The following is a 72,089-nucleotide window of genomic DNA, read 5'->3' on the forward strand; positions in this document are numbered from 1 at the left end:
ATAATATATATAGTAGTTCATGACATCCATTCTTACAAATGTACTGTTTCTGATGGAGACACCTCCAGATTATCCATTCTCAAAAATCCGCCATCTCACTTCCCCACATCCACCACTGCTGGCGGCTCGCCTCCAAGTGCGCAACGCTACGCTCTGTTAACAGCCAACAGCCCAACACTACAATGGCAGCACACAGCACAGCCAGTGATTTTCATACAGAGCGCTATGCGGCGTTACCAATATAAAAACCTAAACAGCCTACTTACACTGTCAGATCACCGAAGTTAAGTGCTGCCGGGTTTGGCTAACACTTGGATGGGTCGCCGTCCACGTCTTCCGAGTGCTGGTGGCGTGGAGTGCACTGAGGCCTTATGAGGCCAATTGAGGAGCAAATTGGTTGAGGAGTAGCACCACTGGTCACGACAACAGTCGGGAGACCGATGTGCTGACCACATGGCCCTCTGCATCTGCATCTGGTGACGCCTAAGGGTTGAGGTTGAGGACGACATGGAGACCTGTTTGGACTTTTTCTCACATACGGTTACCACCTGCATCTTAACTAATAGACTGTCCCCTAAGGCATGACGTTTTTCTCCATTGCTCGCCCGAATGACACTCGTCATCCCCATGATTTTCCCGCTCTATTTTCTCTGACTGGGCTGGACAGAGTTCGCACCATTTTCATTACCTTTCCGTTAACTCTCCATCCTTTAATTCAGTCATCATTGGCTTTCAGTTAAGCAGCTTGCATTGTTTATGAAACATCATTGTAGGCTGGAGGACACTGGTCATCCACGAGAGCACTGCCGCTACAATCTGAAACAAAGTGGTGTTTGTTACTTTCCTGTTTTTTTAGATTCTATACAACTTTCATGTGCGTAATTTTACGCACATGTAAACTAATTACAGGTAATTTGCTGTTTACCTAGAATACTTATCTGGGAAAAGTAAACATCCTCTATACTCATAGTTTCTGGATAAATGGCAAGGGCGAAGAGATCGTGAGATGTGGCTGGAATGGCTGCAAGAGCTGACTGATGCAGATCATTAGAGTCATAGACTGAGTGTTGTGTGCTGTCCTTAGGTTAGTTAGGTTTAAGTAGTTCTGAGTTCTAGGGGACTGGTGACCATAGAAGTTAAGTCCCATAGTGCTCAGAGCCATTAGAGTGATATTGCTGACTCAGAGAAAAAGAATAGTTTACATAAAAGCGGTCATGATTCAGGAGCAGAACAAGAAGTGTCAGAAAATGATGACTTTGAATCACAACAAGAAGTAATTCAAGTCGACGTATTTATTTTAGGGAAAGTTGGAATATCCAAATGGTGGAAAAGTAAATATTCTACCAATGTTAGAACAAGAGCTTGCAAAGTGACTTCAAGAGAAACAAGCGTAACTTCAGGTGTGTCCCAGGGCAGCGTAATAGGTCCGCCGATTTTTATGATCTACGTAAACAATCTGGTTGCTAGTATTGACAGCGACATTAGACTGTTTGCCGATGATACTGTAGGTATCCCCCCCCCCCCCCCCCACGCTGGCGTGAGGAGTAGATCGCAAATTAAGTCTGAGTGATCATGGAGGTGCATGACAAGACACAGGAATATAGAGTTGTCATCGGACACATGATGCAACTCGAAAAGATGCTCGACAAGTGCAAACCCTGATACAGGGTTGCTTTGTATAAAGGTGGCATCTTCGGCAGATGACCTGGGGGATGGGATGAAGGTGGCTTCAGTGTACCTTGTAAAACCGGCTTGTCCATGGTAAGAGAGGCCGTACAGCAGACCATCACAGTAGGTGTAGGTGTGTTACTGGCAGGAACGTCCGTAGCAATGACGGGTTGCATTGCCCTTGACGTGTCATGAAAACATGACGCAGCTGGAACGGTCGGTACTGTGGGAACGAGTGGTTGCGCGATACGTGTAGGGGTCCTGTAAATTGGACTGTAGGTTACAAGTGCTGATTTGAATTTGCCCACCTCGGAAATAACATGGAAGGCCGGCGCGGCAGACACAGGCGGAGCTGTGGGAGAGGCGAGCAGCTGAGTGGTTGGAACCGGGGCTCCCTGCAAGTGTGTGTGTGTGGGGAAGGGGAGGGGGGGGTAGGGGGATGGGTTGGTAACTCGTGTGACAAAAGTGTGAGTTCTCTGTGCACGTTGAAAACATGCCCCATGGGGTCGGACTATAAATTACCGGTGGAACTTTCGGAAGATGAGGAAGATCACTGCTGGAAGGCAAAACGCCAAAAGATGTACTCGAACCCACGTGGTTGAAAATTTGAGCAACTGGTTGGGGTGGTGAGCGAGGAAAATTTTGTGCTCGAAAATGTTCATCGTTAGCCGTCCGCGGTGGCCGTGCGGTTCTGGCGCTGCAGTCCGGATCCGCGAGGCTGCTACGGTCGCAGGTTCGAATCCTGTCTCGGGCATGGGTGTGTGTGATGTCCTTAGGTTAGTTAGGTTTAAGTAGTTCTAAGTTCTAGGGGACTTATGACCTAAGATGTTGAGTCCCATAGTGCTCAGAGCCATTTGAACCATTTTTTGTTCATCGTTAGTCTGCAAATGAGGCAAAACTAGAACAGGTCACAATTGATAGTGGGGGGGGGGGGGTGCATTTTGCACAAATAGCAGTGTTGCACACGGCATGACAATAACTGTTGTTGCGGCCCATTGAGAGTCAAAGCACGTGTGTGAATATAGCTCGCTTTGAACATCATACGATTGATTGGTAGGTACACAGTTCTGAATATTATCCACTTCATACTTCACATGTTGGCCAGCACAATCCGACGACACGTAACCCGAGTCCATTGTTTGAGTTAACAGTGTAGCACCTGACCATTGTAGAACAATAAAGTTTGAGGTTAACGTAGTTGGAGATTGCGAATCACTATGGAGTAATGGAGAGCTGGCCATTGGCAAAGGAATGAAGGGGCCCGGCAGTCATAGTTGGGCTTCCAAATCTTTTAACAAAGCACTGGGTGAGGTGCCCATGGTGGCATGTGCATAACCTGTTGATTTACAACACCCAGCGCAGAAGTCAGGGAAGACTTAGAATCTTCAGTGTCACCAGTATGAGAGCAGGATATGAATAGCGGTATATGGAATAAACTGTCCACACTAATATCTGCACATACATATATTTTGAGAATTATCATACAAATGCACACAGACTGATTAACATGGCGGCTCAGGTGAGCGACCTGAGTCCCAAAGAGTAATATTGTCTATGGTTGCAGTAGGTACTGGGAGATGAAGAAGCTTGCACAGGATAGAGTAGCATGGAGAGCTGCATCAAACCAGTCTCAGGACTGAAAACCACAACAACAACAACGATATGACCTATTGACACCACAAACTCATTACAATCAGTAATAGAACAATTAGCATCATCAACATCTGCATCGTTCACAGCTTCATTTACAGAACTATAAGTTACACTATTACCCTTGGTATTATTATTCTCTTTCAGCTCAAATAGATTTTCAAGAATATTATTTTCACTACAGGTAGTATACTCATTCCTAGGCTCCTAATTAAACAGATTTTCTAAATCTCCATTCTCAAGACACAACTCACCAATTGCCTCCTTTGAATTACTCTGTTCATTATATGCCCTTGCCAAAGCTTGTACCAAGACCTCTCATCTACTGATATTTTATTTACCTGAAAAGTATTCCTATTCTGTCTTATTTTTTGTCTGTTTTCACATTGATTATATTTGGTCCTACTTTGTCATATTGGGCATCTCTCAGATTGTGGAATGCTAGTCGAGAGAGTTTCAGTTTAATCTGTCACCTCTGCTATCATTAGGGGGACTGGTTATTATTTGTTCACTGTCCATCTCTGTTTTCAGAATTCCTATCACCATTTCTGTTCCCAGAATTTCTATTCTCATTAAACTGTTGGTCCCCACAGTTTGGCCCTACATCCTGATAATTTCTAAAATTATTATTTGGATTCCTGTCATTCCTACCCAGGTTGCTGTTGTTATGTCCTTGGCTAAAACTGTCATTATTATTAGTATTTCTATTACGATTGAGGTTACTCCAGTTTGGCTTCCTGAAGTCAATACTATGTTGGCCAAGGTTGTTATACACCTTGTCCAACTTTTCTACGTATTTCAGGAACTGTTCTACAGAAACATCTGGCCCATAAACTTACTCCATGTGAATTCTTTCTGGTAGCCTTATCTTATAAGTGCATCTATTTGATTCATCAGAAGGTTGGTCTAAGTGTGTAAGTTTCATGATCTGGTCTTTGCAAAACTCTTTCATACCCTCTCTCTGCTCCCTGTGCATTGAACGATTCAGAAACTCACTCTTTATCATTGCCTGTTCAGTATTAGACCAAAACTTTTTCAAGAAACACTTTTCAAATTCATCTATGGATAAATTGCTACAGTCATGATGGTTGGCCCATGACAAGGCTTCCCCTTCTAATGATCTTGTAATAAACTTAGGTTTTAATTCATTACTCATACCAGGGAGAAAGCTATCACAGCAATGTAGAATAAAATCAACTGGATGAAAATGCTTGCCCTTGGTAAACACTTTAGTTGCGTAGTAGGAAAGCTTGGATGTCCTACATTACAGAATGTTATTAGATAAGCCCCACATTGTAACTTCTAACAATACCACCAAAGTTGTTGACTGTGGATGGTATCGTGAGAACGGAAATAATGAAGTCACTGTAAAAAAGTCATTAATTTTGGCACTTATCTTGGATGGATTCCCACGTAGATTTCATCGAAGTTGTTATGGCTCATCTTGTTGATTCTAGAGTGATTCCACTTTGACTGCTAGAAGGTCAAGATCTGTATTTTAGCAATATTTGAAGACCTAACAGATGTGTTTTTCAGGAAATTCTTAACGATCAAACAATCCCAAATCAGAACAATGGTATGGTAGAAATAATTTTTGACTTGGTGTTCACGATCCACATTCTTATTAAACTTCTTGTAAATTCACATATACTTTGTGGTGCCGATGAGGTCGACACCAGTATCGATCTGAGTATCCTCTTTGGACTAAGCTAAACATTATCTTTGTTCCACCATCCAGTTCTTTGTAAGCCATACTTGTGTAAAGAGGTGAATAAATGAACTCCTGATTATAAGGTGTTGTTTGGTGTAACTGACCTGAGCATCCACCTCACCGGTGACCCCGAATTGTAACGTCTTCCATTTTCGCCTTTTTACTGTATCCGCAGCCTCCGCGCCAGTCATTTTCGCGGTATTACATCAACACAACATTCGAACAATGGCTTTGGCCCAGCACCTAACGCCGGATTTTGTGATCGACATGCATCGTGTTGCGGGCGATGTACTCCCATCAGGACTGCAACACGATACCTCTCACTCATTGATTATGCCGATTTCACCAGACGTGTTAGTGCCTGCAACAATAAGTGAGGTTAGGAGTGTGCATGATTCCGGCTATCAGATGCCTTTGTTCCCACCACATGTGCCCTCCCTCATCGACGGTGCAGTTACCTCTCACGGCTCTCTGTGCAGTGTGGGTTCAATGCCGATTTCTACAAATGCTTTGTCGGATAACCTACCACCGCCAGGACAACAGTTTGCCACGCCGCAATCTGTGCAGTACCACGCGGATTCCTGCCACGTGGCCGGAACTGCTTTGTTCACAGGTCAACCTCCTAAGCATCAGATCACGCCCATGGCTGCCTCGGTTCAGGATCAGCACATGCCTTCCTGCTTCAATACTTTGGCCTGCAACAGGAACAATGGCTTGTTATCTGTGCCTGACCTCCATCTCCGTCCCACTGCTATGCCTCAGTGTTTTGTGCCACGACATTCACCTTATCCGCACACCGTTTTGAGTGGAGTGACGATGAACAGTTGACATTCACACATTCCGCCCGATGTTCGACATCATTTTCCTCACTGTGCTTCTGGACAGCCCGCACCTCCGCAGCCTCCCTGCAACACAGGTGGCTCCGACTCTGATCGTACGTCGAGCTTTCCGTGGACTGGCAGGCGAAAGCTGAATAAAGTAGCGTTTCCAAATACCGCTGTATCACTCTGCACTGCCCATTGACGCTCTTGAACTTGCTCGGCCTCCTGACGAAATATGGCGTAGTGGGTCCCGGCTTCAGCTCGGCCATCTGGAGTCCCAGTAAAGATATAAAAGATATAGTCACACTAAGATTGAAACATAGAACATTGAAGCAAAAATAATTCACAGAAAATGAAATTCAGTCCACGGCACAATAGAACCAGTATGATAGTATATATTCACATAAACAAAAATTCATCTTTTTGTAGTACGGTAATTTTATGAAATTGGTTTTGTAATAACAGGGGTCCAATTTTGCAAGATTTTTAAAAAATAATTATTTTTTGTATTTATCTTTTTAGTTAGGCATGTTTAGTTTGTTGAATGGGTTTAGTATTAAGTATCAGGTTTTAAATGTATTTTTCCAGTATGAATTTTATAGATAAATTAATTTTATAGGCGTCAGAGAAAATTGTATAAATGTGTTAGCACAACATACACTACTACACAGTTGGGGTTTAAAACATTTCAAATAAGATCAGAAAAAGGATAAGATCGTAAATTTGAGAATATACATGATCCAAATGGCTTATTGCATATTACAAAGTAGAGGATTATACAGGGTGTTACAAAAAGGTACGGCAAAACTTTTAGGATACATTCCTCACACACAAAGAAAGAAAATATGTTATGTGGACATGTGTCCGGAAACGCTTACTTTCCATGTTAGAGCTCATTTTATTACTTCTCTTTAAATCACATTAATCATGGAATGGAAACACACAGCAACAGAACGTTCCAGCATGACTTCAAGCACTTTGTTACAGGAAATGTTCAAAATTTCCTCTGTTAGCAAGGATACATGCATCCACCATCCATCGCATGGAATCCCTGATGCGCTGATGCAGCCCTGGAGAATGGCGTATTGTATCACAGCTGTCCACAATATGAGCACAAAGAGTCTCTACATTTGGTACCGGTGTTGCGTAGACAAGAGCTTTCAAATGCCCCTGTGCATGAAAGTCATGAGGGTTGAAGTCAGGAGAGCGTGGAGGCCATGGAATTGGTCCACCTCTACCAATCCATCGGTCACCGAATCTGTTGTTGAGAAGCATACAAACACTTCGACTGAAATGTGCAGGAGCTCCATCGTGCATGAACCACACGTTGTGTTGTACTTGTAAAGGCACATGTTCTCGCAGCACAGGTAGAGTATCCCATATGAAATCATGGTAACGTGCTCCATTCAACGTAGGTGGAAAAACATGGGGCCCAGGGGCCCAATCAAGACATCACCAACAATGCCTGCCCAAACGTTCACAGAAAATCTGTGTTGATGACGTGATTGCACAATTGCGTGCGTTTTCTCGTCAGCCCATACATGTTGATTGTGAAAATTTACGATTTGATCACGTTGGAACGAAGCCTCATTCGTGAAGAGAACATTTGCACTGAAATGAGGATTGAAACATTGTTGGATGAACCATTCACAGAAGTGTACCCGTGGAGGCCAATCAGCTGCTGATAGTACCTGCACACGCTGTACATGGTACGGAAACAACTGGTTCTCCCATAGCACTCTCCATACAGTGACATGGTCAATGTTACCTTGTACAGCAGCAACTTCTCTGACGCTGACATTAGGGTTATCGTCAACTGCACGAAGAATTGCCTCGTCCATTGCAGGTGTCCTCATCATTCTAGGTCTTCCCCAGTCACGAGTCATAGGCTGGAATGTTCCGTGCTCCCTAAGACGCCGATCGATTGCTTCAAACGTCTTCCTGTCGGGACAACTTCGTTCTGGAAATCTGTCTCGATACAAACGTACCGCGCCATGGCTATTACCCCATGCTAATCCATACATCAGATGGGCATCTGCCAACTCCGCATTTGTAAACATTGCACTGACTGCAAATCCACGTTCGTGATGAACACTAACCTGTTGATGCTACGTACTGATGTGCTGTAGAGCAATGATTCGCATGTCAACACAAGCACCGAAGTCAACATTACCTTCCTTCAATTGGGCCAACTGGCAGTGAATCGAGGAAGTACAGTACATACTGACGAAACTAAAATGAGCTCTAACATGGCAATTAAGCGTTTCTGGACACATGTTGTAATGGTCCAAGTTTATATGCCAACTAGCTCTGCAGATGACGAAGAAATTGAAGAAATGTATGATGAAATAAAAGAAATTATTCAGATAGTGAAGGGAGACGAAAATGTAATAGTCATGGGTGACTGGAATTCGAGTGTAGGAAAAGGGAGAGAAGGAAACGTAGTAGGTGAATATGGTTTGGGGCTAAGAAATGAAAGAGGAAGCCGCCTGGTAGAATTTTGCACGGAGCACAACTTAATCATAGCTAACACTTGGTTTAAGAATCATGATAGAAGGTTGTATACATGGAAGAACCCTGGAGATACTAAAAGGTATCAGATAGATTATATAATGGTAAGACAGAGATTTAGGAACCAGGTTTTAAATTGTAAGACATTTCCAGGGGCAGATGTGGACTCTGACCACAATCTATTGGTTATGACCTGTAGATTAAAACTGAAGAACCTGCAAAAAGGTGGGAATTTAAGGAGATGGGACCTGGATAAACTGAAAGAACCAGAGGTTGTAGAGAGTTTCAGGGAGAGCATAAGGGAACAAATGACAGGAATGGGGGAAAGAAATACAGTAGAAGAAGAATGGGTAGCTCTGAGGGATGAAGTAGTGAAGGCAGCAGAGGATCAAGTAGGTAAAAAGACGAGGGCTAGTAGAAATCCTTGGGTAACAGAAGAAATATTGAATTTAATTGATGAAAGGAGAAAATATAAAAATGCAGTAAATGAAGCGGGCAAAAAGGAATACAAACGTCTCAAAAATGAGATCGACAGGAAGTGCAAAATGGCTAAGCAGGGTTGGCTAGAGGACAAATGTAAGGATGTAGAGGCTTATCTCACTAGGAGTAAGATAGATACTGCCTACAGGAAAGTTAAAGAGACCTTTGGAGATAAGAGAACCACTTGTATGAACATCAAGAGCTCAGATGGAAACCCAGTTCTAAGCAAAGAAGGGAAAGCAGAAAGGTGGAAGGAGTATATAGAGGGTCTATACAAGGGCGATGTACTTGAGGACAATATTATGGAAATGGAAGAGGATGTAGATGAAGATGAAATGGGAGATACGATACTGTGTGAAGAGTTTGACAGAGCACTGAAAGACCTGAGTCAAAACAAGGCCCCCGGAGTAGACAACATTCCATCGGAACTACTGACGGCCTTGGGAGAGCCATTCCTGACAAAACTCTACCATCTGGTGAGCAAGATGTATGAAACAGGTGAAATACCCTCAGACTTCAAGAAGAATATAATAATTCCAATCCCAAAGAAAGCAGGTGTTGACAGATGTGAAAATTACCGAACAATCAGTTTAATAAGCCACAGCTGCAAAATACTAACACGAATTCTTTACAGACGAATGGAAAAACTAGTAGAAGCCGACCTCGGGGAGATCAGTTTGGATTCCGTAGAAATTCTGGAACACGTGAGGCAATACTGACCTTACGACTTATCTTAGAAGGAAGATTAAGGAAAGGCAAACCTACGTTTCTAGCATTTGTAGACTTAGAGAAAGCTTTTGACAATGTTGACTGGAATACTCTCTTTCAAATTCTGAAGGTGGCGGGGGTAAAATACAGGGATCGGAAGGCTATAAAGTTTGTACAGAAACCAGATGGCAGTTATAAGAGTTGAGGGGCATGAAAGGGAAGCAGTGGTTGGGAAGGGAGTAAGACAGGGTTGTAGCCTCTCCCCGATGTTATTCAATCTGTATATTGAGCAAGCAGTAAAGGAAACAAAAGAAAAATTCGGAGTAGGTATTAAAATCCATGGGGAAGAAATAAAAACTTTGAGGTTCGCCGATGACATTGTAATTCTGTCAGAGACAGCAAAGAACTTGGAAGAGCAGTTGAACGGAATGGATGGTGTCTTGAAGGGAGGATATAAGATGAACATCAACAAAAGCAAAACGAGGATAATGGAATGTAGTCGAATTAAGTCGGGTGATGTTGAGGGTATTAGATTAGGCAATGAGACACTTAAAGTAGTAAAGGAGTTCTGCTATTTGGGGAGCAAAATAACTGATGATGGTTGAAGTAGAGAGGATATAAAATGTAGACTGGCAATGGCAAGGAAAGCGTTTCTGAAGAAGAGAAATTTGTTGACATCGAGTATAGATTTAAGTGTCAGGAAGTCATTTCTGAAAGTATTTGTATGGAGTGTAGCCATGTATGGAAGTGAAACATGGACGGTAAATAGTTTGGACAAGAAGAGAATAGAAGCCTTCGAAATGTGGTGCTACAGAAGAATGCTGAAGATTAGATGGGTAGATCACATAACTAATGAGGAAGTATTGAATAGGATTGGGGAGAAAAGAAGTTTGTGGCACAACTTGACCAGAAGAAGGGATCGGTTGGTAGGACATGTTCTGAGGCATCAAGGGATCACCAATTTAGTATTGGAGGGCAGCGTGGACGGTAAAAATCGTAGAGGGAGACCAAGAGATGAATACACTAAGCAGATTCAGATGGATGTAGGTTGCAGTAGGTACTGGGAGATGAAGCAGCTTGCACAGGATAGAGTAGCATGGAGAGCTGCATCAAACCAGTCTCAGGACTGAAGACCTCAACAACAATGATATTAGCTGACTAGGACAAATGTATCAAATTGTTAAAATTTGGAAAAGTACTACTTAAATAATTTTTTTTGTTTTACTATGCGTAATGTGTATGTATGCAATGACCGTTACACCGTTTCAAAATGACTTTTTCCTGCAAATATTTTAGTTGTGTTGTTTCAAATGCACTTTGTGTTATGGCTCTCAGTATGCCAGCATAATAAAAATATTTAGTAATATATGAAAGTAGAAAAACTGTTAATTTTTGCTCCCAGTGAGCTACATGGAAAATGATCAAAAACAGACACAAATATATCACATACGATTTTAAGATATATAAAAAATATATGTAAATTATTTCAAAGTCAGTTCTCATTGAGTCACAGATTAATCAAGATAATAGAAGGAACATAAATATATTACATAGATGGATAGGTCAGATGTCCATAGGAAAATATTGCAACTGTCTGCTCTTTTTGAGCCACATAAAAGAAATGAAAACAAAGAACATAATTATAAGTATGGACATGATATATAAACACAAACACTAGAGTAGTCACATGTATGAGTATAATATGCATTTGCAAAAAAAAGAAGAGTTTTTTAAACATTGTCTCCCATTGAGACACAATCAAGATAGTACATGAACATATGAATACCAAAATTGGACACTTAAATTGGTCACAACATAACACAAACTTCAAACTTGGTGAACATCTGATTAGCTGTAGAAAATTGTACACAAATCATATGTCTAAGAACACAATAGTAACAAAATGATGGGTCTTGCACAACAAATTTTACATTGTCTTTTATTTGGTGCAAGTATGTCCCATATTCAACAATACAAAAGGAAAGTAATAAATGTTTGTCACCTTCTTGCCCGTTGCAAGTAAAGAAGATGTCTCAAAATTTAATATTCAATAGTGACAATAAAAATATAAAAACATTGTCTCAGAGATCTGGAACTTTTCCAGGGTCTGTAGGATGAGTGGTAGTTGCTATTTGACACACCCAGTAAAAATCTTTGCTGATAACATGCTTTACGCAAAATGGGTAAGTAACTGTATTCAAACAGGGAAATGTGCTTAATCATGTTTATATGGTTTCAATTCAGTGATGTTTCTTAATCCAAATAACCTTCTTGATCAGGGAAAGATAAGTCTATACGCATTAGGATGTGGGCTTTCTTTTATTTCAAATGGACAAATGTCAATGTTTACTTTAACATATGGACAACCTAGCTCAACATCTTTGTCTATTTCAGTATTTTCAATTAACAGATCATTTTCAGTTTCTTTAGTTCCTAAGTTTAATGTCTCTTTCCTACACTTAGACACATCCCTCTCTGTTTGCAAAGCATTGACATTTAAACATAAACCTTTGTTTTCATCTGTTCCTTTTAACACTGTGTTGTCACTTAACAACCTACTGTTTTCACCCCCTTTTTTATAAAGTCCACTACGGATTCTTGTCCACCATGTAGGATACAGGGTTGCACTTACCTTTGCTAATTCTTTCCAAAAGGCATCTTTGTTTATACAGTTTCCATAGTTGTTCCACAAAACTTCTAAAGACTTTTCCCCTTTTTCTTGAAAGCACACATTTACATTCTATCCCTTTATATTTTCTTTAATATTATTATTATTACCATTCTCATAGATTAGTGTTTCATAGTTCCCAATAGGCAATAGCTTGTCCTCAGATCCACATTCCCTAGTCTGCATTTCACTTAAATTAACCTCATTATTACCCATGTTTGTCACATCACTTACCTTTACCACATAATCACTTTTCAGTTCTACAAATACTTTTATTTCTTCCTCTACACTCTCATCAACAACATCACTTGACTTAGGATCATTATTTAAATGTCCCTCTATTACTTCTTCCTCCTCCTCCACAACAACCCCATCTTCAGTTTCCCCCATATGTATCTGAATCTCAGCAATTGAGTCTTTGGCTCCATTAAACACTTCGTCATCCCCCTTCTTATCAAATAAACCCCCCAAAATAGATTCTATTTGTGGTGTGTCTGACTTGTTATTAACACCAGTATCTTTTTCAGCCCAACTATGGAACTCTGCAATACCTTCAACTACTGCACTTTCACTAACTACCTGTGCTTGAACACTGTTTTTATTAACTGTATCACTTTTACTCATAGTATCCCAAAACCTTTTATTAAATTCTAATTTATTCATTCTAACAACATCAGTATTTTCATGGTACTTACTCTTTACATTGTATCCTCTCCTTTTCCAGTTTCGGTTATGTGTTGTCCTGTCATAATATTGTCTAGCCCCAAAACTACGGACATCTAGTGGGACTGTCCACTGTCCACTGTCCCGGCTGGTTCCCTCGGTCTGTCCGTTTGTAGTTGTCGTTTTGTTCACTAGTTTCAACAAACCCCCTTCTATCTTGTTCTCTTCCCCAATACCTATTTCTATCATTCCTGTTATCTCTTCTCCATCCTCCCTCCTGTGTATTGTTTCTGAAATCATTTTCATATCTCCTATCTCCCCTGTTTGGAGCATTATTTCCAGAATTTTCAAAGTCTCTCCTCCCATAATAATCTCTATTTACATTCCTGTTCCACCCCCCATACTGGTTGTTGCCAGAGCCAAAATTTTGGTTATTTTCTCTTTCCAAGGCCCTATCTAATCTATCTACAAATTTCAGGAACTCTTCCATTGAATCGTCTGGTCCATGGACCAACTCCCACTGCAGTCTCTCTGGTAACCTTCTTTTTAAAACATCAATTTGTGTCATAATATCAAAAGAGTTATTCAAGTGAGCAATTTTTTTGAATTGATCTCTGCAAAATTTTTGCATTCCCCCTACTTTCCCTCTATACACTGGTCCATTTAGAAATTCTGACTTTAATCTGGCTTGTATGGATTGTGACCAAAATTTGCAAATAAATTTAGCTTCAAACTCTTCAAAAGTATTCCAAGAATCATTATTCTCATTTGCCCAGGATAGGGCCTCCCCTTCTAGAAACCGTTTTACTAACTTAATTTTTATGTTATCTGACATTCCTACAACAAACATATCCATACATTGGTGAATAAAGTCAATAGGGTGCAGATTTTCACCAGGAAAGCATTTCACTTGGATGTGCCCATACATTGTATTTTGATTGTAAAACGTTTGTTTGGACATCAATGCGTCCTCCAATTGTGTATATTTAGTGTGTATATTTTCTACTTTTGTATCTACATTAGTGGTATACAGGTTGTATTCTTGTTTAAGGTTTTCTGATGTTTTGTCTATTTTCTGATCTAATCTTTCAACTTCCGAATCTACTCTGTTGTAGATAACAGCAATGCTGTCTTTGTTAGCTTGTATGTTTTCATTTAAACTTTCAACTTTAACTTGAAATTCTTTTCTGAAGTGTATCAACTGTTCTCTAGTGTTCTTACTGAGGGTAGTTTTAATTTCCTCACACTTCTCATTGAGATGAGTACTTAATAGATCAAAATCCAAGCTTAACTTATCCAGTCTATCTGTGTTTTCTTTAAGTTTCAAACTTACTTGTTCACTCGATTGTTTAAAATCCAAACGTACTTGTTCACTAGATTGTTTAAAATCCAAACTTACTTGTTCACTGGATTGTTTAAGTTGCGAGCTTATTTGAGTTGCAAATCCTGCTAGCCACTCTGTTAAGTTTAATTGTTCACCATCCCCTGGTTCAATTTTTACATTTCCTACGATCTCATCACTCTCAGGTAGAGACACGTTAACCATTAATTATTTTAAATGACAACAACAAAATACCTTGTTTTATGTAGCTATGCTATGATGTCGTGATCGGTGTGCCTGTTGGCTTTCTTCACTTCTATTCGGTTTTATCGAAGCTGAAGTCTTGATTGATGAATTCCATTGACATAATCCAGACGTTAATCTTCCGAGCGGTGTGATGATAGTTTTTCGTAGTCACACTAACACACTTTATTTATTTGTTTATTTTTGACATATTTTCACTGTTGACACACTGCACAAATAAACTTTTTTGGAATGCTAAGCAGTTACGAAATTTATCGCTGCACTATTATCATCGATGCACTTAAAGATCCCAGACGAGCCCCCACTTTAGTAATGGTCGCCTGGTCGTAGATATAGCTAATTGCTATAATCGCACTATTTCACTCCCATTTACGGAGCTTGTTAGCACTTGATGTTAGGTTGGCGTCATTAAAAAGCATTGTGTTGTGGTAATCGCTGCTACTTGCTGGATTGCTGCTGTCTCTCAATGCTGATGCTGGCTCTACATCTGGTTGTCTAGGGTTAAAAACATGAGGTCCCGTGTTTTTTATGTGCTTTTGATGATAAAGAACGAGTGAAACCAACAAATATGTAAACTTCAAATATTTATTACTCTGGTGGCCATCTTAATTCCACTGTCCACCAAAGACCATGACTCAACACAAAGTAGTACTTCCGTTACATGTTCTTTGCAGTGTTTATCCACCTCAAACAATAACACACAAACACACTTTACCAAAGTGACATTCCGACTGCCTCCTGACCTTTCTTTGCTGCTTGTATTTATAACATTGTCAAAGAACTACTAAAAAGAGATATAGTTTATAAGTCACATGTACATCTGTTATCCTAATTTGTGCAGAAAAGTTATTAATTTGCATCGAGTGACATAATTTAACATGTTATTAAAATGACAGACAGATTTGTTGACTTGACAGAATAATTCTTTGTTACAAAAAGCCCGTTTTTTAGAAGTTTGTCAGTTGACTTCTCTAATTTGCATAAATAAGTAAATAACATGAATTATTAAGAATTACATTGGTTTTCGTCTAAAATAGGATTGCTTACGTGAATACTGAGTGAAAACGCTCCTAGTGAACAAATAGGTTTCACTGGGTGGTTTTTATTTAAGGAGATCCAAAATACCTAAGTTGTCCACTATTTTTCGTACTTCATATTAATTATTTAAGATGAACTCAGTGTTTTTACATGATGACATTTGCTGTATCAGTGATCAAGTGATATTAACTTTTGTGTGGGTCAGTTATTCAGTACAATTTAATGGGTTGACTGTTTATGGAGACATGTTATGCAATAATTGTTAACATACACAATACCTTTGCTATAATCATAAATACTCATTAAACTGGTTGAATTTGGAGGGTATCGCATACTACGGTACAGTAAAGCCTTTAATATGTTCCGTTACAATGTCCACATAACATCTTTTCTTTATTTGTGTGTGAGGAATGTGTCCAGAAAGTTTGGCCGTACCTTTTTGTAACACCCTGTATAAATGATGAATCTGAAAAGCAGCAGTCTGTGGCAGTTAGGCATAAGAAGGAACATATATTAGATAGAGATGATGCTGATAATGAAAGAGAGGAAGCTAAGGATAATTTTTGTGAAGCATGTGAAGTTAAAGTGGTTGTACAGGAAGACCAGTTATATAATGTCAGAAATGTAGATGAAGTGGTGAAATTAAATAAAATGGAAGATCTTGTGGAGACAATTGAGAGGGATTATGTTAGGAAGGGAGAAGCATCGGGAACACAATTTTTGTTGGACAGGGTCTGTCAGCCATTAGCCACTAAAAGCATAAGATTTGATAACCACAGAATTTATGATGAAACAAGTATAAGTTTCAGGTTTGAGGGAAAAGGAAAGAAGTTTCTAAGAATAATATGGGATGATTATGGGAATAATAATGATAATGAAGGATTTTGGAAATGGCTTGTTAAAATCATCGAGGCTCATTATCCTGAATGGTGAAAAAGAGTTAAGAGTCCAATTAAAGAAAAATGGGGCAAACCAGTAGTCTAGTCTACTTTCCTTAGTAGAAGGCAACAGGAAAAATTAGGCATCTAAAATACCTGCAAACTTGATTAAAACTAAAAAAGATGGATCTCATGATCAGGAGGAAGAAAAGGGCTTAAATTTTCAGACTTTTATTGGATTCCACACAGTTTAATAAATAGCTAAAATGAGTGAATTACCACCCTGAGAATACTAATGAATTCTTCCACCAATTTCAAAGTGTCAAATATGTGAGTAGTATAGATCTGACCTTGTGTTTTCACCAATTGTATCTGGATCCTGATACCAGGAAATACACTGCTTTTTTGTGCAATGGAATGTCTTTCCAACTTTTTTTATTTATTTTATATTTATTTATTTAGCCATCCGTGGACATTTTAAAATGTATGGATGTTGCCAGTTGCGTACATTCATATATTTATACAGTTTGTTGTCACATGTAGTTAAACATTGTGACGTAAGTTATTTACAATCAATTTTGCTCCTTATCAAAATATTGTGAAACAAAAGTTATTTACAATCATTTTGTACTAAGGAATTCACTTATAGTGTAAAAGCAGTGTTCCTGCAAAAACAATTTAAGATTTTTCCTAAAGTGGTACATGTTATCTGCTTCCTCTATTTTCTGCGGCAGTTTATTATACAGTTTTACACCTTCATACAAGAAGATATTTTGAGTCTTATGTTTATTCTTCCTCTCTAGATGAAGACAGTGACTTGTTCTTGTACTATAGTTATGAAAACTGCTATTGGGGCTATAATTTTCTATATTTTTCTTGATGTACACTATGGTTTGGAATATAAATTCACAAGGAACAGTTAGAATTTCTAACATTTTGAAAAGTTCTCTGCAGTGGGCCCACTTACTGCTTTTTGTTATAATTCTTAATGCTCTCGTTTGCATTTTAAATACTGTTTGTAAATTCTGAGCACTGTTTCCCCAGAAAATAATACCATAACTGATTACTGAATGAACATAACTAAAGTATACAGTTCTCAAACATTCACTACTGCATGTGGATACAAGGACTCTAAGTGCACAACATGTTGTGGATATCTTTTTCTACAGTTTCATATCATGTTCATTCCACTTCATTTGGCTGTCAATGTGCAACCCTAAGAATTTTGTTGTGTGTACATCATCTATGGAGATGTTATCTAGTATTAAATTTAAGGGACTCTGTTTTCTGCTCATTCTAAAGCATATTATATTTGTTTTCTTTATGTTGAGAGTAACTTTGTTTTCCTGAGACCATTTGTGAACATCCCTCAGCACTTCAGTTGAATTTTCCAACATTTGTGCTGGTGTCTTAGTGGTGATTACTATGTTGTTGTCATCCACAAACAATATTTTCTCTCCGTGGCTGATATGTTGCGGGAAATCATTTATATACACCAGAAATAAAACAGGGCCTAGTACACTTCCTTGAGGGACCCCAATATTGATATATTGTGGACCAGATGTATGTTTCTCAATGTACTTTGATCCACTGGAGACATGTGTGATCTCTGCTGACTGCACTCTGTTTTCTAGATATGAATGAAACCATTTGAGTACCACTCACCTTACTTTAGTGCTTCTAATTTATGCAACAGCTTCTGGTGGTCAACTGTATCAAATGCCTTAGACAGGTCTAGGAAAAGACCAGTTACATAGCTGTTCTCATCTAGTGCTTCTAAAACTGTTTTTGTAAATTGTGCTATTGCAGATTCTGTACCTCTACCAGGCCTGAAACCATGCTGTTCATTGCAGAGGAGGTTGAATTTACTTAGATAGCTCAAAAGCCTGTTTTTAATTATTGTTTCCATCACTTTGGAAAAGCATGACAATAGGGTTATTGGTCTGTAGTTCTCAACATTTTCTACGTCACCTTTCTTGTGAACTGGTAAAATTTTGGCATGCTTCAGATAGGAAAGTAACCACTTTTGAAGGATTCATTAATGATTTCTGTTAGTGGAACTTTGATACCGTTTATGCATTTTTTCAGCACACATTGGGATTTCATCTAAACCTGCCGAGTTTTTGTTCTTTAATTGCCTTACAACATTGCATACTTCCTCCTCAGTAGCTGGAGGCAATACCATTGAGTTTGCTGTACGCTTCTGTATTGGTTAATTAGCACCTTTTGGAAAAATTTTCCGTAAGTTCGTTACAATGCTGCTAAAGTAGGTATTCACATAATTTGCTAATTCTTTCAGGTTACTTTCTAACTTTTCCTTGTTCCTGATTTGTGTGTTTATACCTCTCTGCTTCACAGTTCCTGTTTCTTGTTTCGCTACAGCCCATGTAGCTTTACTTTTATTACTGGCTAAATTTATGAACCTATCGTTGGCTGATTTTTTTGCAGTGTTCAGTACCTTCCTGTAGATCCTTTTGTAGTTTTTGTAATAGTGCAAAAAACTAGCTCACTATTGTCCTTTTTAATGGAGTTTAGGTATTTACAAGTTGAACACTTTTTCTAATTCCTTTAGTAATCCATTTATTGTTGGTGGGTGTTCCAATGGGAATTAATGCTTTGGGGAATGTTTCTTCAAATTTTAATTTAAACTTGGACATAAAATTGGAGAACTTGCTATTCACTTTAGTTTCTATGTATACTCCTTCCCAAATTTCATGTGCTAACTGATGGAGAGTAGACTCTTTTATATACATGCTGTTTTTATTCTTTTTTTACACAAGCTTTTACTTTTATATTCTGACATAGATGGTCAGACAGTCCTAGATTTTTGACAAGTACATTACAGTTTTCTCTGCCTACATCTGTAGCTACATGGTCAATGGTAGATTATGAATGTGTGGTTATTCCTGTTGCACAGTTGACTAGTGGTGATAGACCAACTATGTAGGATGTTCATAGATGTGTTACTGGTGTCATCTGTTTTATTTGCATTTATGTTAAAGTCCCCACACAGAAGGATATTATGTTTCAGAGTCAACGCTAGTTCTAGGCTTTGTATAAGTTTTGAAAAGAATATCTCTAACTTACCACTGGGAGGAAAATGTACACATAATATAGTTAGTTTCTTGGGCATATTTATAGCAACTATCTCTGTTGCTGACACTTCAAAGTCTTTGTCTACACTTAACATGATAATATCATTTCTGACTTTAAATTCAATGCTGTTCTTAACATTAATACATGATCCTCCACCTTTCAGTGTGTTTCTGCAATAAGAACATGCTTGGACATATGAGGGTAAATGTATATGTAAGATTTCACTTTCTTTACACCAGTGCTCTGTAATACAGATAACAGTGCTGTCTAAGATCTGTAACTCGACTTCCAGCTGTTGCACTTTGTTTTTTACGCACTGAATATTTTGGTGGAATATTGTTAGACATTTAATGTTACTTATCTTGGTGGCTTCTTTTTTGTCATACCTGCAATTAAAAAATCCTTCAGATGGGAAGGAGGTGTCCTTTTCCGTCTACTTGCTGCCCCATGGATGGTTGTTTCCATGTCTGCTGCTGCTCCTGCTGTTGCTGGGATTTCTGCTGTTAATGCTGTCTGTGATGCTGCTGTTGATGGTGATGCTGTTGCTGGCATTGTTGTTCCGATTGTTTGTACTGCTGCATTTTGTGTAACTGCTATTGGTTGTGTTTGTTCTGCTGCTTTTTTTGTTGCTGGTATCATCTGTGATGAGATGGCTTCTCCATTTTGAGTTAATACAATAATAGGCATGATGTTGTTTTTTGTGTACATCATCTCAACTATCTCATTTATTCTAGAAACTATGAACTTTTTCCCATGAATATTTAAATGCATACCATGCCTGGTGAAGTGTTTCCTTTCCAAGAATTTTACATCTAGGAAGTTTGTGTTTCTGTATGGTTTGCATATTTTGCAAAATTGCCTGTTGGCCTTAATAATTTCCTGGTTGACACATGATGTTTCTATTAGGTCATATCTGTGTGGTATTCCAGTCACTGTTACACTTTCATTTTTCACTGTATCTAGGGTTTTCCGGAGGTCATGGACGGCACTTTTTAGTTCATTGCAATAAACGTCATTTGCACCACCAATTATTACTAAAATCCGATTTTGTTGTGTAGTGTTATCATGCTGTATGTTCCTTATAACTTCGTTCATAGGGGACCCAGGTTTTACATAGCTGGTAGCTCTAAGACCATGACTGTCTGAGTAAACAACTAACTTGGATTTCCTTAGATCTGGACTAAACGTGTATGTGAGTGAGTTTATCAGAGCCTTAGATTTTGTGTTGGGGGATTAGGTAAACTTTTTAATGGGACACCCTCCTCTAGCGTTACCTTTCTTTAATAGAAATAGTCGATACCAGGAATATTTTCAAATCTTATATAGAGTAAAATTATCTCAGCTGTTTCACAAAATGAATTTCATATGATTTTGTGTGTGATGTATTATATTTCAGGCAAAATTGTATAAAAAGAAATTATTCATTACAATCAATATGTATTAATTCTGTACATACAGTTAAAATTTCTCTTCTTCTGCAAACATTTGAAATTACAAAAAAATCTGGCATATTTAAGATTCCTATTATTAATTTCACAATCTGATAATACACTCCTGGAAATGGAAAAAAGAACACATTGACACCGGTGTGTCAGACCCACCATACTTGCTCCAGACACTGCGAGAGTGCTGTACAAGCAATGATCACACACACGGCACAGCGGACACACCAGGAACCGCAGTGTTGGCCGTCGAATGGCGCTAGCTGCGCAGCATTTGTGCACCGCCGCCGTCAGTGTCAGCCAGTTTGCCGTGGCATACGGAGCTCCATCGCAGTCTTTAACACTGGTAGCATGCCGCGACAGCGTGGACGTGAACCGTATGTGCAGTTGACGGACTTTGAGCGAGGGCGTATAGTGGGCATGCGGGAGGCCGGGTGGACGTACCGCCAAATTGCTCAACACATGGGGTGTGAGGTCTCCACAGTACATCGATGTTGTCGCCAGTGGTCGGCGGAAGGTGCACGTGCCCGTCGACCTGGGACCGGACCGCAGCGACGCACGGATGCACGCCAAGACCATAGGATCCTACGCAGTGCCGTAGGGGACCGCACCGCCACTTCCCAGCAAATTAGGGACACTGTTGCTCCTGGGGTATCGGCGAGGACCATTCGCAACCGTCTCCATGAAGCTGGGCTACGGTCCCGTACACCGTTAGGCCGTCTTCCGCTCACGCCCCAACATCGTGCAGCCCGCCTCCAGTGGTGTCACGACAGGCGTGAATGGAGGGACGTATGGAGATGTGTCGACTTCAGCGATGAGAGTCGCTTCTGCCTTGGTGCCAATGATGGTCGTATGCATGTTTGGCGCCGTGCAGGTGAGCGCCACAATCAGAACTGCATACGACCGAGGCACACAGGGCCAACACCCGGCATCATGGTGTGGGGAGCGATCTCCTACACTGGCCGTACACCACTGGTGATCGCCGAGGGGACACTGAATAGTGCACGGTACATCCAAACCGTCATCGAACCCATCATTCTACCATTCCTAGACCGGCAAGGGAACTTGCTGTTCCAACAGGACAATGCACGTCCGCATGTATCCCGTGCCACCCAACATGCTCTAGAAGGTGTAAGTCAACTAGCCTGGCCAGCAAGATCTCCGGATCTGTCCCCCATTGAGCATGTTTGGGACTGGATGAAGCGTCGTCTCACGCGGTCTGCACGTCCAGCACGAACGCTGGTCCAACTGAGGCGCCAGGTGGAAATGGCATGGCAAGCTGTTCCACAGGACTACATCCAGCATCTCTACGATTGTCTCCATGGGAGAATAGCAGCCTGCATTGCTGCGAAAGGTGGATATACACTGTACTAGTGCCGACATTGTGCATGCTCTGTTGCCTGTGTCTATGTGCCTGCGGTTCTGTCAGTGTGATCATGTGATGTATCTGACCCCAGGAATGTGTCAATAAAGTTTCCCCTTCCTGGGACAATGAATTCACGGTGTTCTTATTTCAATTTCCAGGAGTGTATTTATTAAATTTATTTTTGGTCTCATTTACAAAATAATAATATAACTTGGTGGAGATTCTTCTTTTGTCAAGAAAGTTTGAAAACTATTGTTTTGTAAGCTCTTTGGAATATTGTTAGTACTGCAGAATGAGTAAGAGTGCCTCTGATGGAATCGGATGTGTTTTTAATTTTGACAATAACAATGCAATTTTTGGCTTTATGAAAGTGGAGATTGTAAAGACAGTGTGATGTAGAAGAATGTGACATAATAAAAAATAATTGCCAACTGGTGAGCAAGATGTATGAAACAGGCGAAATACCCTCAGACTTCAAGAAGAATATAATAATTCCAATCCCAAAGAAAGCAGGTGTTGACAGATGTGAAAATTACCGAACAATCAGTTTAATAAGCCACAGTTGCAAAGTACTAACACGAATTCTTTACAGATGAATGGAAAAACTAGTAGAAGCCGACCTCGGGGAAGATCAGTTTGGATTCCGTAGAAATACTGGAACACGTGAGGCAATACTGACCTTACGACTTATCTTAGAAGGAAGATTAAGGAAAGGCAAACCTACGTTTCTAGCATTTGTAGACTTAGAGAAAGCTTTTGACAATGTTGACTGGAATACTCTCTTTCAAATTCTAAAGGTGGCAGGGGTAAAATACAGGGAGCAAAAAGCTATTTACAATTTGTACAGAAACCAGATGGCAGTTATAAGAGTTGAGGGACATGAAAGGGAAGCAGTTGTTGGGAAGGGAGTAAGACAGGGTTGTAGCCTCTCCCCGATGTTATTCAGTCTGTATATTGAGCAAGCAATAAAGGAAACAAAAGAAAAATTCGGAGTAGGTATTAAAATCCATGGAGAAGAAGTAAAAACTTTGAGGTTCGCCGATGACATTGTAATTCTGTCAGAGACAGCAAAGGACTTGGAAGAACAGTTGAACGGAATGGACAGTGTCTTGAAAGGAGGATATAAGATGAACATCAACAAAAGTAAAACGAGGATAATGGAATGTAGTCGAATTAAGTCGGGTGATGCTGAGGGAATTAGATTAGGAAATGAGACACTTAAAGTAGTAAAGGGGTTTGGTATTTGGGGAGCAGAATAACTGATGATGGTCGAAGTAGAGAGGATATAAAATGTAGACTGGCAATGGCAAGGAAAGTGTTTCTGAAGAAGAGAAATTTGTTAACATCGAGTATAGATTTAAGTGTCAGGAAGTCATTTCTGAAAGTATTTGTATGGAGTGTAGCCATGTATGGAAGTGAAACATGGACGGTAAATAGTTTGGACAAGAAGAGAATAGAAGCTTTCGAAATGTGGTGCTACAGAAGAATGCTGAAGATTAGATGGGTAGATCACATAACTAATGAGGTAGTATTGAAGAGGATTGGGGAGAAGAGAAGTTTGTGGCACAACTTGACCAGAAGAAGGGATCGGTTGGTAGGACATGTTCTGAGGCATCAAGGGATCACCAATTTAGTATTGGAGTGCAGCGTGGAGGGTAAAAATCGTAGGGGGAGACCAAGAGATGAATACACTACGCAGTTTCAGAAGGATGTAGGTTGCAGTAGGTACTGGGAGATGAAGAAGCTTGCACAGGATAGAGTAGCATGGAGAGCTGCATCAAACCAGTCTCAGGACTGAAGACAACAACAACAACAACAACAATTGCCAACTGAAATTATGCAACAGGCATACTCAACATTTATCATAAAATCTGAAACCCATAAAGTCAAATATTTCAGCCTCATGAATCTACCCCTAGATGTGATGAACTGGAGCCAACAATGAGAAAATGAAGATCAGTAAAAAAGTTATTTGTACATCTAACTCCTTACAAAGCTTATGAAACGAACCAATTTTTATGAAGAGACTGAAAATTTACAGGTGATGTGTGGGATGGTAATATTACAGTTTGGGGCTGGTCCAGGATCAGTCAACTGATAATGAAGTTTTGTCAGATGCAGTAAAAAAAAAAGTCATGTGACTAGGGCCTCTTATTGGGTAGACCATTCGCCAGGTGCAAGTCTTTTGACGCCACTTCGACGACTTGCGTGTCAATAGGGATGAAATGATGAGGAGTAGGACAACACAACACCTAGTCCCTGAGCAGAGAAAATCTCTGACACAGCCAGGAATCAAACCCGGGGCCCTTAGGATTGACATTCTGTCGCACTGACCACTCAGCTACCGGGGTGGACAGTTGCAGTAGAAGAAGGGACAGTGATTTGTGTCAATTGCAGTTTATATGAAATTCCAATAACTCTAAGAAAGAAGACTGAGAGCTGCCCAGCAAAGTCATATCAACAATGATGAGATATTATCAACAATGATGGGCCAGATAAATTGAAAGAGGACTTTACAACTACGATGAAGGACATAAAAAAGAGAAGATAAGTACAAACTATTTGTGAAGTTACTTTTTTTTATGGAATAGTGTGATTGCTAGGAAAATGAATAGAGATGAGGGTAGAAGTGATTTAGAAGGGAAAGTTGTAGGACCTAGCCAGCACATGTTTGAACCATGTGAAAGTGTAGTCAGCAAAGAAACATTTAAAACTGATATTTTGCAGTTGATTTTGGCAAAATTAGAGGAAATGTAGACAGATAACAATAGCAAATTTAGTGCTGTCAATGATCATTTAACGGAAATATGAACTGAAAACAATAGTTCAATGGGCAGGCTACAATACCAAATAGACTAACTTAGAAATCAGGTTTCAGAGCTAAAAAAATGGGTTGTCAGAGGGATTAAAAAGTGTGAATGAAAAAGTTGATGTGTTAGAAAATAAATTTATTGTTTTGGAAAATGAGTTTATTGCTGAGTCTGCAAATCAGAAGAAGAATGTTAATTATGTCAGAGTTGAACAGAAGACTGTAGTGGAAAAATGGAACAGAACTTTAGTAGTTTAGATTTAAAAAAATTTAAATGTTGAGAACAGCATGTAAACTAATGTAAACGTTTTAAATCAAAAAATTTCAGCAGATCAGGAAAATTGTAATCACAAAAATCTGTTTTCAAACAATGGTATTGCATGGTCTAACACTCCAATCAAAAGTTTTCCATCAGACTATTTACATCCAGTGGATTTTCTACACCACTATAGAGAGAATTTTGTGTCGGGCATAAGTGACAATAAAAAAATTAAGTTTTGTTAAAATATGTCTTGAAGGCGAAGCTCTGTCCTGGGTAAATCTAAATTGAAGTCAATGGGAAACATATCAAAGTTTTGAAAAAAGTTTTTTCAAATAAATTTTGGTCAGAAGCTGAACGGGGGAGAATTAAAAGTGAATATTTGAATGGCTCTAATTATAGGAATAGGGATGGTACTCTGAAAGAGTTTTGTAAGAATCAACTTAAGAAATTAACACACCTTGAAAAACCATTTGATGAAATGACATTGATTGATGCAGTAAAAAGGAAATTACCAGAAAGGCTGCAGTGGGATTTAGTACACGGACATGACGATTGTCTTGAACAATTTTTACAATATGTTGACAAGCTGGATAGAGCTGTAGAAACAATTATGTACCATAACGATCAGAACGATAGAGATCAAAATGGTAATAACTACAGAAACAGAAATAACTGTAACTTCTGTCAGGGTCAAATTGGTAATAGAGACAGGAATTTTGAACATCAGCAGAATAGGGATAATGGGGATAATCATGGGCAGTTTAAGAGGAGAAACAATCATGGAGGTAATTACTCAGGAAATGAGTCTGCCTCAATGGTCCACAGTTTTGGGGCAAGGAAACACAAGTACAGGACCCCCAACTTACACTTGCAATTAAACAATAATAACAGTGTTAATAAATTGGCACAGGTACCTGCAGTTGAATGGAAGGAATATCAGATTTCTCCTTTATGTTTTGATCAAAAGTTTTTGACTACTATGTTTAATTGCATTTATGTAGGTGCTAATCACAAACCAGAAGGAGACAGTGATGAGAATTTTGATGTGCTGTGTACTAACGAGTTCTTCTATTAGTCAGAAAACAGAGTTATTGATGTATGTAAAATAGGTGATGACTGTACTGGATCTGAATTAGGTGGTATTTTTTATATAGATATGAAAGAGAGCTGTGAAATAACTGAGGTTGGTAAGTCTGTGACTGGTAGCTTATTGCAAATGAATGGAGGTGTTGATGGAGATGAGACTTGTGTTGTTAATGATGTTGTTGATGAAATAATTTTGGAAGAAAATAATGATGAAGATGAGTATCAGGTTTTTGCAGATAAGGTAAGCGATGAATGTGATAATGTGAGTGAGAGTCATGGGATACCAATCTAGTCAAAGCAGCTTTTCATTAACATCATGCAGAGTAATGATCCAAACAGTAAAGGTGAGTTATCTGTAAGCCTAGAAAATAAAGGTGAAAACTTTTTAAAGTTTGTTTGGGATCAGATTGTTGATAGCATAGGTAAATGTGCCTTCCGGAATATGCTAGCTGTGATTAGTCAAAATTTGTATCCAGATTGGTAGAATGAAGTGAAAAAAGATCTAAGTAGGAAATTTAATTTTGAAAGTTATATATTTTGTGTTCCTTCTGTAATAAGTAGTGTTAGTTGGGATACGGAGCCAATGGCCTTGCCGCAGTGGTAACACTGGTCCCCGTCAGATAACCAAAGTCAATCGCTGTCAGGCTAGGCTAGCACTTGGATGGGTGCCCATCCAGTCTACCAAGAACTGTCGGCAAGCAGATTGCACTCAGCTCCTGTGAGGCAAACTAAGGAGCTACTTGGTTGAGAAGTAGTGGCTCCAGTCTCGAAAACTGACATATGGCTGGGAGAGCAGAGTGCTGACAACATGCCCCTGCATACATCTAGATCTACATCCACATCCGCACTCCGCAAGCCACCTGACGGTGTGTGGCGGAGGGTACCCTGAGTACCTCTATCGGTTCTCCCTTCTATTCCAGTCTCGTATTGTTCGTGGAAAGAAGGATTGTCGGTATGCTTCTGTGTGGGCTCTAATCTCTCTGATTTTATCCTCATGGTCTCTTCGCGAGATATACGTAGGGGGGAGCAATATACTGCTCGACTCTTTGGTGAAGGTATGTTCTCAAAACTCCAACAAATGCCCGTACCGAGCTACTGAGCGTCTCTCCTGCAGAGTCTTCCACTGGAGTTTATCTATCATCTCTGTAATGCTTTTGCGATTACTAAATGATCCTGTAATGAAGCATGCTGCTCTCTGTTGGATCTTCTCTATCTCTTCTATCAAGCCTATCTGGTACGGATCCCACACTGGTGAGCAGTATTCAAGCAGTGGGCGAACAAGCGTACTGTAATCTACTTCCTTGTTTTTTGGATTGCATTTCCTTAGGATTCTTCCAATAAATCTCAGTCTGGCATCTGCTTTACCGATGATCAACTTTATATGATCATTCCATTTTAAATCACTCCTAATGTGTACTCCCGATAATTTATGGTATTAACTGCTTCCAGTTGCTAACCTGCTATTTTGTAGCTAAATGATTCTATGAATTTGCAGCACGTTACACTTGTCTACATTGAGATACAATTGCCATTCCCTGCATCATGCGTCAATTCGCTGCAGATCCTCCTGCATTTCAGTACAATTTTCCAATGTTACAAACTCTCGATACACCACAGCATCATCTGCAAAAAGCCTCAGTGAACTTCCGATGTCATCCACAAGGTCATTTATGTATATTGTGAATAGCAATGGTCCTACAACACTCCCCTGCGGCACACCTGAAATCACTCTTACTTCGGAAGACTTCTCTCCATTGAGAGTGACATGCTGCTTTCTGTTATCTAAGAACTCTTCAATCCAATCACACAATTGGTCTGATAGTCCATATGCTCTTCCTTGTTCATTAAACGACTGTGGGGAACTGTATCGAACACCTTGCGGAAGTCGAGAAACACGGAATCTACCTGTGAACCCGTGTCTATGGCCCTCTGAGTCTCATGGACGAATAGCATGAGCTGGGTTTCACAAGACCATCTTTTACAAAACCCATGCTGATTCCTACAGAGTAGATTTCTAGCCTCCAGAAAAGTCATTATACTCTAACATAATATGTGTTCCAAAATTCTACAACTGATCGACGTTAGAGATATAGGTCTATAGTTCTGCACATCTGTTCGACGTCCCTTCTTGAAAACGGGGATGACCTGTGCCCTTTTCCAATCCTTTGGAACGCTACGCTCCTCTAGAGACCTATGGTAAACTGCTGCAAGAAGAGGGGCAAGTTCCTTCGTGTACTCTGTGTAAAATCGAAGTGGTATCCCATCAGGTTCAGCAGCCTTTCTTCTTTTGAGCGATTTTAATTGTTTCTCTATCCCTCTGTCATCTATTTCGATATCTTTTTTTTGTCATCTGTATGACAGTCTAGAGAAGGAACTACAGTGCAGTCCTCCTCTGTGAAACAGCTTTGGAAAAAGACATTTCGAATTTCAACCTTTAGTCTGTCATCCTCTGTTTCAGTACCATGTAGGTCACAGAGTGTCTGGACATTTTGTTTCGATCCACCATATCTGCATCCAGTGACACCTGTGGGCTGAGGATGACATGGGGCCGGACAGTACTGTTGAGCCTTCAAGGCCTGTTCGGGAGGAGTTTAATTTTTTTTAGTTGTGACATGGAATCCATTCAATGTGTCCAGTCTTTACCTGACAACATGAGTAACCAAAGTAATGCTATGGTACCAGAAAAGTTGATAAAACCCTGTAAAAACAGTGTGGATGTAGCATTTGATGAAATTGAAAGTGATGTTTTACTTGAAGTGCCTAATAACAGAGACGATGATTCAGATTTTGGGTGTCCTTACATTAAGATTAAGATTAATCAGTGGAAAGGAAACTGTTTGTTTGAAACAGGTAGCCTGATTTGTATTATATCTGAACAGTTTTGAGACAAGGTCAAGTATAGTATGGGACTTAACTTCTGAGGTCATCAGTCCCCTAGAACTTAGAACTACATAAACCTAACTAACCTAAGGACATCACACACATCCATGCACGATACAGGATTCGAACCTGCGAGCGTAGTGGTCACACGGTTCCAGACTGTAGTGCCTAGAACTGCTCGGCCACCCCGGCTGGCGTATAGTAAGAATTTTTTTGGAAATGTCCATTGCATGTGTAAAGATGAGAAGAGATACTGGTAACCAAAGCAAGTGTGTAAAATGTCAAGTACTGTTAACTTTTAGTATAGAAGACAAGACACATGAACATGGATGCATAATGATACCTAGTCTAGAAGAAAATATATACTGTGTAAATTTATAAGACTATGTAACTGTGTTTTTTGTCATCAATTTAGTATGTAAGACAATATAATTTCTAAAGTTCTATCTTATCCATTGACTGAGTTTAAATCTATCTGTAGATTCATAAGACTGTATAGTTGTGTTTTGTTTGTTAGGAATGTAGTATATAAGATGATGTGATTTCTAGATTTTTGTCTTATCTATTGACTGAGTTAAAATCTATGATACATTATATAATTATGTTTTGCAATAGATTTATGCTTTAGAATTTGATACATATATGCCGTGAGACTAAATGTGTAGATCCTTTTACAATTTTGAAATGGGACAGTATTCATAGTTTGTACTGCAAAAATTAGGAATATTATCTTAGTATATCTATGCTTATCACCTTGTTAGTTCATTTCTTTTCCATTGCATTTAACTCTGAATATTAATGTTACATATGTGAACACTTTTTAATCAAACCTGACATAAATCTCATATAAGTGATTTTGGAAAATGAATAGGAAGAGCATATCTTGTGAGATGTGATGAAGATATTGAACAACATATTTAGTACACAAAACAGTCTTCTTTTTTCTGGAATTTGATGTGAATACTAGGCAGGAACTTACTTACCTGTTGGAGTGTGTGATGAGAACTCTAAGGAGGAAACTGAAAGATGTGGGCGGATTCACTTCCCACACTGCTGTGGGGCTGTACCCTGCTGGTCCAGTTGACTTGCAAGAGATCATAGGTGCTGGGTAATGTACTCAGGCATCTGTCAACTACATCAGTGTTGTGACAGAGATTTGTGAATTGTTAGCCAAGACTGCTAAAGACAGTGTTATTCTGCATAAATGCATGTTTTTTCAAGTAGGGGGATTGACTTTCCAATACATTATGGAACTGAGGTGGATGCTCGGGTGAGATACACCAAACACCACCTTATAATCAGGAGTTCATTTATTCACCTCTTTACACAAACAAGGCTTACACAGAACTGTTAGGGGCAACTACACAAAGATAATGTTTTGCTTAGTTTGAAGATGATGCTCAGATCGATACTGGTGTTGACCTCATCGGCGCCACATAGCCCCCCCCCCCCACCCGCAGTACGGATAAACCTAAGAGGTGGGGGGGGGGGGGACTATGGTGTCGGCAGCTTGACAGCGTTGTCGAGGAGCTGTGTGGGTATATGTCGTGAAGGAAGGTCCGGCCACCGAACCTGGAAGTCATTGACGCGCGCTGGGCGTCATACTGGGCGTGCTGGTCATGCAGTGACAGGTAGGCCGGCAGTTTGCGACAATTATGTCTCCAGTGGGTGTGGCAAACACATGAACCATGTCCAGGTCGACATTGGGCGAGAGGGGAACACATTTCGCCAGGTGGCAGGGAATGGCAGGTGTCATGAGCAACGGATGAAGGGAAACACATGACGAACAGTGTGTCATCGTGTAGTATTATAGAGATGTTGTGGATTATGTCCAGGGGGACAGGCACAAACACCTCAAGCGAGGGCACGTTCAAGATGGGGGGGGCGTGAGAAACATCAACAGGGTGAGGCAGGCAACGGGGGAGAGGTTAGAAGGGACCAGAAAAGGGCCCAGCGGCGAGGGCGTGATCGTAGGTAAGCTCGATGTGGGGAGCATGTGATCACTCGACGGAGTGTGTGAGACCGGAGTAGAGAGCGAGGTCGGAGAAAAGCTCGCCGATTGGAGCTGGAAGTCACTCGACTGAGTGAGTAAGTCCGACGTGGAGGGAGTGGTCGGTGCATCGTGAGCCACGACAGTGAGTGGCGTGGTCATGACCTGAAGGGGGGTAGAAGCGGGCTCGACATGAGCAGGCTTAAGTCTGTTGAGAGAGACTGTAACAGCTGAATCTTTCATCTGGATGTCATAGGTGTTGGCTGAGCGCCGGAGAACTTGGTACGGGCTGGTATATGGGGGTTGGAGGGGAGCACGGACAGTGTCATCTCAGAGCATGACGTACTCGCAATTATCCAGAGATTTCGAGATGTGAACCTTAGGGTGGAAATGGCTGGTGGGCAGAGGGATGTGGAGGTTGATGAAGTGGCGTCTGATGCAGTCAATGAAGGAAGATAAGTCAGACTGAGGGAGAGAAGCAGAAGGGCTCACAAGTTCACCAGGGAGAACAAAGTTCTGGCCGTATACGAAATCGGCTATTGTGCCTTTGAGGTCTTCCTTATAGATCGCACTAATGCCGAGTAGCACAAGGGGAAGGGCCTCCATCCAAAGAGAGTTGTGGCATTGAAGAGTCACCTTGAAAGTTCGATGCCAGCGCTCAACTAGCCCGTTACTTTGTGGGTGGTATGGATGCGCCGGATGCCGCAAATGTTACAAATCTCGTTGAACAGGGCCGACTCATATTGTCTGCTCTGGTCAGTCATGATGATAGTTGTACATCCAAAACGAGATACCCGTGACTCGACAAAAGCTCGAGCAACAGTTTCTGCCATGATATTGTGGAGGGGGACAGCCTTGACCCAGCGAGTTGTTTGGTCGAGAACATAATGAAAGCCGTTAGGGGGGGAAGAGGGCCGACAATTTCAATGCAAATATGCTGGAAACACCCTGGAGGGATCGAAAAGGCGCCGAGGGGGGGGGGGGGGGGGGTGAAGTGTGCTTGTGTACTTTGCAGCAATGGCATGCGACACAGGAGCTTGCCCATTGCTGGCAGTCCTTGTTGACATTTCTCCACACAAAGCGCTCCGCTACGAGGTAGGCAGACGCACGAACACCGAGGTGGGCTGAATTATGCAGTGCGTTGAAGACAGCTCGACGGAGCGTATTTGGGATGAGGGGATATAACGTGCCCGTACTGTTGTCGCACCAGATCTGACCAGAAATGCCAGGGAAGGTGGTGCGGACGAAGTGTAGTGAAGAGGTAGAGTCTGAAATCAGGTTTTGTGTGTCCTTGTCAGTGGGTTGGAGGTTAGGCAGTTCAGAGAGGTCTAACAGTGAACGAATGGCGTCGACTCATGAAGGGAAATCAGCAACTACATGACAGCACCCTTTATGTGTCTGACATCGGTGGTGAACTGAGATATGAAGTCCATGTATCAGTAACAGCGAGGAGGCGGGCTAGCTGGCAGGTTTGAAATAGCCACATCCAGGGGTTTGTTGTCTGTTAAAACATAGAAAGGGCATCGCTCAACGTTGGTCTTAAAATGCTTGATCGCTTCGTAGACCATGAGCAACTCCCTGTCTAACGCAGAATATTTCCGTTGTGCATTGGTGAGCTTGCGCAAGAACAACTGCAGAGGCGAAGTTTGGCCGTCGACTGTCTGGCTAAGGACAGCGCAGATGTCAGTATCGCTCACATCTGTGGGGATGAAAAACTGCGCATTGGGATGAGGATGCGCGATGGTGCAGGCCTCGACAAGAAGATTTTTGAGGGCAGTGAAAGAGTCAGTCGTAGCAGGGGTCCATGGAATGAGCTGAGATCCAGAAGTCTTGGTGCCTGCCAAGGCGTCCGTCAGTGGAGCCTGAATCTCCGCAGTCCGAGGTAGATGTCGGTGATAATAATTTAACCATCCCCAGATAGCGCCAGAGCTCTTTGAATGACAGAGGTCGGGGTAGGTTTAGTATTGTTTGTACTTTGTCAGGGGGTGGTGATATACCGTCGGCAGAGACCCGAAAACCAAGAAAAGTGACAGCGGGTTGATGTAGCTGCAATTTGTCCTGGTTGGTCTCGATGCCTGCTGCCGTGAAAGTGTCCAAAACAGTTTGCACGTTTCGAATGTTGTCCTTGATGGAGGAGCTGAACACAAGAATGTCATCAAGATATGCAAAGCAGAATTTTAGGTTGAATAGCACTTCGTTGATGAAGCGTTACCAGGTCTGGGTTGCGTTTTTCAGAACGAAGGGCGGGAATTGAAACTGAAATAAACTGATTGGGGTGGTGATTGCTGTCTTCTCGATGTCTTCAGGAGCCATGGGGATCTGGTGGTAGGCCCGTTTGCAATCAATGACAGAGAACGTGGTCGCACCTGTGAGGGAACTGGTAAAGTCAGCAATGTTGGGTATGGGGTAGGTGTCCATAATTGTTCGTGCGTTTAGTCGATGGTAGTCTCCGCACATGCACCAGGACCCGTCTTTCTTGGGTGTCATGTGTATGGGCGTAGACCAGCTACTATCATAGGGTTAAATGACACCGGAGCTTAGTAGTTCAGATATCTGATTTTTAAGGTCGGAGAGGTGCTCAGGACAAAGTCAACGTGGTTTACTGGAGATAGGGGGCCTGGCGTGAGGTGAAGCTTGTGAACCGTGTCGTTGGTGACGATGGAAATGTTGCCAGCAGCACGGGAGGCGGTTTGTTTACAATGTGAGGTGGGCGGGGCAGGCGAGTCGAGGTCATGTTGTTCGGAGCCACTCAGTGGATCCGATGGGAGCCGAGGCTGGAGCTGAGTTTTGTGGAGCCGGACAGAGAGCTCAAAGTTTTCCTTGTGTAGGTGAGCGGCGTTTTCAAGCTCGACAAGGCACTTGTGCATTGTTTCTTGTAACATCGTCGACAGAACCGAGCATGTACGGATGAGATGAGCCCAGACCAATGTGTCACGGGGGGGGGGGGGGGGGGGGGGGTTTGCTCGATGGAGCACAGGGGAAGTGAGTTTTGGACGGGTGATGAAACACGGTGTTTTGCACTCGGTCCGGTCAATGTTTTTGGTGTCGCAGGAAGTCAATGCCTAGTATACGTTCCTCAATGTCGCACATTAAAAAAGTCTACTCAAGTTTGCGGAGAGTGAGACAACGTGGGAGGTTGAACCTGAGCATTGTAGCTTAGTAGAATTCACAGCTTGCAGTGAAGTATGATGAGGGCTGATGTTCGACGACACTAAGGATGTAGGCAGCAGCAAAACATCGGCGCCTGTGTCCACTAGGAAAAAGTATCTCGACGAAATGTCTCTAATATAAAGTCGTCTGTAATTATCCAATTGATCCCAGACAGAATGGAGCACTGGGAGGTGCCTGTCATGTTGTGCGCAGAAGGCGGCACCCAGACCTTCCTGCAATTTGCTTTTGGGAAGTAGCAGGGTGGTCTGCCGTTCCTTGCTGCCCCACCAAACTGTGTGTGGAAGTAACAGTATGGGTAGTGCGGTTGCATTTCCTGTAGAAAGTTCGTTGCCAGAGGCAGTGGCTGAGGTTCGGTGGCCGCAGCCGGTTTGGTTGCAGGAGGGGGCGTGACCGAGGGCGGAGCCGATGACATCCCTGCTGTCTGTATACTGCGTCCCGGACCGAGCAGAACAGTCAGTACAGTGTGACCCTGGCTGCATCCGGCCACAGGACGAGGAGCCTGAACCTGAGACTTGCCAGTTAGGCAGTGGCTGGCGAAATAGAGCAGTGACACATCGTGTAGTTTGTCAGCAATTGTCATTCGTTGCTCGACAGGTTCGGGAGACATCTGAGCCAGAGCAAAGTGGATGTGGGGAGGTAGTTTATCTGTCAAGATGGCGAGGCTGCTGTATCAGAGAGTAGATCGTTGCTGACTAGGGCCCGTAGCCGTCTCCAAAGTTGTGAAGGATTGTCATTGCCTAGTTGCTGGACGTGAAGCACTTGCCGTATTGCTGTGTCAGTTGAGCGCGCAAGCCAATGTAGAACTGTCTTTTTGGCTAGAGTGTACTGGGTAGCTGAGTCCGAGGCGTCGACCAGGTCAGCAATCAAGTCCTCCTGGTCGTGCAGGTGGGTGATAAGGCACAGAAATCTGGTTGATTCGTCGAGTATGAAATGGTCGAACACTTCGTCCACAATTTTTAACCAGGTTGTTGCCCTGTCGGGATTGAACGGCGGCAGCGTCAGTAAGCGTTGTAGAACGTTCGGAAGAACAGGGTGAGTTGAATTTGTCGGGGCACTGTCCCTATTCCAGGAGAGTGTGTCTCCAGTGTATGTGGCGACAACAGCTGGTCGGGTGGCAGCGTGAAAGTGACGCACTGTGGTTGAGCACGATCCGTCGCGACGTGGAAAGCCGACATGGGTGAGACACCGTAATGTGTCAATTGTGGTTGCGGAAGTTCAGCTGGAGCAGGCGCGGGGTGACAGGTGAGAAAAACTTCAAAGTTTGAAAACGCGTTCCAGAAAGCTTGAGGTAAGATCAGAGTCAGAGCCACCTGTGTTGCAGGGAGGCTGCGGAGGTGTGGGCTGTCCAGAAGCACAGAGAGGAAAATGATGTCGAACGTCGGGCGGAATGTGTGAATGTTCACTGTTCATAGTCACTTCACTCAAAACGGTGTGCAGATAAGGCGAATGTCGTGGCACAAAACACTGAGGTGTAGTAGTAGGATGGAGATGGAGGTCAGGCACAGATAAAAGCTATTCTTCCTGTTGCAGGCCGAGGTATTGAAGCAGGAAGGCATGTGCTGATGTTGAACTGAGACAGCCATGTGCGTGGTCGGATTCTGAGGAGGTTGACCTCTGAACAAAGCAGTTCTGGCCACGTGGCAGGAATCCGCGTGGTACGGCACGGATTGTGGCGTGGCAAACCATTGTCCTGGCAGTGGTAGGTTATCCAACTAAGTGTTTGCAGAAATCAGCATTGATCCCACACTGCACAGAGATCCGTGGGAGGTAACTGCACCGTCGATGAGGGAGGGCACATGTGGTGGGAACAAAGGGGTCTGATAGCCAGAGTCATGCACACTTCTAACCTCACTTATTGTTGCCGGCACAAAAACGTTTGGTGAAATTGTCGTAATCGACGAGTGAGAGGCATCGTGTTGCAGTCCTGGTGGCTGTACATCGCCTGCAACACAATGCATGTCGGTCACAAAATCCGGCGTTGGTGTTGGGCCAAAGCCATTGTTTGAATGTTGTGTTGATGTAATACATGTGAAAATAACTGACACGGAGGCCGCGGACACAGTTAAACAGCGAAAATGGAAGACGTTACAACTCGGGGTCACCAGTGAGGTGGATGCTTGGGTCAGTTACACCAAACAACACCTTATAATCAGAACTTCATTTATTCACCTCTTTACACAAGTAAGGCTTACAAAGAACTGGATGGCGGAACTGCACAAAGATAATGTTTAGCTTAGTCCAAAGATGATGCTCAGATCGATACTGTTGTCGACCTCATCGGCACCACGAATTTTAAATCAGTATGTTTTTTTGTTTTTGTTTTTTTTTTATCAATTGTAAATGAATCTTCTAGGGTTTTATGTATGTAGGTTAGTTTGTATGAACAATTAGCAAATAGTGTGGAAGACATTTACTAGTATAGACAAACTAGTATAGACAATATACCAAGCTGTATACATGACTGCTTTCATACACAGATTTTGGCCCTCAAGTTACTTAGTTATGTCATCATTCAAAGAGATATTTATGGTTCTGTTTAGATGTATTTATCCTGAGTATTGCAAAATTGTATCCGTTTGAAACTTGAGTTGTGGATACACTCATTTTTGGGTAAACGTGGACATCACGACTCTGTGTGTGTGTGTGTGTGTGTGTGTGTGTGTGTGTGTGTAGAGCATACAGCCATTGATTGAGACTAGATGCTTCTTACAATTACTCTGTGCATATGATTGAACTTATTGATATGATTATGAGCTTTATTCATTTTGTGGTGTCGAAAGAATTTTTGCTGGTTTGTGGCTAGTGTGATTTGGATTCCCCTCATCATAAGCTTAGGCCACAATATTTTTCCATTGTTTTGTCTATTCATGAATCAAAACATCCTCAAATACTCCGGTTTATGTGGCTGATTGATTTTGTATTATATTCCTACTCATTATTGAGTATATTATTCTGGTCTGTATCCTTTGTTGTGAGTTTTTTGGTCAGCCTCTAACACTTTCTTGCAGGACAAGAGACAGTGCAGTGTTGGGTTGCACAACTCACACATCTCTTCCAGTTGACTTACACATTGTGTGTGCAGCCGATTCTCTTCTTTGGGTTATCAACTACGTTCCTCTCACCATTTAATGCATCTTCGAAGACTGTATTAGGCTAAGGGGAATATTATCAACCGGCTCTGTTTTCTTGAAATAAATTGTGTACTTGTAGGCTCTTGTGAGTTCAACAACAATATATTTTTGACTCTCGTCCCAAAGTAACAATTATTCTGTACAAACTCCAACAAGCCAACTGGTTCCAAGATAAATGTCAGAATCTCTTAAACATTCATACAGTTACGTATGTTCTGCCTCTTACAGAGCCAAGACATAAAGGAAAAGTCTCTATATAACACACGCTTCATCTGTCTCTGTAACAATCCTCATGACACCACGCACATGAAACATTATCCAAATACTCTGACTTTTTGATATAACTTATACGGCGCTGCTTGTAACCACTTGCTGGGGCCGCTCGTCTGACACAGCCCCTGGTGCCACATGACAGCTGTCCTTCCTACACACACAGACATGTGTGGCCCAGTAAAAAGGCTCTCTCACCCTTGTCATTAAAATATCAGGTGTTCGAGATGGTGGAGAGCCAAGTATTTCAAGTGTTTTCCCTAAAATCCTCGAAGCAATACAGGCTCACACATCATACACTCAGGCTCTGATTTTTTTCTAATCTCTTTTGAAGATTTTAAAGGTGTGATTTTATGGATGTAAACTTACAATTTGTAATTCTTGTAATTTACATTGTCTCTGTAATTATTTCTATAGTTTACTGGTGTAATGTTGTAGTCTTGATATTGTATTATTTGTCTTGTGACAATGTGTTCCACAGCTCTGAAAATCTGATATATGTATAGATTATGACTTGTATAGTAGATATTTTTCTTATGTTTTCAGTTATATGTTATGGATCAGATACTTCTCTGCATCTGTAATCTACTATCTTCTGGCGTCATTTCTTGCACCATTTAGAAAACCTTGCAGTCTGTCACAAAATATTGTAAACACACTGTTTCCAAATTTTGTGAAGGGGATATTGTAATGGAACACTGTCCTCTAACATTACTTTTCTTTAATAGAAATAGTCGATACCAGGAATATTTTCATATCTGGTATAGATTAAAACTATCTTAGCTGTTTCACTTAATGAATTTCTTGTTTTTGTATATGATGTATTATATTTCAGGCTAAAACATATAAAAAGAAATTAATATGTTAAAATCGATATGTACTAACTGTGTATGTACAGACACTTATTCTTTTTTTAGAAATATTTGAAATTATGAAGTATCTGGCATACTTTAAATTCCTGTTATTAATTATGTAATCTGAAATAATTTTTACGTTTATTTCTGGATTCATTTACAAAGTAATGATATAACTTGGTGAAGATTCTTCTTTTGTCAAGAAAGTTTTGTATACTCTCTGGAATATCGTTAGTACCACAGACTGTAGTAGTAGTGGGCATGCCTCTGATGAAATCGGACATGGTTTAAATTTTGGCAATAACAATGTAATTTTTGGTTTTATGGAAATGGAGATTGTAAAGAGAGTGTGATATAGAAGAATATGACATAATAAAAAAAAAGTGCCAACAGAAAATATGCAACAGGCATACTTAATATTTATCATATCATCTGGAACCCACAAAGTCAAAAATTTCAGCCTCATGAATATGCCCCACGGTATGACGGACTGCAGCCAACAATGAGAAAAATGAAGATAAGTAAAAAAGTTATTTGTACATGCAACTCCTCTCGAAGCTTATGAAACAAATCAATTTTTATGAAGAGACTGACAATTCACTGGTGATGTGTGGGACAGTAAGATTTCAACTTGAAGTTAATGATCTATGTTGATAACATTCTAATAACTGGTAAAACTTGGAAAAAACATCTTGGTTATTGAAGGAAGAGTGTCTAAAGCTAAGGACGGGAGGGATGACAAAGTTAGAAAACTGCAGATCTGGGGTGAGTGAGTTGAGGTTTCTAGGGCAGATTATTTCAGAAAAAGGAATTGGAACAGATGGTACTAGAACTGAAGCCATTGCTATGTTTCCTGTAGCAAAGAACAAAAAACAATTAAAATATTTTTTTAATTAACTGAATTTCATGGAAAATTCATAAATAATCAACCCCTCAGTGACATTTGTTTATGTAACTTACTCAAAAAGAACACCGTATTGGATTGGAATCAAGAATGCCATATTGTCTTTGGTGCAATAAAGAAAATAAAAATAAAGAAGCAGTTATGTCAAAGCTCAGCTTTATCATAACCTCAATGTCTCCGCCCTTTTGCATTTTAAGACTGAAAGCAGTAACACTGGATTGGGAGCACATCTTTTTCAAGAAAATGTAGGAGTAGTGAAGACAGGACACAAGTCACCAGCTTTTGCCAACCAAGTCTTACACATACATGAGAAATCCTATACCATAACAGAGAAAGAATTATTGAACCATACATTGGGCGTTTAATAAGTTTAAAAACTACTTCTTGGGTCACGAAGTAATTTTATATACTAACCACAAAGCATTACATTAGACCCAGGAATGTAGGCTTTATCACAGCAGAATTACCAAGTGGGCATTATTTTTACAGCAGTTCAAATACAATATAAGATACAAGGAAAAGAAAATGTAATAGTTCATGCTTTCAAGGTTACCAGTAGAAAATTACACAGAGAATAGTAGGGAGGATGAAGAAAATTGGTTTAAAATTGTGTATTTAAGGGGAGTAAAGGAGGAAACAGAAATTTTGAAAACTTGCAAAAATATTTGGAGTTATCAAAATCCTGATGACAACTGGAGACAAGTGAACAGTTTTGTAGGAAAAAAAGTAGGTAGAAACAACTGACCAGTATTATGTTGTACATAAAGGAATATTGTTTAGAAGGCACAAACCTGACTTACACAATTAAAAATTATGCTGGCTAGAACAGTATATTTACATACTCATAACCTAAGATTTTTTAAAGCTTTGGACACTCTGGAACCACTGAAGGTACACAGAAAATACAAGAAAACCTATACTTTTACAACATGTCTGGAGAGTAAAAATGACACTTGCCATCTGTGACAGATGTCAAAGAGTCAAAGTTAGTAACCAAAACAGTTGATGCAGAACATATTGGCAGAGAAAAGTTTAGATCTTTCCACGTTCAATATATAACGATCTTTGCCAAAACAAAAGGTGGTTATTGCTATATTTCTGTAACTGTAGACTGTAGACTCAAAAAAAGCAACCAGTAAACCGCTGATTACAAAATTTGCCAGTAAGTATTTCAATGAAGTGGAGAAACCAAAAACTATCATCTCAGATAATGGATCACAGTTCACATCTCAAACTTGGAAGAATTTCATTGACAATACCAAAATTAGGTGCATTGTAATTTCAGTTTATCATCCATCCAGCAATCCATCTGAAAGATACATCAACTAGAAGTCATATATGACAGAACACCAGCTTGTGGAATCATGTCTCCACAGGAAAGGGAAAGCAATGTCAAGAATGCTATGGAAAAAAGGAGAAATAAGAAAAAGAAGGCACAATGTGAAAGGCAAATTCTCAAAATTTGAACTGGGGGACTTGGTATTTGTGGACTCTCAGGAATAATTTAAAAAAAAATGACTGCTGAAATAAAGAATTACTTTTTTCATTTACCTAGGTCCCTTTGAGCTAATAGAAAAATATCATCCCAATGCATATCAACTGGTGTATCCAGAATCCAGAAGGTTATTTGGATTACACAGTGTCACTAAACTAAAGCTGTACAAGTGTGATGCTTAATGGCAAAGCCCTGTCAAATTAACTATGAAACAGTATAAGAACATAAATCTACAAGCTATGACAGCAAACTAATCATCTTATCTATAGGTATTATAAGGCTTAAATAGTAATTCACAAAACTATTTAAGATCAATTTAACATTTTTCTTTGTTATGAAATCATCTAATATCTATTATTTGCTTAGATAGCTACTTAATTAGAAAAGCTTTAAAACAGTAAATACAAATTAAAAAATAAAAAGCTGAGTTGGGGAAGCTCTGACAGACATGACTGATTGTGACAACCATTGGAATTTTAAATGTGTTTTATTGTTTGGTACATTATGGAGCTCCTTAGGCAGATGGATGGAAAGAAAGACAATGTGCATCTGATATGTCTTACGGGGGCCTCATCTGAGATGTGGAGGCAGCCTTGCCTGCAGCTGTCAAGTGTACAGTTGTGGCTCACATTGGCACCAATGACACCTGCCACATGGTTTCTGAAGCCATCCTCAGTTCATACAGGCAACTGGCAGAGGTCGTGAAGACTGCTAGCCTCACATGTGGGGTGGAAGCAGAGCTCACAGTTTGCAGCATTGTTCCCAGAGTTGAATGGGGCCCTTTGGTTTGGAGCCAAGTGGAGGGTGTCAGCCAAAGCTTACATCAACTCTGTTATAGTCTTGGCTGCAGATTCCTAGATGTGTATTATCATGAGGGGATTTGTAGGACTCCCCTTCATAGGGGAGGGATGCACTACACAGAAGAAGGAGCTAGCAGAGTACTTGTGGAGCGCACATGAGGGTTATTTAGGCTAGACAGTAGTTTGAGGTGCTCTGATGAACACTCGTCCTCTGATTCACAGCAAGGGAATGCAGACGGTGTTCAGAATAAAGATACTTTGACTGTCAAAATTTTACCAGTAAACTATCAAGGTATTTGTACTAAAATTCCCAAATTTACTGCCTTCCAGGATAGTTCTCATGCTCATATTAATCTTGGAACCGAGAGCTGTCTCTACCAGCCACCCGACTCCACTGAGACAGTTCCAGAGTCATTCAAAGAAAGGCTATGGTCAGTAGTGTTGAAGCACCCAGATCTTGCAAGACTAGTTGGAGGCAACTTTAACCTAACGAGTATAGACTGGGATGTCTATCTATTCGTTGCGACGGGTACAGACAGACCATCATGCGAAATACTTTTGAACACATTTTCTGGAAACTCTCTTGAGCAGCTCGCTCGGAAGCCCACACACAGTGGAAATATCTTAGATCTTGTAGCTACAAACAGACCATACCTTATTGACAATGTCTGTATAGAAACGGAGATCACTAATCATTATGTCATTATAGCATCAAAAGTTATGAAAGTTAATAAATCAGTAAAGAAGGCTAGGAGAGTGTTTCTGCTAGATGGAGCAGATAAGCAGTTGTTAGCATCTCACTAAGACAGTGAACTGACTTCACTTAGTTTCAATAACATAAATGTAGAGGAATTACAGGCAAAGTTTAAGCAGTTTGTAAATCGTGGTCTGGAGTGTTATGTGCCCAGTAAGTGGATGAAGGATGGAAAAGACACAATATGGTTTAATAACTAAATTCAGAAAATTCTGAGGAAGCAGAGGCTTTTGAACTCTCAGTTCAAAAGAGAATGCACAAATGATGACAAGCAAAGGTTAGTTGAGATTCATGCATCTGTGAAAAGATCTATGCATAAAGCATACAATGACTGCCACCATCACACCTTAGCAAATGATCTGGCAGAGAACCTAAGAAAATTGTGGTCCTATGCAAAATCACTAAACGGGTCTAAGGCTTCCATCAGCCCTTGTTGACCATTCTGGTGTAGCAGTTGAGGACACCAAAACAAAAGCCGAAGTTTTAAACTTCAAGTTCAAGAAATCATTCACACAGAAGAATCATACAAACATACCATCATTTGACCATCAGACAGACTTCTTTATGGATGACATAGTAATAAGCATCCCAGGCACAGAGGAATAACTGAAAGATTTGAATGCAAATAAATCACAAGGTCCAGATGGAATCCCAGTTCACTTTAACAAAGTGTATTCAATGGTATTGGCCCGTTATGTAGCTTGCATTTATCAAGAATCTCCCATATACCTCAAAGTCCCAAGTGACTGGAAAAAAGCGCAGGTTGACTCCAGAAGCTTAAAAGAATGGACCCACAAAATTATGGACCAATATTCCTTACTTCAATTTGGTGCAGAGTCCTTGAGCATATTCTCAGTTTGAATATAATAAACTATCTTGAGACAGAAGCTTATGTCCATGAATCAGCATGGTTTTAGAAAACACCGCTCATGCGAAACTCAGCTTGCCCTTTTCTCAAATGATGTACTCTGAACAATGGATATAGGGCAATAGGCAGATTCCATATTTCAGGATTTCTGGAAAGAATTTGACACAGTGCCCCATTGCAGCATGTTAATGAAGGTATGAGAATATAGAATAAGTTCACAGATATGTGAGTGGCTTGAAGTCTCCTTAAATAATAGAAACCAGTAAGCTGTCCTCTAAGGCAGAGACAAGGAAGATACGAGATGACTTAGACAAAATTTCCAGTTTTTGTGATGAATGGCAACTACTTCTCAATAAGGAAAAGTGTAAGTCAGTGCAAATGAGTAGGAAGATCAAACCTGTAATATTCAAATACAGTATTACTAGTGTCCCATTTGACACAGTCAAGTCATTTAAATATCTGGATGTAATGTTGCAAAGTGATATGAAATGGAACGAACAAGTGAGAAGTATGGTGGGGAAGGCAAATGGTGACATCAGTTAACTGGAAGAATTTTGGAAAAGAGTGATTCACCTGTAAAGGAGACCACATATAGGTTGCTGGTGTGACCTGTTCTTGAATACTTCTGTAGTGTTTGGGATCTGTATGAGATCAGATTGAAGGAAGGCATCAAAGCAACTCAGAGGCAGGCTGCTAGATTTGTTACTGGTAGGCTCCAACAACAAGTAAGTGTTACAAAGATGTTTCGGGAACTCAGATGGGAATCGCTGCAGGGGAGGTGATGTTTCTTTCAAGAAATACTATTGAGAAAATTTAGGGAACCGACATTTGAAGCTAACTGCCAAATGATTCTGCTGCCTAGAGACTCTTGTAAACCCCTGTTTAAGAAATCTGGAATTCCTCCATTACCATGTGTATACATTATCGAAACCCTTTTGTTCTTTAAATTAAATGTAATAGCAAAGGACCGGAGCCTGCAAAAAAACTGATATACATGAACACTTTACCAGACAAAATAGGAACTTACATATGACTCAAATCAGCACAGCACTGTGCCAAAAAGGTACATTTCACATGGGAGTTAAGCTTTATAACAAACTTCCTGAAAACATAAGAGCTATCCCAGAGGCCAATACATTTGGAAAATCTCTAAAGTCATATTTACAGAATCACTGCTTTTACTCCATTGAAGAATATTTAAATTTATGAAATGTGTTATATAAATACTTACGTGTAAAGTGTATTATTGTAACCTTAAATATGTATGCCTTGAAATGACTTTCAGCCTGTATATTTATAACTTGACTTGTCCAATGTCTTATGCATAAGTTGCTGTGTAGACAACAGGACCAATAAATAATGCAATACAATACAATACAATACAATACTTTGCATGTAAGGACCACAAAGATAAGATTCGAGAAATTATGGCTAATGTGGAGGCGCATAGACAGTCATTTATTCCCTTGCTCTATGTGCAAGTGGAACAGGAAACGAAATGAGCGGTAGTGGTACAGGGTATCCTCTGCCATAAATCTTATGGTGGCTTGCAGAGTACCTATATTGATGTACATGTATTATGAAAGCTACAACAATCTATGAAAGTTGTATTAGGAGTACGTATCAGACCATAAGTTAGATAATAACAATTTAGCAAACAACATGTATGCATATTTATTCATGGACAGAGCAAATATTTCATTATGTTAAAGAGCAGAGGAGTTTATGTACTTGTTGACACTTGAAGGCATTTAAAGAAAAGTTCCCTGTAGATTCAGAAGATGAGATTTTTTGAAATGTCTGAGGAGAATGATGTTTTTGGTGTGGAAAGGCACCGGGTTAAGGATCGTGTTATGTTTTTTATTGGGCGACAGTATACATGTTTTTATTCTAAAACACAAAATGAAATATTAAAAATTGGAGTTGAAACATAAGCTAATAACATAACTTGCATAGTTTAAGGTACACTGTTATAAAGCATCTGATTACTGATACCAAAGCAAGTTTTTACCTGAGTACGGAAGCTGTCTGACCAGGTAAATAAGAAATAGAATGAAAAACAGAGCTGGAAGGAAGGAGTACCAAATTATACAGAATATTAATATTTGTTGTCTGTTCTACAGAACAGAAACAAAACTATTTCTGTGTCCATGAATTTAAAACAAATGGCTACCTCTACTTAACAAAATCTTTCACCAACTAATTGTATATGTGTTTCCAACATGTGCTCAATAATTGTTTACTAATAATATGTCGCAAACCTGATCAACGTTATAGGAAAATCTTGGTGCCCTATTGATCATTTGCACCAATATGTATCCTGCACTGCTGGTACTTGTTGCATCAAAAATATTTTTCTTGTTTAAGAGAATGCTTTGTTTGATTAATCATTAAAAAAAAGAATGCTCTTTAAAGATTTCTGTCAGAACTTTGAAGAAAAATATATGGATCAGACTCTCTACTTATGGACTGTGCTCAGTGAACGCAAGAAGACTGTAAACATGACAAATGCAATTGTAAAACACTTTACTTATAACCACATAAACAAATGTTTAAGTGTAGATACATCACACAAAACATGAGGTCTGTCTAAAAAGTATCTGAGCTCCAATTTTCCCACACAAAATAGAGACGATAGCATGGCGCAACTGTACACAGTAAAAGAAGAGTTCTTTATGTGCAAGTTTGAATTTTGTCCCTGCCTTCCAGTGCATCTGTCACTCTCTGTTGGTCATTGAGTGAGGTGCTACACAACGTGTTTGTTGGATTACCGATTCTCTCAAGATGACTGAATATGTTGAGCAAAGATACTGCATCAAATTTTGTCGAATGCTTGGTGATCCTCAAAGAGAAGTAATTCGTAAGATTCAGTAGGTGTTTGGAGAAGATGCAATGGGTGTAACACAAATTAAGGAGGGGTTCAACTGATTCAAAAATGGCCGCACATCAGCAGAGAGTGACCAGTGTTCTGGCAGGCCCCAAACTTCTTGGAGTGCAGCTGTTGTTGAGAGGGTGCAAAATTTGGTGATGGCAGATCATCATTTGACCATGCAGGAGATTCCCCCAGGGGCTGGACTGAGTAAAGATTCTGCACATGCAATTTTGTGTGATGATTTGAACATGCACCGGGTGCCTGTGAAATTCATGCCCAAGGTGTTGTCTCTGGTACAAAAAGACCTCCATTGCACAGGACCTTCTGGACACCACCAACACTGATCCTAGGTTTCTGAACACTGTGATAACTGGAGATGAGTCATGGGTGTACAGGTATGGCTCAGAAACAGACAGACAGTCTCCGAGGCTGAAAAAAGTTTGGCAGGTGCGAAGCAATATCAAGGTGATGCTGACTGTCTTCTTTGATTTCTGTGGAATTGTGCATCATGAATATGCACCAGAAGGACAAACAGTGACAAAGGAGTGCTATCGAGATGTTCTCCAGTGACTCCATGATGCAGTTCGATGCAAAAGATCAGACATGTGGATGGCGAAAAACTGGCAACTGCATCACAACACCCCTGCAGATACATCCCACATGATCCAAAATTTCTTGGCCAAACATGGAATTATAGCTGTTTGCCAACCTTCCTACTCTCCAGACATGGCACCTTGCAACTTCTGGTTGTTTCTAAAATTGAAGACGCCACTGAAAGGATCCCATTTTGAGAGTAGAGAAGAGATAATGCGGAACACGATGACGGAGCTGAACACCATTCTAAAAAAAGACTTCCAGAGGTGTTTCCAGCAGTGGAAGGATCAGTAGGCTAAGTGTATGCAAGCACAAGAGGCCTACTTTGAAGGGGATTAGGCTCCCAACCCCGTCAGATATATGAATTTCTTTCTTTCTTTCTTTTTTCTTTTTAATATCGTATACTTTGTACACAGGCCTCAAATATACCTGAATACTTGAGTCTCATTGAAAACAAGATTAAATTATATCCAAGTGTATCCACAAATATTCACATGAATATCTGAAACAATCAGCTATTTTCATTTCTATACATTTTTCAACTGTTTTTAATACTATGAAAGTAATTACTAACATCGTGCCTTGTAAAACTCACAAATACTTAAAACTGTCATGCTCCTAAAGAAAATGAGAAACAATTCACTTAATCAGTAAGTATTAGCTCTTAACAACTGAATCAACATGATTAAATTCCTTGTTAGAATACTAAAACACCTCAGATGTAAGCTTTTATGGCCTCAGTAATCTGAAATCCCACTCTTGACATTTGTCATTGCACTAGCTCTGGTGCGACCACTGTCAGTTGTGCTACACACCTCCAACTGTCACCACCTACTTTAGCATCTCTCCCTGACATGAGTTCAACACAACAATGTTGGATTCTATGACTACATCTCTGCCTACACTGACATCAAGCACAACCCAAAATCGATCATTATCTAGCACTCCTGCCTCATTTTGGCCTCTAGCCCATCACGGACAGCCACTGCACAGATCACATCCATCATAGTTCTCTGGCTAATAAATTAGTGACTCACATCAGTTGCATCACCCTTTCAATATACACCATCATTTTGGTAGGATCAGAGTTGCTTTGGTATGCATGGCCTCCACATGCCAACATCCTCATCACTAACACACCACTCCCCATTCTTTGGTCACATCACCAGCATCCTATGTGAACACAACAGATGCTTCTCACAACAACCACAGATATATTTTATTTATTTATTTATTTATTTATTTAACCTGGCAAGATTAGGGCCATCAGGCCTTCTCTTACATCTAACCAGGCATTCTACTTATTTTACATTCATATGTTTTAGTAGGCATGTTAAACTACATCTAGTACGAAAAGTGAAATAAACAATTAGAAAGGCACACCTGGAAAAATACATACATATAGAGTTTATATTCGTAGATCATAAGTACTGTTATAATTAGACATTATTGAAGAGACAGATTTTAGATAGGAGTGCTAGCAGCAGGGAGTATGAGGGAGACTCATGGTGAAGCGAGGAGAAGAATAGAGAGACATGATGAAACATAATTAAGGAAATATAAAGGAAAAGAAGATTGCGTGGATAATAGAGATAGATGAAGGGGAAGGCATCTCAGGAGCAAGATAGGAGATGCTAGCTGTGCTATTTGACAGATGAGAGGATTGGCCTTGTACATTAATTTTGTGGAGAAGGTTATGAGGATGACAGTAGGAAATGCTTCAACTTCTTCTTAAAAGCAGCAGGAGATTGAATTTTGCGCAAGGTAAGGGGCAGTTTGTTCCAGAGGTGGACAGTGGCAACTGAGAAGGAGTTTGCAAAAGTTTTTGTTTTGTGAGTGGGCACAGTTAGGATACCAAATAAGAGTGACCTCGTGTTTCGATTATGATGGCACGACAGGTTTTTAACCTCTGAAGCAATGTACTGGGGTGCTTGCGCGACGAGGAGTCAGTGAAGTAGACATAGAGTGTGGTAGTCACACAATTTGTCCAGCCGCAGCCACCCTAGCTCAGAGTATGAAGCACTAACATGATCATATCGGCGAATGTTGCAGGTGTAACGCACACAGGCATTCGTGGTTTGTTCTAGCCATCTTTTGTTTTCACTACTCGTGCCTTGTTGAATCACATCACAATAGTGGAGGTTCGGTAGAACGAGTGCTTGCACGAGCTGGCGTTTCAAGTCCTGTGGAAATATGTTCCGAAACTGTTTGAGAGCATAGAGACAAGCAGACGTCTTTCGGCACACTGCGACTGTATTCTCCGCCCAGTTGAGATGCTCATGCAAAGTTACACCCAAGTTCTTAACTGTTTTCTGATATGGTATTGGAGTACCGTCGAGCAGAATAGGAGGTAGCGTTCGCGGAAATCTGAACTTATTAATTTCTGATGGGCTATTAAGATTACTTGCGTCTTTTTTGCATTTAGTTTTAAGCCCCAGGTTTTTCGCCCATGTCACTACTTAAGACAGATCATCATTCATCTGAGCGATTGAAGTGTTTACATCTTCAGGTCTGATGCTTAGGTAGAACTGAAGGTCGTCGGCATAGAAATGATATTTACAGGAGCCACCTGTTCATCATTTATATGATGCCCCCACAGCTTCAAGAAATGGCCCCCTCATCTCTCACAAAAAAGTTCCAGGCATGGCATGACTGGTCATGCATATCTACACTTCATAGCCTGTGAGAAATGGTCTAACCATGACAGGTTGCTATCCTAGCCATGACACAGTTGGTCAGAAAAGATTTACACCTGTGTAAACTGCCCAGCCATGCCCCATTTCTGGGCCAGCCATGGTGCAGCTGATCAGGCAAATTTGCCACAAATGATGCCCGATGGTGTCTGGCCTCCAAGTCACCTTGTTGAAGTCAGCACTGCTCCTTAATTTCATTTTAAAATTGCTGGCAATGGATATTTACAGTCCATTACCCAAAATGACTGGTAATTTTGTGTACATTTTGGTTGTGTTGGATACCTTTTCAAAATTTGTGAAACTGTATACATCATATAAAACCACAGCTAAAGCATTATTTAGTAAATTGGAAGATGATTACTTCATGAAGATAGGGGTACTGGAACCTATATTGTTGGACAATGAACCTTGCTTCATATCCAAAATTTCAAAAAAAGGCAACTTTTCAAATGAAGGAGAGGGGTGTAGAGGTGATTTATATACCAGCCTGTTAACACTTGGGAAACTCTTTGGAATGCTATATGCATGAATTAAGCAGAGATTTTAGGGCATGAAGCAAATATGTGGCTGACATTGAAAAAATTATGAGCTTTGCATCTCACAAAAGTACAGATTTTACACATGAGTTAATTATATTGGGTGTTAAATCACAGAGTATAATAGAATACCTGACTGATTTTCTGCCATGACAAGACCTAGACATTGTGTAAAAGAAAGAGCTGTTACAATTTTTAAAAAATGAGGACATGTGCTGAGGCATGTATTAAGAGACATGGCGCTAATCTGAACCAAGTAAAATTTAAGATAGGAGACAGTGTCCTCCTAAAAACTCCTGAGAACCATAATTCTCAGGTTCAAGTATATTTACAAAGAACCATTCAAAGGCTGAAAGCATTTCTCATCATAATGCTTACTGTTTCTTATACCCTCCATCATATAGAAAGTTAGGTCTGCGAAATGTTGTAGATTTTAAAATGTATCAAAGCAGAAATAGTTAATGTTTATGCTGACTGTAAATAATTATAAATAATTAGAATAAGAAAGATTTTTGACATTTTTATTTAAAATCAGCATGCTGATGCCATACTAAAGGATTATGAATAATGCTTATGTTCTGTAAATATCTGTGTATGTTTTGTACAAGATGATACAGTACTAAATGACTTACTTACAAGTGAACATACAGCTCTACAGCTGCAATGAATCCCTTCCCCATGTGCTGATACAAGTATTTGTTGCAACACATCATGAGGGGTAAAGCAACCTTAAACACCTGCATAATTTAGCTGTATGGTCTTCCAAGAACTACATAACTTGGCTAACCTAGGCATAAATGCTGCAGTAAAATTACTGGAAAGCAAAGTGGTATGGCCTGGAGTACAGAAGGACTGCAGAACTTGGCCACATTCAAGCATCAAGTGCCAATGCAGCATAGTTAGTTGACACATTTTTATACCAATTATGCAAATTCCAACACCCATGGTAAGATTTTCCCATGTACAAGTGGACATCGTGGGACTGTTACCATGTTTGAATGGCAACGACTCATCTTTTATTCACATAGCCTCATGCTACAACAAATACCACAACAAAGGAACTGGAGTTGTGGAACTGTCACAGTCATAGATCAGTTCACAAGATGGGCAGAAGCTACTCCTGTAGCAGGTATCTGAGCAGAGACAGTGGTGAAGGCATTAGTAAGTGAATGATTTTGAAGATTTGGTATTCCTCACTCAATTACAATAGATAAAAAATGACAGTTTGAATGACAGCTTTTTGTGAAGATCCTACAAGTATGTGGCTACAACCATTTGCACACCCTAAGAATAATGGGATGGTGGAAAGGATGCATCATACACTAAGGCTGCACTGATGTGTTCGTCATCTACATGGACACAGGTGTTACCAATGGTACTGTTGGGCCTAAGCACAGCGATCAAGGAGGGTCTACACTGTTCGTCAGCACAAATGGTCAATGGGGTACAGTTGATGGTGCCCAACAAGAGTTCACACCCAAGCCCAGAAGTAACAGAGTTCACATGACAGGTCAGTGTACATATGAAATGTCTGTGGGCTAGTCCACCAGTCAGGCATAAACAAAGACAGATTTTTGTGAGAGACCTGTGGACTGCTTCACACATATGGCTCTCAGATGATACAGTGCAAACTCTGCTATGCATGCATCATCATCAGCAGACACATCCCAGTGTGGAGGACACGGAGCTGGATCCACTGGTGATGATGACTGAGGTGATGATGGTGAGGGGCCAGTGGAGGTGGCCTGACCAGATCAGCAGGCTGCAGCAGTGGATCCAATGCCACACCCAGCATCGGGAAGCTAGGACGCCAGGGCACTACATGTGGAGGAGATAGCTAATGGGATGGTTGTGCCTCCACAGCAGATGATAACAGGCTTTAGGTACAGGCCAGTGGGATGGGGGGCAGTGACAGGGAGAGGCCACACCCTTGAACCTGTGACTTCTGGCAACAAAGAGGGGTACAACTGATCAGAGTAGGGAGCCACCAGCCTGTCAGCGATATAGATGTTACAAAGACGGCTTCCCCAGCAGCAGAGAACAGTGGCTGGTATCCAATTTGACTGGTAACCAAACCCTTTCACCCACACCAGCAACCTCAGTGCAAAGCAGCCAGATGAACCTGACTGACAGATGCAGCATAGGTCATGGAAGGCAGAGGAGCACACATTGTTGGCAGCCATGAACTGACTCAGCCCGACTCCACTCACCCATAGTGTCCAGCAATTGGTGCTCAGAAAATGGAAAAGGTCATCGTCCACCAAAGAATCCACATTTTAATCTTGAATGTATGCTCTAGTTGTTCTACCTCGCTGTTTGATTGAGGGTGGAATGGAGGAGCTGTAACATGATGAATTCTATGACATGAACAAAAAAATTGGAAGGTGTGAAAAATGAACTGGGTCTCATTAGGGGAAATTGAAATGTATGATGCTGCCCCTTGACACAATGGAGGATGTAAGGAAACAGTGAAAATGCATCCACAATCATCCCCCCCCCCCCCCAAAAAAAAAAGACCCATGGACCTTGCCATTGCTGGGGAGGCTTGTGTGCCTCAGCGATACAGATAGCCATACTGTAGGTGCAACCACAATGAAGGGGTATGTGTTTGGAGGCCAGACAAACGTGTGGTTCCTGAAGAGAGGCAGCAGCCTTTTCGGTAGTTGTAGGGGCAACATTCAGGATGATTGACTGATCTGGCCTTGGAACACTAACCAAAATGGCCTTGCTGTGCAGGTACTGCGAATGGCTGAAAGCAAGGGGAAACTACAGCTGTAATTTTTCCCGAGGGCATGCAGCTTTACTGTATGGTTAAATGATGATGGTGTCCTCTTGCGTAAAATATTCTGGAGATAAAGTAAAATAGTCCCCCATTTGGATCTCCGGGTGGGGACTACTCAGGAAGATGTTGTTATCAGGAGAAAGAAAACTGGTGTTCTATGGATCAGAGCTTGGGATATCAGATCCCTAAATCATGCAGGTAGGCTTGAAAACTTAAAAAGGGGAATGGGTAGGTTAAAGTTACATATAGTAGGAATTAGAGAAGTTCAGTGGCAGATGGAACAAGACTTCTGGTCAGGTGGCTATGGGGTTCCAAATACAAAATCAAATAGGGGTAATGCAGGAGTAGATTTAATAATGAATTTAAAAAAAATAGGAGCATGGGTAAGCTACTACAAACAGCATAGTTAATGCATTATTGTGGCAAGGAAGACACGAAGCCCACGCATACCACAGTAGTACAAGTTTATATGCCCACTAGCTCAGCAGATGATGAAGAGATCAATGAAATGTATGATTAGATAAAAGGAATTATTCAGATAGTGAAGGGAGACAAAAATTTAATAGTCATGGGTGGCTGGAATTTGATAGTAAGAAAAGGAAGAGAAGGAAACGTAGTAGGTGAATATGGAATGGGGGTAAGGAATAAAAGAGGAAGACGCCTGGTAGAATTTTGCACAGAGCATAACTTAATCATAGCTAACACTTGGTTCAAGAATCGTAAAAGAAGGTTGTGTACATGGCAGAATTCTGGAGATACTAGAAGGTATCAGATAGATTATATAATGGTAAGACAGAGATTTAGGAACCAGGTTTTAAATTGTAAAACATTTCCAGGGGCAGATGTGGACTCTGACCACAATCTATTGGTTATGAACTGTAGATTAAAACTGAAGAAATTGCAAAAGTTGGGAATTTAAGGAGATTGGACCTGGATAAACTGAAAGAACCAGAGGTTGTACAGAGTTTCAGGGAGAGCATAAGGGAACAATTGACAGGAATGGGGGAAAGAAATACAGTAGAAGAAGAATGGGTTGGTCTGAGGGATGAAGTAGTGAAGGCAGCAGAGGATCAAGTAGGTGAAAAGATGAGGGCTAGTGAAATCCTTGGGAAACAGAACAAATATTGAATTTAATTGATGAAAGGAAAAAATATAAAAATGCATTAAATGAAGCAGGCAAAAAGGAATACAAACATCTGAAAAATGAGATCGACAGGAAGTGCAAAATGGCTAAGCAGGGCTAAGCAGGACAAATCTAAGGATGTAGAGGCTTATCTCACTAGGGTAAGATAGATACTGCCTAAAGGAAAATTAAAGAGTCCTTCGGAGAAAAGAGAGCCACTTGTATGAACATCAAGAGCTCAGATGGAAAGCCAATTCTAAGCAAAGAAGGGAAATCAGAAAGGTGGAAGAAGTATATAGAGGATCTATACAAGGGTGATGTACTTGAGGACAATATTATGGAAATGGAAGAGGATGTAGATGAAGATGAAATGGGAGATACGATGCTGCATGAAGAGTTTGACAGAGCACTGAAAGATCTATTTGAAACATATATGTACAGTATTTAATAATCACTTTCTGAATATAGCAGGTGAACTAAATAGAAACCTAGCCCAAACAGGGAATCATATAGCGCTCTTAGAAAAAAGTTTTCTGAGACTGTTACCTGAAATGCTCCTCCATGATACTGACAAGAGGGAGATTGAGTTAATAATTAAATCACTAAAGACCAAGAACTCTCATGGATATGACAGGGTATCTAGCAGAATACTGAAGTATTGTTCTATGTATGTTAGCCCAGTTCTCAGCCATATCTGTAACTTTTCCTTTAGGAGTGGTCGGTTTCCTGACCGATTAAAGTACTCGGTAGTGAAGCCACTTTATAAAAAGGGAGACAATGATAATGTTGACAATTTTAGACCTATTTCTATGCCATCGGTGTTTGCTAAAGTTATCGAGAAGGTTGTATATACAAGGTTACTGGAGCATTTAAATTCACATAATTTGCTGTCAAATGTTCAGTTTGGTTTTAGAAATGGTTTAACAACTGAAAATGCTATATTCTCTTTTCTCTGTGAGGTTTTGGACGGATTAAATAGAAGGTTCTGAATGCTAGGTGTTTTCTTTGGTTTAACAAAGGCTTTTGACTGTGTTGACCACAAAATATTACTGCAGAAGTTGGACCATTATGGAGTAAGGGGAGTAGCTTACAATTGGTTCGCCTATTACTTTAAGAACAGAAAGCAGAGGGTAATTCTCCGCAATATTGAGAGTGGTAGTGATGTTCAGTCCCAATGGGGCACTGTTAAGTGGGGCGTTCCCCAAGGGTCGGTGCTGGGGCCACTGCTGTTTCTTATTTATATAAATGATATGCCTTCTAGTATTACAGGTGATTCAAAAATATTTCTGTTTGCTGATGACACCAGCTTGATAGTGAAGGATCTTGTGTGTAATATTGAAACAGTAACAAATAATGTAGTTCATGAAATAAGTTCGTGGCTTGTGGAAAATAATTTGATACTAAATCACAGTAAGACTCAGTTTTTACAGTTTCTAATTCACAATTCAACAAGAACCGATATTTTGATCAGACAGAATAGGCATATTATAAGCGAGACGGAACAGTTCAAGTTCCTAGGCGTTCGGATAGATAGTAAGCTGTTGTGGAAAGCCCATGTCCAGGATCTTGTTCAGAAGCAAAATGCTGCTTTATTTACCATTAGAACAGTATCTGAAATAAGTGACACTTCAACACAAAAAGTAGTCTACTTCGCATATTTTCATACGCTGATGTCGTATGGTATTATTTTTTGGGGTAATTCTTCTGATTCAAAAAGGGTATTTTTTGCTCAAAAACAGACTGTTCGAGCTATATGTGGTGTAAGTTCGAGAACCTCTTGTCGACCCCTATAAAAAATCTGGGAATTCTGACATTGCCCTCACAGTATATATTTTCTTTAATGTCGTTTGTTGTTAGCAATATTAGCCTATTCCCAAGAGTTAGCAGCTTTCACTCAGTTAATACTAGGCAGATATCAAATCTGCATGTAGAATGCACTTCCTTGACTCTTGTGCAGAAAGGAGTGCAGTATTCTGCTGCATCCATTTTCAATAAGCTACCACAAGAACTCAAAAATCTTAGCAGTAGCCCAAACTCTTTTAAGTCTAAACTGAAGAGTTTCCTCACGGCTCACTCCTTCTATTCTGTCGAGGAGCTCCTGGAAGAGCTAAAAAATTAAGCAAATTCCAGTGTTACATTGTTGATTTTCTTCATTTAAACTTATGACTTGTCAGCTGAATACATTTTTTTTATATTTCATTTTATCTGTTTCTAATATCGTGTTATAATTTCATGTATTGACTCGTTCCATGACCATGGAGACTTCTCCTTAATTTGGTCCCATGGAACAATAAATAAATAAGTAAAAATAAATAAACAAGTCCCCAGGAGTAGACAACATTCCATTAGAACTACTGATAGCCTTGGGAGAGCCAGCCCTGACAAAACTCTACCATCTGGTGAGAAAGATGTATGAGACAGGAGAAATACCCTCAGACTTAAGAAGAATATAATAATTGCAATCCCAAAGAAAGCAGGTGTTGACAGATGTGAAAATTACTGTATTATCAGTTTAATTATTCACGGCTGCAAAACACTAACAAGAATTCTTGGGGAAGATCAGTTTGGATTCCGTGGAGATGTTGGAACATGTGAGGCAATACTGACCCTACAACTTATCTTAGAAGATAGACTAAGGAAAGGCAAACCTATGTTTCTAGCATTTATAGACTTAGAGAAAGCTTTTGACAATGTTGACTGGAAAACTCTCTTTCAAATTCAGAAGGTGGCAGAGGTAAAATCAGGGAGCAAAAGGCTATTTACAATTTGTACAAAGACCAGATGGCAGTTAGAAGAGTTGAGGGTCATGAAAGGGAAGCATTGATGGTGAAGGGAGTGGGACAGGGTTGTAGCCTATCCCCGATATTATTCAATCTGTATATTGAGCAAGCAGTAAAGGAAACAAAAGAAACATTTGGAGTAGGAATTAAAATCTGTAGAGAAGAAATAAAAACTTTGAGGCTCACTGAAGACACTGTGATTCTGTCAGAGACAGCAAAGAACTTGGAAGAGCAGTTGTATAGAATGGACAGTGTCTTCAAAGGAGAATATAAAATGAACATCAACAAAAGCAAAACGAGGATAATGGAATGTAGGCAAATTAAATTGGGTCATGCTGAGGGAACTAGACTAGGAAATGAGACAATTAAAGTAGTAAATGATTTTTGCTATTTGGGGAGCAAAATAACTGATGATGGTCGAAGTAGAGATGATATAAAATGTAGACTGGCAATGGCAAAGAAAACGTATCTGAAGAAGAGAAATTTGTTAGCATTGAGAATAGATTTAAATGTTAGATTTCTGAAAGTATTTGTGTGGAGTGTAGCCATGTAAGGAAGTGAAACATGGATGGTAAATAGTTTTGACAAGAAGAGAATTGAAGCTTTCGAAATATGGTGCTACAGAAGAATTCTGAAGATTAGAAGGTTAACCATATAACTAATGAGGAGGTATTGAATAGAATTGCGGAGAAGAGAAATTTGTGGCACAACTTGACTAGAAGAGGGGATCGGTTGGTAGGACATGTTCTGAGGCATCAAGGGATCACCAATTTAGTATTGAAGGGCATCGTGGAGGGTAAAAATCGTAGAGGGAGACCAAGAGATGAATACACTAAGCAGGTTCAGAAGGATGTAGATTGCAGTAGGTACTGGGAGATGAAGGAGCTTGCAGAGGATAGAGTTGCATGGAGAGCTGCATCAAACCAGTCTCTGGACTGAAGACCAGAACAGCAACAACAACAACAACATCAAAAGCCAATAGCAATTCAAAGAGGGACCCACAAAGTCTACAATAGTGTGTTCCCATGGCTGGTGTGGAGAAGGCCAGGGGCACATAAAGCCGCCTGTGGTTTGGCACACTGCTCACAAGCTGCAACAAAAGAGAAAATTTTGCCATCAATCCCTGGCCAAAAAACGTGTCGCCTAGCTAACAGTATGTTGTATGGAACTCCCCAAAATCACTGGTTGGGAAAGTGTAGAACCTCGCACTGTAATGTGGTGGGAATGACTACTCTGGGTGAGGGGTCTTGTTTGGAGGCAATACCATACGAAAGAGGTGGCCCAGAGTCCATCTCAGCAGTTTATCTGGTCAGCCCTGTTGAACAATTGAATCACCTGCCAGAAAACCAGGTCAGAGCAATGGTAGCAGTTATGAATGAGCTAATAACTGGGAAACCTTCAACTGCAGCCTGCATTTCAATGTCAAAATGGAAGCAAAGCAATTCTTCTTGATCAAATTCAGGATCAGGACCACAGGAAGGTGGGACAACTCATCCACATCAGCTTCTTTAGACATAGGTCGAAAATGGATCTGGTAACTGTAGTGAGCCAGTAACAGTGCCCAGCCATTTTAGGTTGTGTGGTACATTGTTGGGCAAGGAAGTGTGAGGGTTAAACAAGGAAACCAAGGTCTTATGGTCAGTAAGAAGGTGAAACTTGGAGCCATACAAAAAATAAAATTTCTGGAGGGCATATACTGTGAAAAGAATCTTTTTTTCCCCCTGAGAGTATTGCTGCTGGGGTAGAGTGAAAGATTTAGAGACAAAAGTAACAGATCTTTAATGAACATCTGCACATTGGTGTGCTAGGATTGCACTCAGGCCATACTGTGATGCGTCAGTCACCAAAACTATGTGCTGGTCCAGGCAGAATGTAGCTTAACCAATGGTTGAGAATTGTTTGGATTTCAACAATTGAAAAGCACATTCATATCCTGGCTCCAGCACAAAGGTATTTCCTTGTGTAACAAGACATGCAATGGGTGGGACAATGTGGCTAACCCCAGCAGGAATTTATGGTAGTAGGCTATCTTCTCTAGAGAAGTCTGAAGCTCTTTTGTGGACGAGGAGCAAGGCACAGATGTAACAGCAGAGATGTGGTCTGCCAGAAGGTGAACCCCATCCTGCAAGACCTTGAATCACAAGTAAACAAGGTTGAGAAAACTGAGGTTTTGTCAGGTTACACCCTAAGCCTGCAGACTGTAAGACAGAAAACAAAGTCCAAAAATTTTTCAAGTGATCAGCTGTGGACAAGCCTGTGACAATGATATAATACAGATAATTAATGCAACCTGGGACAGGCATAGTCAATTTCACTAAAAATCTGTTGAAAATGGCAGGGGCACTAGCTACACCAAAAGGAAGGCACAAATATTAATAGAGACCAAAAGAAGTATTCAAAACCAGAACTTGCTGAGACTCTTCATCTATAGGAACCTTACAATATGCTTCAGGCAAATCGGTTTGAGGAAAGTACTGGCCAACTCTTCCACCTTTCGTGGGAGAGGATATATATCCACAATTGACTGTGTGTTGACAGTAGTACTGAAGTTGCCACAGAGGCAAAGTTTGCCCGATGGCTTCTGAACTAGAACCAATGGAGATGACCATTCACTGGCCACAACAACATCCTTAAGAGTCTGTCCAATTCTGCTTCCATTTGATCTTCCAGGGTGATAAGAACAAGACATGTACACAAAAACAAGGCCGAGCCATGGATTTCAAAGAAATATGTGCAGAAAAATTCATAACCGTTAACTCGATAAACAACTTGGGAGAAATCACAAGCATTGAAGTCACACAGTTTATGACCATACCCTGAGCAACCTCTGGCGAATGACATATGGAAGTGATGTGGCTTTTCTTCTGGCAAGCATTACAAGTAGCTCAGTGCTTAGGGCATGCCAAAAGTACATGGTGGACAAAACAGAAAGGACAAGACAGAAATAGAGAATGTTGATGCTGGGACTATGGCTGTTTCAGCTGTTTGGCCTTGATCTGATTTGCACTGGGCCCACATGTTTACCGCTGCCACTGCCGCTTCCTCGAGCAAGCTATCTGTCATCCTAGTGGACATAGCTTGTGATGCTACTGCCACATTGGCCCATGCTTAAATTTGGCCACCTGCTGCCTAAGAAACTTTGAAAGCTTGTATTATTTGCCACACTTCTTCCTATCTGAGGTTTTCACAGAGTAATGCCTTCTGTCACACTTCCTTGTCCAGAGCTAAACAGATAATTGCATCATGCATCATAGAGTCTGCATAAGAGTCATTTTCAGTATCAAATTGACACTTGTGGCTAAGGTCATGAAGTTCAGCTTGTATGACTGGGCTGGTTTCTTGTGGCATCAGGGGAATTCACACACATGCGGCAACACTACACTCAGCACACTCACACACAATAGTAGTTTGGTACAGCAGTAGTATTAACTTCAGTTAGTTGTATCTTTTCATTGACAGAGCTCTCATGGAAACTACATCCACTAATGGAATTAGAGCATTTAGAATAATAATCTGGTTGAAAATTTAGCAGTCCCAGCCATGCCATCTGCTGTTATCCTGGAGATGGCAGCCAAGTGAATGCAGCGTGACCCGATGCCCTGAACTCTGCACTGGACATTGGATGGCTACAGCTGTCTGTATCAGGTCCCAGCAGTGCAGGGCTACGGAGACCTGAGTTTGAGCCCTGTAACATGTGAATGCAGCTGGATCCCCATGAGTAGACCCATGGTTGTGACAGAGTACAATGCTGCCAAGGGTCTGGAAAGTGTAATGGTACTGCTCAGTATATCATTATTGTGAAGTTTTGTAGATTTTAGTACATCAACTACTAAAGTATTTACCTTCATGATGCATTACTAATATAACACTTGTTGTTTCCAATATTCATTGTTTTATTAATTAAGTGCCATATGTATTCATACCTTTTTTGGAAATAATTTTGATCACATCAACATGACATATTTTTGAACATGAAAAATCAATGTATTTCACCATCTATGGACTGTGACTTTATGTATTCTACACTTGTTTATTTGTGTGTGTAGCTAGACTTAACTCTGAGCACTATGGGACTTAACTTCAGAAGTCATCAGTCCCCTAGAACTTAGAACTACTTAAACCTAACTAATCTAAGGACATCACACACATCCATGCCCGAGGCAGGATTCGAATCTACGACCGTAGCGGTCATGCAGTTCCAGACTGCATTGTCTAGAACTGCTCGGCCACTCCGGCCGGAGTGAGTGTAGCAAGCAGTTGCAAGTTAATTGTAGTCATGTGATGGCATAATTGGTTGAGCTCTGGGATCTAATATTGTACAGTTAAGATGAAATTAGATGAATGAAAGCATGCTGAGCTATACTGAATGTTTCTTTTTTTAAGTTTTTATTTATTTATTTTTTTTTAATTATGCAAAGTCCTTTGAGTGCTGTGAAGTGACTGAAGCAACACAAGCTTCATTATTACATTTCACAATACATCTATGTAAGCAACAACCATAGGAAGTGAGATCGTCAAACTAGACAACCTGCCAGAGAAGAATTCTACACTAGCAAGAACAAAAGTTAAGTAATGCACATTGTTTTTAATAACCAGTTGCTCATTCTGTATTATCACCCATATCATTGCACTGTTATTAAATGCTTACATTTTCTATGTTTGTTGGTTTTTCTATATTGATGCCAATGCAGCAAGGAGGCTCACTAAAATAGTCAAGCAGCAATCCAATGTTCAATTCCCATTGGTGGTGTTGGCAGCTGTAACATAGGTACATCATTGCCACCAAGACAGTATATGACACAATGACTGGCTGGCCCCAAGGTGTCTAAAAATATTGCTATCATTAGGCTCATTGCGAGGATAAGTAGCACTGCCACATTCTTCCATCACAAGAAAACTTCTCAGAGGGCAGTCTGTATCCAATGATCAGCCAACACCTAGCAGAAGTTTAAGTTGCAGTGCAGAAACAACTCACAGCAAATGGGTCACTGTCTAGGGTTGAAAAGTGTCTAGAACACAGTGCTGTGGTTGCATGCATCATTTGGTTCACTATGCATGAATTATATTGACATCAAGTTGTTACAACAGCTTAATACATTCTGGTTAGTGTCTTGAAGGAATTTGTAGAGATCTAGCGCAATGATGAATTTGTTAATAAAGACAGAGGTTTCCAACAAAGTAAATGTTAGGTCCAAGCCTTAAAGCACAATGGCAGTTTGTGGAAAAATCTGTTCACATCACAGCAACTGAAGAATGAATGCCACATCACTTATTCATGCCTCCTTCACATCAACAGTTCCCGACCATAATGGTGATAGCATACAGATTGGGGAAACTGCTTGTTTCCTAACTACTTCCCCCACCACCTCACCAGCTGAAGTATATGTAGAGACAGAAGACCAATGAACAACAACAGGAAGGAAGGGATGTAAAGAGAGAGACAGCAGAAGAAATTCAGTTTATATTCACCATATAAAAAAGTAATATATCCAATTTCTCCTCAGTGGTGTACATGTCTGTATGCAAAGAGAGTTGAAGCAGAAATGAGTGGCCTTCATGGCAGATCTGGGTCTCTATAGGTATATGAAATGGAATGATCACGTAGGTTCAGTCGTGGGTTTATTAATAGAATACTGGGGAAGTGCAATCAGTGTACAAAGGAGATTGCTTATAAATCACTTATGTGACCAGCTCTGAAATATTGCTCAAGTGGATGGTATCCATACCAGACAGGACTAACAGGAGGTATTGAACATAAAGAGAGAAGTGCAGCATGAATGGTCACTGGTTTGTTTAATCTGTGGGAGAGTGTCACAGAGATACTCAAGGAACTGAAATGGAAGACTCTTGAAGACAGATGTAAACTATCCTGAGAAATCTATTAATAAAGTTTCAAGAACCGGCTTTAAATTATGACTCTAGGAATATACTATTGTCCCCTACATATTGCTCACATAGGTATCATGAGAATAAGATTAGAATAATTACTGCAACCACAGAGGCATACAAACAATCATTCTTCCTGTGTTCCGTACATGAATGGAACAGGAAGAAACCCTAATAACTGGTCCAGTGGGATGTACCCTATGCCATGCACCTCATGATTGTTTGCAGAATACAGATGCAGATGTTAACATGCAAATGTGTTAACATTCTGAGACAGTGTAGCATGAGAGTTTTGCTTTGCCAGTGTTTGCACAACTAATGACAATTCTGGCCACTTTGCTCTCACATTCTAGGACATTTCTCGAATTTTTTTATGACAGATTTCAACATCAACATTAATAGATCCTGTATCACTGTAATTATCTTCTCTAGAACTATCAAATTCAGTTTTGCTATTGAATGCAGTTTTATACAGTTGCAGGGGCAGCAGTTGGATGACTGACTGATCTGGCCTTGTGACACCAACCAAAACAACCATGTTGTGCTGATACTTCGAATGACTGAAAGCAAGGGAAACTATAGTCATAATTTTTCCCGGGGGCATGAAGCTATTGTATTATTAAAAGTTGATGGCATCCTCCTGAATAAAATATTCTGGAAGTTAAACAGACCCTCATATGGATCTCTGGGTGGGGACTACTCAGGAGGATAGCATCATCAGGTGGAACAAAAATGGTGTTCTGCAGATCAGAGCCTAGATAGTTAGATACATTAATCGGGCCATTATTTTGCAAAATTTAAAAACAAAAAAGGATAATTTAAATTTAGACATAATGGGAATTAGAGAAGTTTGGTGGCAGGAAGGACAGGATTTTTGATCAGGTGAATACAGGTTAGAAATATGGAATCAAAAAGGGACAACACAGGGGTAGGTTTGATAATGAATACGAAAATAGGAATGCAGGTAAGCTACTATGAACACTACAGTGAACACATAGCCATAGCCATAGCCAAGATAGACATGACACCCATTCCCACAACAGCAGTACGAGTTTACATGCCAACTAACTCTGCAGATGATGAAGAGATTGAAGAAGTGTATGATGTGACAAAAGAAGTTATTTAGATAGTTGAGGGATGGGGGTCTGGAATTCAATAGTAAGAAAAGGAAGGGAAGGAAAAATAGTAGGTAAATATGGGATGGGAGGAAGGAATGAAACAGGAATCCACCTGATAAAACTTTGCACAGAGCATAATTTAGTCATTGTTAACACTTGGTTTAAGAATCATGAGAGAAGCTTGTAAATGGGTAAGAGATCTGGAGACAATGGAAGGTTCTACACTCCTGAAAATTGAAATAAGAACACTGTGAATTCATTGTCCCAGGAAGGGGAAACTTTATTGACACATTCCTGGGGTCAGATACATCACATGATCACACTGACAGAACCACAGGCACATAGACACAGGCAACAGAGCATCCACAATGTCGGCACTAGAACAGTATATATCCACCTTTCGCAGCAATGCAGGCTGCTATTCTCCCATGGAGACGATCGTAGAGATGCTGGATGTAGTCCTGTGGAACGGCTTGCCATGCCATTTCCACCTGGCGCCTCAGTTGGACCAGCGTTCGTGCTGGACGTGCAGACCGCGTGAGACGACGCTTCATCCAGTCCCAAACATGCTCAATGGGGGACAGATCCGGAGATCTTGCTGGCCAGGGTAGTTGACTTACACCTTCTAGAGCACATTGGGTGGCACGGGATACATGCGGACATGCATTGTCCTGTTGGAACAGCAAGTTCCCTTGCCGGTCTAGGAATGGTAGAACGATGGGTTCGATGACGGTTTGGATGTACCGTGCACTATTCAGTGTCCCCTCGACGATCACCAGTGGTGTACGGCCAGTGTAGGTGATCGCTCCCCACACCATGATGCCGGGTGTTGGCCCTGTGTGCCTCGGTCGTATGCAGTCCTGATTGTGGCGCTCACCTGCACGGCGCCAAACACGCATACGACCATCATTGGCACCAAGGCAGAAGCGACTCTCATCGCTGAAGACGACACGTCTCCATTCGTCCCTCCATTCACGCCTGTCGCGACACCACTGGAGGCGGGCTGCACGATGTTGGGGCGTGAGCGAAAGACGGCCTAACGGTGTGCGGGACCGTAGCCCAGCTTCATGGAGACGGTTGCGAATGGTCCTCGCCAGTACCCCAGGAGCAACAGTGTCCCTAATTTGCTGGGAAGTGGCGGTGCGGTCCCCTACGGCACTGCGTAGGATCCTACGGTCTTGGCGTGCATCCGTGTGTCACTGCTGTCCGGTCCCAGGTCGACGGGCACGTGCACCTTCCGCCGACCACTGGCGACAACATCGATGTACTGTGGAGACCTCACGCCCCACGTGTTGAGCAATTCGGCGGTTCGTCCACCCGGCCTCCTGCATGCCCACTATACGCCCTCGCTCAAAGTCCGTCAACTGCACATACGGTTCACGTCCACGCTGTCGCGGCATGCTACCAGTGTTAAAGACTGCGATGGAGCTCCGTATGCCACGGCAAACTGGCTGACACTGACGGCGGCGGTGCACAAATGCTGCGCAGCTAGCGCCATTCGATGGCCAACACCGCGGTTCCTGGTGTGTCCGCTGTGCCGTGCATGTGATCATTGCTTGTACAGCCCTCTCGCAGTGTCCGGAGCAAGTATGGTGGGTCTGACACACCGGTGTCAATGTGTTCTTTTTTCCATTTCCAGGAGTGTAGATTGATTGTCTGATGACAACCTCTGTAAGACAGATATTCTGGAACCAGGTTTTAAATTGTAAGATATTTCCAGGAGTAAATGTGGAATCTGGCCACAAGTTATTGCTTATGAACTTGTGGCGCCGATGAGGTCAACACCAGCATCGATATATATTTGTCTCGATTGTTGATTAAAAGTGAAGAGACTGTAGAAAGATAGGAAATAAAAGAGATGGAAACTTGATAAGCAAGAGAACCAGAGGTTGTTGAGACTTTCAGAGTGTCCATTAGGCACTGATTGACTAGAACAGGGGAAAGGGATACAGTAGAAAATGAGTAGTTTAGCTTTGAGAGGTGAAATAGTAAAGGCAGCAGATGATCAAATAGGTAAAAAGGCAGGGCCTAGTAGAAATCGCCTGATTAACAAAGAATACACTAATTTTAATTGATGAAAGGAGAAAATATAAAAAATGCAGTAAATCAGGCAGGCAAAAGGGAATACAAATGTCTAAAAAAATGAGACTGATAGGAAGTCCAAAATGACAGCAGGAGAGGGTAGAGTCTACTAATCTTTTGCAGTAATCCATGAGGGAAATGGCAGCAAGAAATATAACTGATGATGTTTTGCACACAGTGTGTATACCATGAGTCTTCTTTCAGCATGCTGAAGAGGCTGTTCCAACTGCCATAGTGGAAACAGTGGAAAGCATCTGCAGATTGTAAAATGCATTAAAAAGGATGAGCTCTGAGGTTGCACTTGGATCATTCCAATGACAGACAGATAAATATGATAAGAGAAGCACTCAACATGAAACTTCAATGAAACTCAAAATCTACAGGATAGTCTCCAGAACTGACTGTGGCATCCTTTTTCTTCTTCTATTGGTAGGCTTGAAACAAAAATTTGAAGGATCTGTAACAAGAAAGGCTGTGACTTCCTAGACTTGCACCACATGGTTGAGAACTATTGGTACTCCCTAAATGTTCCAGGTGTGCATTACATATCAGAGGCTACTACCAAGGTAACTGATTGTGTGTAGGATGCACACAGGTTTTGTTTTTTGTTTTAGGTTAGGTGACTCTTCATTCTGTCAATAATAAGTTAGCAATAAGGGACCCCAAAGGATTAGGGTAAGCTCTGAAGATATGCCCCTCTCTGATGGGGTTACTGAAATGCTGGTGATCAACAGTCAAAGAATTTGCAATGAAGCATCACTATTTCAAGCTCTCCTAAAAGGCAGTAGAGCTCACATAATACTAGGTCCATAAAGTCTGTAAAATGCAAAATTGAGGGCAGCAAGAATTTTGGGGCAACTTTAAATGTATATTAAAAACACAAACTAAAAGGAAATGATGTGTCTTCAATTAACATTACCTGAAAATTAGCACCTGGTGTGATCAATGTCATATCATTAGCAAAGAGCACATTACGGCAGACTATACAGTTTGAGAATTTGTTAACAAGCATAATAAAGAGGAATGGTGCAAGAACAGAACAGCGTAGGCTTGCATTCTCAATTTTAGTTAGTTTGGCCTCTCCTTGCTAATGTACAGTAACTGTTGTCTCTTACTTAGATAAAAACCAATTAAATGTAGCAGGTACTTTGTAGCACTGTAACATGCTAGGGTTTTTTTTTTTGTGTGTGTGTTAATATCGTCTGACAATAGTCAAAAGCTGATTGTAGTTCTAAAGGTATGGCAGTGGTTGTTAATGATCTTTTGTAACCATAGCACATTGTAGCTAATAGGCTTTCAATTGATTTTATGATGATAGTTTTCTTATGTTTCCACATTGGTTTTCATTTTGTAGTTTATTGTTTTTAAAATGTTTATGTGCAAAATGTACTGGCAAGCAGTTCCATGGATGGCAGGTAGACATAAAGCTCTAATTTTGTTTCCTATTTCTTAAACGGAGTTTAATTTCCTGTGATCAAGAAAAATTATTAGACTGTGGATAGGTGATTCCTCTCATTCTGTGCTTTAAATTTATAAATAATGGGATGGGGTAGCTTTTGTGTATATTCCAAGTGACAGCCTTTAGCCAAGAGAAGATTAACATTGAGGGAATATAGAATAATTGTAGGTAAACAACTAGGATTCTCTCAGATACAGATTTACTCACATGTAGCTTCTACACAGATACAAGTCCGGAGACTAACTGCCGTTAGCGTCCAACATCCTGCCCAAAGCCCTCTCCTCAAAGATAGCACACTTACGCACAGAACAAATATCGATATTTATGGCGCCCTACGCCACATAGCCCCCCCCCCCCCCCCCACGCCACGCACAGTAAGGAGTACGTCCCTGTGAATGGGGGGGGGGGGGTGAGAAGTTAGGAAGGTAACGCACAGTTCTTCTGCGTCAGGCGGAAGCGGTCGACTGGTAGGAGACCGGGGGGTGAAACCCGGTACGTTGATGGTGAAGTCAGCAAGCAACGCTGGTGGCTGAAGACGACGTCCCGTCCTGGAGTGAAGGTGTAGCACTTCGTCAGCCGGCAGGCGGAGAATCACCTTGCCAGAAGGCCTAACAAAGGCACGCAAATTGCCACACGCAGCACTTCTGCTCAATTTAAAGCGGCGCACCACACGAGATTCTGCACTTCCTCCGTCAATATTGTCACACGCGAGTACCACACACACCGTATCGCCATCTACGACAACAGATAATTTATGTATGTCATCAGGGTGCACATGTGTTGTGAATTCTTGGATGGCACCTGTACAAGCAATGGTAGGGAGGCAGGGAGGTGTGGGAAAGCCATGGCAGGGGGAAGCATCTGCTAAGAGGGGGTTGGCAGGTGCACCGGACTGCGCAGGAGACAATCTCGGGCGATCAGCTGACAGACGAGGGAGCGTGACCAAAGGCAACGAGGAGCCAGCATGGATTGAACGGCGTGACAAAGAGCTGTCACACGAAGATGGTAACACAATGGTAGAATCCGAGTGGTTGGCAGTTCGACTGCGAGGGCTGTGAGGAGTGAAGCCCCGAAAAGATTGGCCACTCGAATTAGATGAACGCGGAGAAGGAGCAGTGCTCAGCAGAGAAACACGCTGTGGAGAATCAATACCCAAATGCATGGTGTGGAAAGATGGATGGCTGCTTGAAGCCGGAGTGGGAGAAATAGCAGTATCAGGGAGGTTCACCTGAGGCTCAATGAAAGCTGGTTTCACTCGGTTGAGTGAGACCGTGGTTACAGAGTCTTTTATGAGGAGATCCATGTTATTCTCAGAGCGTTTGATGACCTTGTAAGGACCTGTGTAGGGTGACTGAAGCAGGGCTTTGACTGAGTCGTCTCTGAGAAACACGTACTCACAAGAGTCTAGCGTGCACGGTACGTACACGCGCGGAGGTGTATGAGCAGCCGGAGGTAGCGACTGAATTTTGCTGCAGTGCAAGCCCACCCGCTCGAGAAGTGAAGGGAGTTCAGAGGGCCGTGGAAGTGGGGTCGGAGTGACTAATTCTCCAGGGAAAACCAGAGGTTGGCCATACACAAACTCGGCTACGGAACCCATGAGGTCTTCCTTGAAAGTCGCACGAAGGCCAAGAAGCACGAAGGGCAGTGCCTCAGTCCATAGTGAGTCATGGCAACGCAGGGCAGACTTTAAGGTGCGATGCCATCGCTCGACAAGCCCATTGCTTTGGGGGAGGTATGCAGAAGTATGAATTTTAACAATTTGTCCATTATATTTGGACTGTTGAGCTCCGTGGCCGTGGATAATGATATTTCGTTGTAAAAATACAGCAACCAGCCACTTTTTAATGCGTTTTATTCATGCCAATATGCATTTTGGGTTTGCACCCATCCTCAGCTGGCAAATTACATGGATCTTCAGTTACTACAGTAAACACTTCTTATTGAACTTGATACTAAGAATTGTTCTTTCTAACTTAATTTTGTACTTTCTGAAGTCATGTAAAGCTCTTCGTACCTGGCTAGGTAGTGTCAATAACAATTTGTCCATTATATTTGGACTGTTGAGCTCCGTGGCCGTGGATAATGATATTTCGTTGTAAAAATACAGCAACCAGCCACTTTTTAATGCCGAAATGCATATTGGCATGAATAAAACGCATTAAAAAGTGGCTGGTTGCTGTATTTTTACAACGAAATATCATTATCCACGGCCACGGAGGTCAACAGTCCAAATATAATGGACAAATTGTTATTGACACTACCTAGCCAGGTACGAAGAGCTTTACATGACTTCAGAAAGTACAAAATTAAGTTAGAAAGAACAATTCTTAGTATCAAGTTCAATAAGAAGTGTTTACTGTAGTAACTGAAGATCCATGTAATTTGCCAGCTGAAGATGGGTGCAAACCCAAAATGCATATTGGCATGAATAAAACGCATTAAAAAGTGGCTGGTTGCTGTATTTTTACAACAAAATATCATTATCCACGGCCACGGAGCTCAACAGTCCAAATATAATGGACAAATTGTTATTGACACTACCTAGCCAGGTACGAAGAGCTTTACATGACTTCAGAAAGTACAAAATTAAGTTAGAAAGAACAATTCTTAGTATCAAGTTCAATAAGAAGTGTTTACTGTAGTAACTGAAGATCCATGTAATTTGCCAGCTGAAGATGGGTGCAAACCCAAAATGCATATTGGCATGAATAAAACGCATTAAAAAGTGGCTGGTTGCTGTATTTTTACAACGAAGTATGAATTTTGACAATACCACACATGTTACATAAGTCAGAGAAAACTGAAGACTCGAATTGTCGCCCCTGATCAGTGGTGAGGTAAACAGGTGAGCCAAATCTAGAGATCCACGAATCTAAGAATGCTCGACTTACTGTCTCAGAGGTAATGTTCGGAATAGGCACAGCCTCAGCCCACCGAGTCATCCTGTCAATAGCTGTAAACAAGTAATGGAAACCCTCGGAGGGGGGCAAAGGGCCTATGAGGTTGACATGAACATGGTGAAACCGGCCTGGCGGTTGGGCAAAACAGCCAAGGGGTGGAGAAGTGTGCCTGGAAACTTTGTTCTGTTGACACACCATGCATGCCCTTGCCCAAGACTGACAGTCATGGCGCATGTCTCTCCAGACAAACCGTTCAGCTACCAGACGGGTGGAAGCTTTGACACCGGGGTGTGCTAATGTGTGTAGTTTGTCAAAGACCTGGCATTGAAGGGGCTTAGGAATGAATGGCCGCAACGTACCAGTCAATTCATCACACCACACTAAGTCAGATATGGCAGGGAAAGTAGAGCGTACCGGTTGGAGAGAGGAACTGTGGTCTGAAATTAACTGCATGGTATCGCGGTCTGCCGATTGCAACCGAGGTAGGTCCGTTAAGTCAATTAAGGTTGTGACAGCACCAACACATGAGAGAAAATCAGCGACCACATTGTCCGCTCCTCAGATGTAGCGAATGTCATTTGTAAATTGCAAGATGTAATCGATGTGACGAAAGCGTCGTGGGGGCGGATCAGCCGCAGGATTTTTTATGGCAGGAACCAACGGCTTGTGATCAGTGAGCACATAGAAATCTCGTCCCTCAACATCAGTTCTGAAGTGTCTTATGGCCTCATAAACTGCAAGTAATTCTCTGTCGAATGCTGAGTATTTCTTCTGCGTGTTGTTTAGCTTTTTTGAGAAAAACTGCAGGGGGGTCATAACATCGTTGTATGTCTGACTCAGTACTGCACCGATAGCATTGTCACTAGTGTCAGTAGAGATAAACACTGTGGCGTCTGCCCGTGGGTGAGCAATAGTGACAGTGGAGGCCAACAGCTGTTTGAGTTCATTAAATGCCTAGTCCATGTCTGGTGTCCATGGTACCTGGCGGGTGCCAGAAGTTTCTGGGCCAGCGAGAGCATCTGTGAGAGGAGCCTGCACCGCAGAAGCGGCTGGCAAATGTTTCCGGTAATAATTAACTGTTCTGATGAACCTGCGTAATTCCCTATAGGTCTGAGGGTGTAGCATCTTGACAACAGGCTTGATCTTGTCCTGCGGTGGTGTCAGACCGTCCGATGACACAACATAACTTAGGAATGTGACGGATGACTGGTGCAATTCAGTCTTTTTATTGTTCAGTTAAATACCAGCGGCTGCTAAAATATCTGTCATGACTTGAACACGCTCCTCACTCTGTTCCAAAGTAGAAGCAAAAACCAATATGTCGTCCATGTATATGAAACAAAAGTCTAGATGGGATAAAATTTGAATTGACGCATGGTGCAAGGAATGGCAATTGAATCTCAATGTAGACAAGTGTAATGTGCTGCGAATATACAGAAAGATAGATCCTTTATCATTTAGCTACAAAATAGCAGGTCAGCAACTGGAAGCAGTTAATACCATAAATTATCTGGGAGTACGCATTAGGAGTGATTTAAAATGGAATGATCATATAATGTTGATCGTCGTTAAAGCAGATGCCAGACTGAGATTCATTGGAAGAATCCTAAGGAAATGCAATCCGAAAACAAAGGAAGTAGGTTACAGTACGCTTGTTCGCCCACTGCTTGAATATTGCTCAGCAGTGTGGGATCCGTACCAGATA

Source organism: Schistocerca cancellata, chromosome 1, assembly GCF_023864275.1.
Source record: "Schistocerca cancellata isolate TAMUIC-IGC-003103 chromosome 1, iqSchCanc2.1, whole genome shotgun sequence".
Classification (NCBI taxonomy): Eukaryota; Metazoa; Arthropoda; class Insecta; order Orthoptera; family Acrididae; genus Schistocerca; species Schistocerca cancellata.